At 41.7% G+C, this 72,089-nt stretch overlaps 1 pseudogene; it reads right to left on the bottom strand.

The window, feature by feature from the left end:
• Positions 1 to 7,719: 7,719 nt before the first annotated feature.
• LOC136335580 (PRELI domain containing protein 3B pseudogene) lies at positions 7,720 to 17,818 on the bottom strand (annotated as a pseudogene).
• Between the last annotated feature and the right edge of the window lie 54,271 nt (positions 17,819 to 72,089).

The raw sequence follows: 72,089 nt of genomic DNA on the forward strand, positions 1-72,089 counted from the left end.
GAAAGCAAGATATAAAATGGCAATAGGGAACTCACAAGTATCAATAATTACACTAAATGTAAATGGATTAAACTCACCAATAAAAAGGCACAGAGTAGCAGAATGGATTAAAAAAGAAAATCCAACTGTATACTGCCTACAGGAAACTCATCTAAATAACAAGGATAAAAACAAATTCAAAGTGAAAGGCTGGAAAACAATACTCCAAGCAAATAACATCCAAAAAAAAGCAGGTGTAGCAATACTCATATCGGATAATGCTGACTACAAGACAGGAAAAGTACTCAGAGACAAAAATGGCCATTTCATAATGGCTAAGGGGACACTGAATCAAGAAGACATAACAATTCTTAATATATATGCACCAAACCAAGGAGCACCAAAATATATAAGACAGCTACTTATTGATCTTAAAACAAAAACTAACAAAAATACAATCATACTTGGAGACCTCAATACACCGCTGACGGCTCTAGATCAGTCATCCAAACAGAGAATCAACAAAGATATAGTGGCCTTAAACAAAACACTAGAGCACCTGGATATGATAGACATCTACAGGACATTTCATCCCAAAGTGACTGAGTATACATTTTTCTCCAGTGTACATGGATCATTCTCAAGAATTGACCATATGTTTGGCCACAAAAACAACATCAGCAAATTCAGAAAAATCGAAGTTGTACCAAGCATATTTTCTGATCATAAAGCCTTGAAACTAGAATTCAACTGCAAAAAAGAGGAAAAAAATCCCACAAAAATGTGGAAACTAAACAACATACTTTTAAAAAATGAATGAGTCAAAGAAGAAATAAGTGCAGAGATCAAAAGATATATACAGACTAATGAAAATGACAATACGACATATCAGAATCTATGGGATGCAGCAAAAGCAGTGATAAGAGGAAAGTTCATATCACTTCAGGCCTATATGAACAAACAAGAGAGAGCCCAAGTGAACCACTTAACTTCCCACCTTAAGGAACTAGAAAAAGAAGAACAAAGACAACCCAAAACCAGCCGAAGAAAGGAGATAATAAAAATCAGAGCAGAAATAAATGAATTAGAGAACAGAAAAACTATAGAAAAAATTAATAGAACAAGGAGCTGGTTCTTTGAAAAGATCAACATAATTGACAAACCCTTGGCAAGACTTACCAAGGAAAAAAGAGAAAGAACTCATATAAACAAAATCCAAAATGAAAGAGGAGAAATCACCACGGACACCGTAGATATACCTAGAATTATTGTAGAATACTGTGAAAAACTTTATGCCACTAAATTCAACAACCTAGAAGAAATGGATAAATTCCTAGAAAAATACAACCTTCCTAGACTGAGTCAAGAAGAAGCAGAAAGCCTAAACAGACCTATCAGTAGAGAAGAAATAGAAAAAACCATTAAAAACCTCCCCCAAAATATAGCCGTCGTCCAGGCCCTGACGGCTATACCAGCAACTTTTATCAAACATTCAAAGAAGACTTAGTTCCTATTCTACTCAAAGTCTTCCAAAAAATTGAAGAAGAAGCAATACTTCCAAACACATTTTATGAGGCCAACATAACCCTCATACCAAAACTAGGCAAGGATGACACACACACAAAAAAGAAAACTACAGACCAATATCTCTAATGTATACAGATGCTAAAATACTAAACAAAATACTAGCAAATCGAATACAACAACATATTAAAAAAATAATACATCATGATCAAGTGGGATTCATCCCAGAATCTCAAGGATGGTTCAACATATGTAAAACGGTTAATGTAATACACCATATCAACAAAACAAAGAACAAAAACCACATGATCTTATCAATAGATGCAGAAAAGGCTTTCGATAAAATACAACACAATTTTATGTTTAAGACTCTCAACAAAATGGATATAGAAGGAAAATATCTCAACCTGATAAAGGCCATATATGATAAACCATCAGCTAACATCATATTAAATGGCACTAAACTGAAGGCTTTCCCCCTTAAATCAGGAACAAGACAGGGTTGTCCACTCTCTCCACTCTTATTTAATGTGGTACTAGAGGTTCTCGCCACAGCAATCAGACAAGACAAAGAAATAAAAGGCATCCATATCGGAAAAGAAGAAGTAAAGGTATCACTTTTTGCAGATGATATGATCCTATACATTGAAAACCCCAAAGAATCCACAAAAAGACTACTAGAAACAATAAGCCAATACAGTAAGGTCTCAGGATACAAAATTAACATACAGAAGTCAATAGCCTTTCTATATGCCAACAATGAAACAACTGAGAAGGAACTCAAAAGAATAATCCCCTTCACGATTGCAACAACAACAAAAAATACTTAGGAATAAACATAACAAAGAATGTAAAGGACTTATATAATGAAAACTATAAACCATTGTTAAGGGAAATCGAAAAAGATATAATGAGATGGAAGAATATACCTTGTTCTTGGCTAGGAAGAATAAATATAATCAAGATGGCTATATTACCCAAAGCAATATACAAATTTAATGCAATTCCCATCAAACTTCCAATGACATTTTTTAAAGAAATAGAGCAAAAAATCATCAGATTTATATGGAACTATAAAAAACCCCGAATAGCCAAAGCAATCCTAAAGAAAAAGAATGAAGCTGGGAGCATAACAATACCTGACTTCAAACTCTATTATAGGGCCTCGACAATCAAAACAGCATGGTATTGGCAGAAAAATAGACACTCAGAGCAATGGAACAGAATAGAAAGCCCAGAAATAAAACCATATATATATAGTCAAATAATTTTTGATAAAGGGGCCAACAACACACAATGGAGAAAAGAAAGCCTCTTCAATAAATGGTGCTGGGAAAACTGGAAAGCCACATGCAAAAGAATGAAACTGGACTACAATCTCTCCCCCTGTACAAAAATTAACTCAAAATGGATCAAAGATCTAAACATAAGACCTGAAACAATTAAGTACATAGAAGAAGACATAGGTACTCAACTCATGGACCTGGGCTTTAAAGAGCATTTTATGAATTTGACTCCAATGGCAAGAGAAGTGAAGGCAAAAATTAATGAATGGGACTACATCAGACTAAGAAGTTTTTGCTCAGCAAGAGAAACTGATAACAAAATAAACAGAAAGCCAACTAAATGGGAAATGATATTTTCAAACAACAGCTCAGATAAGGGCCTAATATCCAAAATTTACAAAGAACTCATAAAACTCAACAACAAACAAACAAACAATCCAATAAAAAAATGGGAAGAGGATATGAATAGACACTTCTCCCAGGAAGAAATACAAATGGCCAACAGATATATGAAAAGATGCTCATCTTCTTTAGCTATTAGAGAAATGCAAATCAAAACGGCAATGAGGTACCACCTCACACCTGTTCGATTAGCTGTTATTAGCAAGTCAGGTAATAGCAAATGTTGGAGAGGCTGTGGAGAAAAAGGAACCCTCATACACTTTTGGTGGGAATGTAAAGTAGTACAACCATTATGGAAGAAAGTATGGTGGTTCCTCAAAAAACTGCAAATAGAACTACCTTATGACCCAGCAATCCCTCTACTGGGTATATATCCCCAAAACTCAGAAACATTGATACGTAAAGACACATGCAGCCCCATGTTTATTGCAGCATTGTTCACAGTGGCCAGGACATGGAAACAACCAAAAATCCCATCAATAGATGACTGGATAAAGAAGATGTGGCACATATACACTATGGAATAGTACTTAGCCATAAGAAATGATGACATTGGAACATTTACAGCAAAATGGTGGGATCTTGATAACATGATACGAAGCGAAATAAGTAAATCAGAAAAAAACAGGAACTGTATTATTCCATACGTAGGTGGGACATAATAGTGAAACTAAGAGACATTGATAAGAGGGTGGTGGTTACGGGGGGTAGGGGGGAATGGGAGAGGGATATGGGGTGGGGAGGGGCACAAAGAAAACAAGATAGAAGGTGACAGAGGACAATCTGACTTTGGGTGGTGAGTATGCAACATAATTGAACGACAAGATAACCTGGACTTGTTATCTTTGAATATATGTATCCTGATTTATTGATGTCACCCCATTAAAAAAATAAAATTATAAAAAAAAAAAAAGAAATGGCTGCTAAGCTCTCTTTGTTTTTTAAATTTGAGCCCAGTTACCCACCAGGAGCCCTTCTGAATAGGTATCTTCTTTCACAGAGTTAACAATACACACAAATGATAACATGAACATTCTTTGAGGAGGTAAGGAAGGAAGAGGTCTGGAGTGTGTGGTGAACACAGTACACAGTAAAACTTCAGGTGAGACATGGAACTTGGTCTGGTTGGTAAAGAGCAGGTAGGATTTGGGTCAAAGCAGGGGAAATATGGGGAATACAGAGAGTCACATGAGCCAAGTGAGGAGGTGGACTCTGAGGACTCAGGGTAGATCTATTTGGTTGGAGCAGAGTAAGAAAAATAAAGGGAACTGAAGACTGTAAGGCACATCCTGGAATGCCAGTTGATTATAACTGCTACCTTGGGGCCCAGAGGTCTCCAAGTCCTCACCTGGTCAAATTCTCCCTCCATTGTTCTAAGGAAACCTTGACAGTATCTCCAGAGCTGAACTGATGTGTACAACCTTGGGGTCAACAGATGGTTTGATAATACAACTGGTCTGAATTAGTTAGGGTGAGTGAGCAGGGCCGTGGTAGGAGGAAGACCCTACCTCCTAAGGCCTGGGCTTAGGGAAGAAACCATGTGCAATCATGAATTCTCCAGGAAGGAGCTCTGATCCCAGCCATCAATCCTACAGATGAAGTTGGGACCAAAGAGGAACATGTCTTCCTGGGACATCTCCTGCCACCATTCTCAAATGGGTCTCAATGTCTTTGAATCCAAAGAACTGAGGCAAGTAAATGTAGTAGTTGTCTTTCCTGGATCTCTGGGTGAGTGCTGACTGGGTAAAGTACTCTGTCTTTGTAGTTAAAATTTAAAAAACTCTAGAACTATTCCATAAGGCAATTAGCACTGAGTTCCAATATGTTGAGTCTTGAGACTGAGGATATAAAGATGTTAAGTTCACATGAGAACATATTTTATAACTGATAAAGTCTTTTTTTTTTTTCTTTTACCATCCAATACATGCAGCATGTCAGAAAATACTCTCACCAATACCTCTTACTCTCCAATTTTATAAACTTATGGGAATCATGATAAGACTTTCAGTTTTTTTTCTTTTTGTGTGTGTGTGTGTGTGACAGAGACAGAGAGACAGAGAGAGGGACAGATAGGGACAGACAGACAGGAAGGGAAAGAGATTAGAAGCATCAGTTCTTCATTGGGGCTCCTTAGTCTCCTTAATTGTTCATTGATTGCCTTCTCAAATGTGCTTTGACTCAGGGGCTACAGCAGAGCAAGTGACTCCTTGCTCAAGCCAATGACCTTAGACTCAAAGCAGCGACTTTGGGCTGCAAGCCAGCAACCTTTGGGCTCAAGCCAGCAACCATGGGGTCATGTTTCATCCCACACTCAAGCCAGGAACTCTGTGCTCAAGCTGGTGAGCCCCCGTGCACAAGGCAGATGAGTCCATGCTCAAGCTAGTAACCTCAGAGTTTTGAACCTAGGTCCTCCACAACCCAGTCCAATGCTCTATACACCATGCCACCACCTGGTCAGGCTCAGTTTCTTTATGTAAAGTATAAGGGCTGGCTTAAAATAAGTTTTAAGTCTCTTCCAAAACTCAAATCCTATGATACCAATGGCCCTAATATGCAAAGTAAATTGTATATATCAGAGTCAGGAGACAAATAATAGTAGATAGTCAGAGTTAAAGATAAATCAAGGAAGACTTCTTGGAGGACTAGGCAGAAACTTTTTAATTCAACCTTTGGATATCAATTGAGCATACTAGGCTCAAACTGGCTTTCTGATCTTGTAATAGAACACACTGGTGGGTTATACTAAGTCTTTAATAGAAGAGTCTTGAAGATCACCCTAAATGCTCACAGAATGGGATGAAATGGGATACTGTGTACAAGTAGTGGGATCAGGATGAGTAAATGGCTGAGTGTTAGAAAAGAAGACTGCAAGATGGAGGTGGATAGAAGGGTGCTTTAGTGTTAGTAAGGTTTGAGAGTGATATTAAACTTCTAAAAAACTAGGCCTGACCTGTGGTGGCGCAGTGGATAAAGCGTCGACCTGGAAATGCTGAGGTCGCCGGTTCGAAACGCTGGGCTTGCCTGGTCAAGGCACATATGGGAGTTGATGCTTCCAGCTCCTCCTCCCCCTCTCTCTGTCTCTCTTCTCTCTCTCTCTGTCTCTCCCTCACCTCTCTAAAAAAAAAAACAAACAAAAAACTTCTAAAAAACTAATAACAAGGTTACACATGCAGGCTTAATAGGAGGAAATAAAATTAGATTCAAATTTAAGGATGGATGCTCTAACAATGAAGATGATTAAGAAGTTTGTTTAATCTCTTTATCTGTTCAGAGTAGAAGATTAACTTTCCTGGCTTGTATGTGGTCCCAGTTATAGTCAGACATAATTGTTAAATTAGTGTACTGGCATGAGGGGTATAGTATTGCATGCTGTTGGAAAAAAATTCAAACATGATTTCTGATCTCGAGAAGTTTGTTATTTACAAAGATCATGCTTACACATACAGATGCACACAGACACAGAGAGATCAACACAAACATTGATCTTTGTATTGCAGACAACTACAGTCTGAAATATGCAAATGCAAAAGTGCTTTGTGTGTGCCAGAAGGATTAGGAGTAGGGATTAAATTTTTTTTTTTTTTTGGATTTTTTTTCTGAAGCTGGAAATGGGGAGAGACAGTCAGACAGACTCCCGCATGCGCCCGACCAGGATCCACCCGGCACGCCCACCAGGGGGCGATGCTCTGCCCCTCCGGGGCGTCGCTCTGCCGAGACCAGAGCCACTCTAGCACCTGGGGCAGAGGCCAAGGAGCCATCCCCAGTGCCCGGGCCATCTTTGCTCCAGTGGAGCCTTGGCTGCGGGAGGGGAAGAGAGAGACAGAGAGGAAGGGGGGGGGTGGAGAAGCAAATGGGCGCTTTTCCTATGTGCCCTGGCCAGGAATCGAACCCAGGTCCCCCGCACGCCAGGCCGACGCTCTACCGCTGAGCCAACCGGCCAGGGCCGGGATTAAATTTTTTTAATATAATTTTTTTACAGAGACACAGAGAGAGTCAGAGAGAGGGATAGACAGGGACAGACAGACAGGAACAGAGAGAGATAAGAAGCATCAATCATCAGTTTTTTGTTGTAACGCCTTAGTTGTTTGATTGCTTTCTCATATGTGCCTTGACCGTGGGCCTTCAGCAGACCGAGTAACCTCTTGCTCGAGCCAGTGACCCTGGGTCCAAGCTGGTGAGCTTTGCTCAAACCAGATGAGCCTGCGCTCAAGCTGGCGAACTTGGGGTCTCGAACCTGGGTCCTCTGCATCCCAGTCTGACACTCTATCCACTGTGCCACCGCCTGGTCAGGCTAAAATATCAATATAATTTAAGATTAGGAAAATATAGATCAGGGTGGGTGGGATGTTCAAAACCATTTAACTTGATCTTTTAGTTAATGAAGGACTATTTTTACAACATCTCAAAAGGTCAACTCTCAGCCTCTGAAGGAGCAAAAAGCTTTCAAGTGATGACAATATCACTACATTTCCAGGTAGTCTTATTTTTAGACTGCTTCACTTTTTTTTCAAGTTTTCTTTATGTTGAGTCACAACCTGTACTCTTGCAAGGTCCAGCAGTTTGTCCTAGCTTTGGCCTTTGAAGGAGCACAAAGCTCACTGCCTTTTTTCCGTATGACAGATCTTTGAACACCTATGCAAGCTGTTATGCTTGTTTTCATGTTCTCTTCTTTAATCTAAAAAACATGATTAAAAGCATCTTTTTTCCATGCAAAATGTGTTCAGATGCTTTTTTGCTTCTATTGCTCTTTGGAGTCTATTTTTTTGTCAAAGTGTTAACCCAAGTTTACTGCCATAAACTTGCAAAGTACTCAAAATGCTGTCTGCCCAGTGCAGAGTGTTGGATACACATTTTATTAAATGTAAAGTTTTAGAGTTTTAGAAGGATCACTTGTGAACACCTGGAGATGGCTGGGATGAAAATATGAGTCATTAAGATCCAGTTATATCAACTTTACATAATTTTCTTCTTTTATTGGAATTTGAAATATGAAATGAATTTGATAAATAAGAAAGGAACTGAACATTTTGAGCTATCACTTTCACTTGGGGAATGTGGAATCCAGTAAGCTTGCAGATCCTTCACTATTCAGAGCAGTGTCAATTAGAAGGAGGTTGTGTTGTGCTGTGTGATCCCTTGTGCTGTATGCACTGGGACTCTCCACATGAGGACCTACAAAACACAGCCCTGAGCCCATCTCACCAGCACAAGGCTGCCTTATGGTCAAACCCACTGGATTATGAGGCGTAGGACTAGGGATAATGCATGGGATCTCCCGGGGGCCCAATTTAGGGTCTATGTGAGGAAGTAACTTGCACTTCTGTTGAAAGATGGCTAAGGGATTTTGTGAGGGAGAAAAGTCTTTCCTGGTTTCCAACCAGATGTGGGCATGGAGCAAACCTGAGCGAATGGAAGAGTGGAGAAAATAAAGTTCTATGAAGATTGGGAAAGTATAACCAACACCTGGTACTCAAGTGGCAGGGTTGTGGCCAATGCTTGGTGAGCTGTGCTAAACAGCATTGACCTAGTGAAAGAGTTCATGTGACACTTGGGATGGACACAGATGTCATGGTTCTGGGAGATCAGTCCATTCTCAGCAGAGTCCTGAGGGTTAGGAAGCAAAACATATACCCCAAGGAGGGTGGCTCACGAGAGGTCAGGCAGGTGTCAAGACCTTGGCTGGGCAGGAGAAAGTCGGTGTGATGGAGCAGGAAGAGAAAATAAAACAAACTTGATTCAGAGGCTTTGTAGATATCAGGATGCTTTTCTGACACATCATATTCCAGATAAAAAGCACTGGCTGAGGAAGGAGGGCTACACCTCATCTCACTTACTAAGTAGGACTGCAAGGCTTCTTGCCTTTCTAAGGACACATTACAGAGCTGGTGCAAGTGAGTGCCTGCAGGCCTCAGGGACTTTGTTGAGCACTTCTGTGTGCCAGTCATTGTTCTAGGTACTGAAACCATAATATTGAACAAAAGGACACTGCCCTGCTCTCTGTATGCTCTATTGTTGGTGGGATAGAGGAATAATTAAGCCAGAAACTAAAGTCAAATGTGGTAAATTTTATATAGGAAAGTACAATGCACCACAGGACTACAAAGTAACGGGCTTGTAGCTCAAACAGGAGTTGAAGAATACATTTTAGAGGAAGATTTCTCAACCTCAGCACTATTGACATTTTTGATCAGATAATTTGTGTGTGCGTGGGGCAGGGGACGGGGTGAGGGATGTCCTGTGCATTGTAGGATGTTTAGCAGAACTCTTAGCCTCAATCCACTAGATGCCAGTTATGCCCACCAAAAATGTCTCCTGACATTGCTAAATGCCCTTGAGGGGTAAAGTTGCTCCTAGCTGAGAACCATCATCTTAGAGAATGTGACATCCAAGATGATAATGAATCCAAAGGGAGGGTATAGAGGCTAATGACCAGTTCTCCAGTTTGGTAACATGTGTACCTGAGTAGTGCCCTTCCCTAAGAAAGGACACACAGAAGGAGAAACAGTTTTGTAGGGGGAAAAGGTGAGTTCAGGATTATACCTGCTAAGTTTGCAATAGTGAACGGGATTGTTTTCTTAATTTCTCTTTCAGACAGTTCATTGTTGGTGTATAAAAATGCCTCTGATTTCTGAATATTAATTTTATATTCTGCTGTTTTGCTGAATTCATTTATTAGGTCTTGTAGTCTTTTGACTGAGATTTTAGGGTTTTCTGTGTACAGTATCATATCATCAGAAATAATGATAGTTTTACTTCCTTTTTTTCCAATTTGGATGCCGTTTATTTCTTCTTCTTGTCTGATTGCTGTGCCTAGGACTTTCAGAACTATGTTGAATAAAAATGGTGAGCCTGACCAGGTGTGGCACAGTGGATAGAGCGTCGGACTGGAATGCAGAGGACCCAGGTTCAAGACCCCGAGCTTGCCAGCTTGAGCGCAGGCTCATCTGGCCTGAGCAAAGCTCACCAGCTTGGAGCCAAGGTCGCTGGCTCCAGCAAGGGGTTACTCGGTCTGCTGAAGGCCCACAGTCAAGGCACATATGAGAAAGCAATCAATGAACAACTAAGGTGTCACAACAAAAAACCGATGGTTGATGCTTCTCATCTCTCTCTGTTCCTGTCTGTCTGTCTCTATCTATCCCTCTCTCTGATTCTCTCTCTGTCTCTGTAAAAAAAAAAAAAGAAAGAACAAAGGAGAAATAGTACAACAATTGCCATTTCTTTCTCTTCTACATCCTTTCTCTCTTAAAAAAAAATAGTGAAAGGGGGCACCCCTGTCTTGTTGCTCATCTTAAGGGAATTGCTTTTAATTTTTGCCCATTGATTATAATGTTGGCTATGGGTTTGTCATAGATGACTTTTATCATGTTGAGGTATCTTCCCTTATTCTCACTTTGCTGAGAGTTTTGATCATAAATGGGTGCTGGATTTTATCAAAGGCTTTTTCTGCATCTATTGATATTATTATGTAATTTTTCTCCTTCCTTGCGCTTATATGATGAATCATATTGATTGATTTGCAAATTGTACCAGCCTTGCCTCCCCAGAATAAATCCCACTTGATCATGATGCATGATTTTTTTCATGTATTGCTGGATCCGGTTTGCTAATATTTTGTTGAGAATTTTAACATCTAGGTTCATCAGGGATATTGATCTATAGTTTTCTTTCTTTGTCGTGTCTTTATCTGGTTTTGGAATGAGGATTATGCTTGCCTCATAAAAGGAGTTTATAAGTCTTACCTCCTCTTGAATTTTTTGAAATAGCTTGAGAAGGATAGATGTTAATTCTTCTTTGACTATTTGGTAAAATTCACTTGTGAAGCCATCTGGCCCAGGGCATTTGGTTGTTGGGAGTTTTTTGATAACTGTTTCAATCTCACTTCTTGTAATCGGTCTGTTTAGGTTTTCTGATTATTCCAGTTTGGTTTGAAAGATTATATATTTCAAGGAATTTGTCCATTTCACCTAGGTTGTCTAATTTTTTTGGCATATGGTTTTTTATATTATTTTCTTACAATCCCTTTTATTTCTGCTGTGTTAGTTGTTACTTCTCCACTCTCATTGCTAATTTTATTTACTTAAGTCCTCTCTTTTTTTCTTGGTGAGTCTGGTTAAAGGTTCATCAATCTTGTTTACCTTTTCAAAGAACCAGCTCTTGGTTTCATTGATCTTCTGTATTGTTTTTTTAGCCTCTATGTAATTTATTTCTGCTCTGATCTTTATTATTTCCTTCCTTCTACTTCCTCTGGGCTTTACTTACTATTCTTTTTCTAGGTCTTTTAGATGAAGGTTAAATTGTTTATTTGAGCTTTTTCTAGCTTGTTTTTTTTTTTTTTTTTTTTGTATTTTTCTAAAGCTGGAAACAGGGAGAGACAGACAGACTCCCGCATGCGCCCGACTGGGATCCACCCGGCATGCCCACCAGGGGGCGATGCTCTGCGCATCTGGGGCATCACTCTGCCGCAATCAGAGCCATTCTAGCGCCTAAGGCAGAGGCCACGGAGCCATCCTCAGCGCCCGGGCAAACTTTGCTCCAATGGAGCCTCGGCTGCGGGAGGGGAAAAGAAAGACAGAGAGGAAGGAGAGGGGGAGGGATGGAGAAGCAGATGGGCGCTTCTCCTGTGTGCCCTGGCCGGGAATCGAACCCGGGACTCCTGCACACCAGGCCGACACTCTACCACTGAGCCAACCGGCCAGGGCCTTTTCTAGCTTCTTAAGGTATGCCTGTAATGCTATGAACTTCCCTCTCAGGACTGCTCTTGCTGTGTTCCATAAATTTTGAGTTGTATGTTCATTTTCATTTGTTTCAAGGAATATTTTTATTTCTTTTTTGATCTCATTGTTAACCCATTTGTCAATAACAAGCTATTTAGTTTCCAAGTGTTTGAATATTTTTCAGTTTTTCTACTGTAGTTGATCTCTAGTTTTATGCCATTGTGATCAGAGAAGATGGTTGATATCGTTTCAATCTTCTCAAATTTATTGAGACTTGTTTAATGTCTCAATTAAACAAATTGACCTAGAGAATGTACCATGAGCACTTGAAAAGAATGTACATCCTGCTGCTTTGGAGTGAAAGTTTTGAAGATATCTATTAAATCTAGTTGATCTAGTGTGTCATTTAAGGCTGCTGTTGCTTTGTTAATTTCCTATCTGGCAGATCTATCCATTGATGTTAGTGGGGTACTAAAATCTCCTACTATTATAGTATTGCTGTCCATCTCACCCTTTATGTCCATCATAATCTGCTTTATATATATTTAGGTGCTCCTATATTAGGCACATAAATATTTACAATGGTTATATCCTCCTGTTGGATTGCTCCCCTTACCATTATGTAGTGATCTTCTTTATCCCTTACTATAGTTTTTGTTTTAAAGGCTATTTTGTCAGATATAAGTATTGCTAGCCCTGCTGTTTTCTCATTTCCATTGGCATGAAATAGTTTTTTCCACCTCTTCACTTTCAGTCTGTGTGTATTTTTTGTTCTGAGGCGGGTCTCTTGTAGACAGCATGTGTACGGGTCCTGTTTTCTTATCCATGCAGCTACCCTATGTCTTTTGATTGGATCATTTAATCCATTTACATTTAAGGTTATTATTGATATGTACTTATTTATTGCCATTTATTCTTTAAATCTATAATCCTCTTTTTTTCTACTTCTTTTGCTCTTTTTATAGCCAGCCCCTTAACATTTCCTGCAGTACTGGTTTGGTTTTAATAAATTCCTTGAGTCTTTTTTTTGTCTGGGAAGCTTTTTATTTCTCCTTAAATTTTAAATGATAGCCTTGCTGGAAAAGTAGTCTTGGTTTTAGGTTCTTGTTTTGCATTACTTTGAATATTGCTTGCCAATCCCTTCTGGCCTCAAATGTTTCTGTTGAGAAGTCAGATGTCATCCTTATGAGGGCTCCTCTGTAGGTAATTAAATGTTTTTCTCTTGCATCTTTTGGTATTCTTTCTTTGTCTCTTATTTTTGGCATTTTAATTATAATGTGTCTTGGTATAGGTCTCCTTGTGTTTCTCTTTAATGGAATTCTCTGTGTTTCTGAACTTGTGTGACTGTTTCTTTCATCAGTTTAGGAAAATTTTCAGCTCTGATTTCTTCCAATTTTTTATCCCTTGTTTGTTCTCTTTTCCTTCAGGAACCCCTGTGATGTGGATTTTGTTTCTTTTCATGTTGTCACAGAGGTCTCTTAGTTTCCTCAGTCTTTTTGAGCCTCTTTTTGTTTTGCTGCTCTGCTTCTGTGCTTATATTTATCTTGTCCTCTAAATCACTGATTTGATCCTCCACTTCATCCAACCTGCTGTTGATTCCTTCTGGTGCAGTCATCATTCCTGATATTGTATTTGTCATTTCTGACTGGTTCTTTTTCTATGATTTCAATGTCCTTTTTGATGCTTGCTGTCTCTTTATTTAGGAACTCATTATGACCATCCATTGTTGCTCTAAGTTCCTTGAGCATCTTAAAAATCATTATTTTAAACTCTGTGTCTAGTAATTTAGTTACTTCCATTTCATTTAGTTCTTTTTCTGAGGATTTCTCTTATTGATTCATTTGGGTTGTATTTCTTTGTCTGCCCATTTTGTCTTTGTATTAGGTAGTGCTGTCTGACTTTGAAATTTGTTGTGGTGTCTTTATGAGGAAGATGGACTTGATGGTACTGACCTCCAGGCCACCTGTTTTCTTGCTCTAGGAATGCTTCTTGAGGGTAGTATTTTCCCTCCTATTGTATGTGAGTATTGAATGCAGATAGTTTTTTTATAGGTGCAGTTACCCCTTCAGGTTGGCTGGCTCTAAGGATCAACCTTGATCATTGTCTTAGACACTATGCAGTGTCTGTCCTGTTGAGCCTATTTATTCTCCACAGTGTCTAATGCCTGCTGGACTCCTCCTTTGTGTGGGCTGCTTGTGTAGTTAGCTGAATCTAGGGTTCATGCTCTCAGCTACTCACTTCTTGTTGTGTTGGTTCTAGGTCTTCTTGGGTTGGCATCAGCCATTGTTTGTTACCTGATGTGGGCTACCTTTCTGGAGCTACTGCTCTGTTTTCTATTTGTGTCTGCATTTCCTGTGCCTGGGTAGTGTGGAATGGGCCAACCTGTACATAAGGATCAGGTTCCTCTTGCCTAGAGAGGTCAGCAGCTCTGTATAAGCCCCAAGATCTGTAAGATTTGCCTCCACTTTTCAGCTGCTCTTCATCTTCTTGCAGCTGCCTGGTCTTCCCACAGTCTTCTGTGGATAGACTGTAGTATGCAGAGATGGGTTTAATGGAGGGCACAGTGGGTGCACACCCTTGGCCCCAACTTTTTTTTTTTACAGGGATGGAGAGAGAGTCAGAGAGAGGGATAGATAGAGACAGACAGACAGGAATGGAGAGAGATGAGAAGAATCAATCATCAGTTTTTCATTGTGACACCTTAGTTGTTTATTGATTGCTTTCTCATATGTGCCTTGACCATGGGCCTTCAGCAGACTGAGTAACCCCTTGCTCGCGCCAGAGACCTTGGGTCCAAGCTGGTGAGCTTTTTGCTCAAGGCAGATGAGCCCACGCTCAAGCTGGCGACCTCGGGGTCTTGAACCTGGGTCCTCTGCATCCCAGTCTGATGCTCTATCCACTGTGCCACTGCCTGGTCAGGCTGGGCCCGGACTTCTGAAGGGCTCTGCAAAACCCCCAACTTTACACTTTTTTCTAATGACAAGGGGCCCAAGATTTTCTTCTGTGCCCAGGGCCTCAACTGACCTTAATCTGCCTCTAGTAGTATGAGCTCAGACTGGCTTCATCCAACCAACCCCTCTACAGGTTGCATGCTTGGTGGGTTAAGGAAGCTGAGGTTGAGAATACAACTTTAGTGAGACTCCCTACTTCAGGGTCTCTTGGTCAGGAGTTCAGTATGGGGAAAGTGGCCCCTACTCCAGAGCCTAATCCCTCAGCCACTGCTGGATACTCAAATTGTGAGCAGCAGGTTCAGATTAAGTGGAGCCAACAGTCTCCTCTGTAGAAGTTCTTACAGCTGGTAAAATCTTTATCTCAGGGAGGTAGAGTGAGAGAGTTATCTCCTGGGGCTGACTGTGCCCCCCTAGAAAGTGGCTAAGGCCCTTGACCAGACCCAACAATAGGCTCACAGGGACCCACATTTTAAATGTCCATGTTCCAAGCCTCTCTCCTTTCCCCCTGTGGAATCCAGCCCAGTGGGGCAGGATATCCAGCACCCAGGCTGGCTGACTGTGAAGCTCCACCTTATCCAATGCACATGAGCCACTGTGCAGGTGCTGATCACAGGAAACGGTACTTGCCTCAGTTGGGCCAGGTGTGAGGAGCCCTTTCTCAGGACACACCACTAGCAAAGGTTGTTAGGTCCTGAGCCAATGCTCTCCACAACTGGCCACTGCATGTGCCAGCCCTGGGATTCCCTGGAGGGAACCCGGCACAGGGAGACACTGCCTGTGACTAACCCTCAGCAACCTTCTTAAAGCTACAAGCAATCCAGAGTTTGTGGCTGCCTCTGCTGGTCCCAGGTGCACATGAAAATACCAAGCTTCACGCCTAGGCTGGCTTTTACCCACACTGGGCCTGGGGGAAGGTCCACTTAAAAGGTCAAGGTTCCCTAAGCCCTGCCTCCTACAGCCTATCTGCTGGCTGCTTATTGGGTTTGGCCACTAGAGTCTAGAGCCTGTGGCAATTCAGGGATTAGGAAGGATGTGGGGGTGGCTCCGCCCCTCAGCCCCAGTCAGTCTGTCCAGACTTTTTTCATAGACCTCAGTTGGGTGTGGCTCCAAGAGTCTGGTGGGTGTAGCCTCTGAGACCCAGAGGTGTGGTCTTCTCACAGTGCAGACAGTTTCTACTGAGTCTCCCATAAGGTGGAAGCACCAGTCATAGACTCAAGAGAAAGTGTACAAGGCAGGGTGGGGGGAGCTCCAGCCTCCACATCAGAATACTGAGTCACTGACATGTCCCCCTGCTTTCTGGCTATCTTCTCAGAACAGCCAGATCTCTGTAGGAGAGGGGCAGGTGAGACTCCTGAGGGTGGGGCAGTTGCTTTCCCCCAGGCTGATGCCGCTCAGGGGGGACTGCTCCACGCAAGAAAGATGGCCACTGCAGCATTGGAGAATTACTCAGCATGGAAGTTCTGTTGGCCATCCCCCACAGTGTCTCTCCCTGAGCCTCCAACTTCACACTTGCCTCATGCAACTCTAGTCCTCTCAGTCTTCCTCCACTGGAGCCCCAGGTAAGTGGCTGTGAACAAGATTGTCTGCACTGGCCCTTTAAGATGAAGCCTGCATCTCCAAGAGCTCTGTCTCTTTCTCACAGAGAGAAATCTCAGCTCTTTTCATTGCCAAATGCTGTGTGGGTGCCTCTTCTAGGCTCTGGGGCTCTAGGCTGGGGCACAAGGCCTGAGGTTTAGGTCCCTCCTCTCTCAGTATGACCCTCCCCACAGTGAGAGTCCCTCTGGACCCTCAGCTGCCGCTCGCTCCTGGGAGCAGGGAAGCCCTTTCTGTGTGTCCATCTTTCCTACCAGTCTCGGTGTGGCTTCTTCTGTGATCCTGGGTTATAGACTCTTCTTTGTTTAGTCCAAAATTGGTTTTTCAAGATGATAGTTCTTTTTTTTTTTTTTTTTTACAGGGACAGAGAGATAGATAGATAGGGACAGACAGACAGGAACAGAGAGAGATGAGAAGCATCAATCATCAGTTTTTGGTTGCGACACCTTAGTTGTTCATTGATTGCTTTCTCATATGTGCCTTGACCACGGGCCTTCAGCAGACCGAGTAACCCCTTGCTCAAGCCAGCGACCTTGGGTCTGAGCTGGTGAGCTTTTTGCTCAAGCAAGATGAGCACGTGCTCAAGCTGGCGACCTTGGAGTCTCGAACCTGGGTTCTTCCACATCCCAGTCCAACGCTCTATCCACTGTGCCACTACCTGGTCAGGCCAAGATGATAGTTCTTAAATTAACTTGTAATCCAGTTTGGTCCTGGGAGGTGGCAATTGGAACGTCCACCTACTCATGGCCATCTTGGAATCTCTCTCCATTATATACCAACTTTCATCATCATATCTCTGCAAATGTTGTTACCCCATTGGTGTTCATAAGCTCCCTCTCACCAAATCTGTCAGTTCTCCAGTCTCAGCATTGAATTTATGTGTTACCCATTCCACTGCTGCTCAGCCCTTATTAGCATCTGAAGTTATTGCACTTGCCATCAGTCTTTGTAGGTAACTACAGAGACTGACTCCTTTCACAGTGATTATGGCCTCTTGAGTCAAAACAGTTTTTTCTTGCCCTGAGGGTGTGGTTTGCATATGTCCTTCATCTATTGAAATCATACTTGTAAATGAAATATTAGTAGATTTAAGTTCCATTGTTTTCTCTACAGGATCAACTACAGAATATTCTTGCATATGTTTTGGTTTTTGCTACACTAATAAGAGACTTCACAATGGAAGGCAGTTTACACTCTGTGCTGTGCAATCTCCATGGCTGTACAACTTTGAAGAAGGATCTATATGTCTGTTCAATACATCACCTCCAACCACACTTGGGTTCACAGGATTTGGGTATTTCTGCATTGCAGTCATTGTAACAGTTTCCCATGGCTGGTCAAAGATGTGCTCTGAAGTCCAGATCTTCATGGTGCTGGTAGCCTGCACAGTGTCCTAGAGGCACAAAGAGGCAAAGAAGCCACATAGACCTCCCTTTTACCCTTTATGGTTGTACAGTTGTAATTTTGATGTGGGTGTGGGAGGAGGTGAACACAGTGTTTACCTATACCACCATCTTGACTGGAAGCCATCTACATTAGATTCTTAAAACCCAAGGGGTAAAGTCAGATCCTATGTTGACAAGTGTACAGTACCTTTTGGGAACTAGTTCACACTCCTGGCTTCTCATCACCCATTAACCCTGATTTTTAGTTCACCAATTTCCCTTACTGTGAAATAATAGAAATATCTATATATTGGTTTCTAACCCTGATTCCGGGCACACAGTCTCTAAAACCCTTGTAATTTCCTAAGTGATAAATGCAACTAGAACATCTTTTATTTTTACTTTATTTTATTTTTTTCTTATTCAGTGTGAGGAGGGGGAAGCAGAGACAGACTCCTACATGCACCTGACCAGGATCCACCCAGCAAGCTCACTTGAGGGCATGCTCTGCTCATCTGGGGCGTTGCTCCATTGCTCAGCAACAGAGCACTTAGCACCTGAGGCAGAGGCCATGGAGCCATCCTCAGCACCCAGGGCCAACTCACTCCAATTGATACATGGCTGTAGGAGGGGAAGAGAGAGAAGCAAGAGGGGGAGGGGTGAAGAAGCAGATGGACACCTCTCCTGTGTGCCCTGACTGGGTATCAAACCTGGGACATCCATTCACACACTGGGCTGACATTCTACCACTGAGCCAACTGGTCAAGGCCAACATCTTTTATTTTAATATTTGTTCTAATATCAGGAATCAGGTTCCTGACACCGAGTTCCTAAATCTCTTGAAATTTTCTGGGTGGCAGCAGTGTCTTTTGTTTTAAAAAAGTGAGTCAGAGAGAGGGATAGATAGGGACAGACAGACAGACAGGAATGGAGAGAGATGAGAAGCATCAATCATCAGTTTTTCATTGTGACACCTTAGTTGTTCATTGATTGCTTTCTCATATGTGCCTTTACTGCGGGCCTTCAGCAGACAGAGTAACCCCTTGCTCGAACCAGCAACCTTGGGTCCAAGCTGGTGAGCTTTGCTCAAACCAGTTGAGCCTGTGCTCAAGCTGGCAACCTCGGGGTCTCGAACCTGGGTCCTCTGTATCCCAGTTCGACGTTCTATCCACTGCACCACTGCCTAATCAGGCTAAAAAAGTGACTCTTGCTGGACTGCTGGATGGGGGCAGGTCACTAGAAAGATCAGGCCATGATTAAAAGCTTGGCACTTGCAGCTCCAACCCTCATTAACCAGAGAAGGGCTGGAAATTGAGTCAATGAGCAATCATGCCTTGGTGATGAAACCTCCATAAAAATTGCAAAGGTGGCCCTGGCCGGTTGGCTCAGCGGTAGAGCGTCGGCCTGGTGTGCGGGGGACCCGGGTTCGATTCCCGGCCAGGGCACACAGGAGAAGCGCCCATTTGCTTCTTCACCCCCACCCCCTCCTCCCTTTCTGTCTCTCTCTTCCCCTCCAGCAGCCAAGGCTCCACTGGAGCAAAGATGGCCCGGACGCTGGGGATGGCTCCTTGGCCTCTGCCCCAGGTGCTAGAGTGGCTCTGGTCGCGGCAGAGCGACGCCCGGGATGGGCAGAGCATCGCCCCCTGGTGGGCAGAGCATCGCCCCCTGGTGGGCAGAGCATTATCCCTGGTGGGCGTGCCGGGTGGATCCCGGTCGGGCGCATGCGGGAGTCTGTCTGACTGTCTCTCCCCGTTTCCAGCTTCAGGAAAAAAAAAAATTGCAAAGGTATGAGGTTCGGAGAGCTTCCGAGTTGGTTAATACCTGGAGGTGCTGGGAAAGTGGCAGCTCTGAGGCAGCATGGAAACTCTGCTCTCCTTCCCAAATTCTGTGCCCTCGGTATCAGTTCCATCTTGGTGTCCATCTAAATCCTTTATCATATCCTTTTTTAATAATAAAAAAATAAACTGAAGTAAAAAAATAAACACAAGTAAATGTTTCTTTGAGTTCTGTGAGCAATTCTAGGAAATTATCAAATCTAAGGAGGGGGTAGTGGAAACCCTGATTTATAACCAGTGGGTTAGAAGCACAGGTGACAACCTGGGACTTGTAGTTGGCATCTGAAGTGGCAGGTCTTGTAACCTGTGGGAGCTGACACTGTCTCCAGGTAGACAGTGTCAGAATTGAGTCAATTATAGGACACCCAGCTGGTGTTATATACCTGGTGTGGGGGAAAACCCCACACATTTGTTGTGAGATGTGCTGTGAGTGGGATAATAGTGTAAGGGTAAAGGAGAAACACACAGGAGAAGTGAGTTTTTCTTAACACTTAAATTTTTATTTTATTTTATGCATCACTGAAATCATCTAACTTCTTTGAATGCCACTGAGGATACAAATAAAGAGAACAAATGGATTATTCATCCTCTACCTGAAGGTGGAGCTAGATCCACTAATTCCTTGATTTCCCCGCCCCCCCCCCCCCCAGCTCTTAGGAAAACTACTGATTAATTCCTGCATTTATTATCAGAGGCATTTTTGAACACAAATAATACATTTAAAAAAACCAGTTTCTTTCACGATTCCATGCATCGACTGCCTCCAGCTTGAGTGTTTTAAATTCTGAAGAATTCCTGCCCTGTACTTCTGTTGCTGACATTACTGTGTTCTTCCAGAACCTCACCCACCACCCACCCACACTACTTCCCTTAACACACACTTTTTAGTCTGACATGTTAAAAGGCATGTCCTTGTCCAGTTCTTTATCATCCATTTACAGTTCTAGGGAGAGATCTGAACTCTTGGGGAGAGGAGAAGTGCTTTGCTCCAAACAAAATCACTGCTGCAGCTGCCAAGGTGCGGAGCTATGTTTTCTCTTCACTAAGACCATGAAGCCTCCAGATTGTGTAAATTTATGTGCCACATGGCAGGGTAAGACCAAGGGCACCGATTGGGATTTGGCAAATCTACCAGTGCCTGCCTTTGTTTCTCTTCCTATTACTCTTCTTCCTTTAGCATACCAACCATTTGCTTTGTCTGGCTCTCAGAAGTGCTTAGAGCACCTACACTGTGTCCTTATTGTCTGTTCTCATCCTCCATCATCCCAGAGGTGGGGACAAGACATGACCCCGAGTCTTTAAAAAGAGTCTGTACTGTATCACAGGATAATGTATGTCTAGTACACCCAGGGCTCTATTAGCTAAGTCCGCTGTAAACCTGACACTGTGCCCAAAGGCCTGGAAGACACTCATTTAACCTCGTGACTGTGGGCTCTCTCTGCCTGTCCAAAACACTTAGTTTATGACTGCAGGCAGCTTTTATACTAAGTCCCTAAGGACCTGTGAGAAACGTGTTGAACCCACATGTAAATCCATGAGCAACCTTTACTTGTTTACTCCTCAGAAAGTTCTCTGAAGGAAGCACCCCAAAGTGATCAATTAGTGTAGAAAAATGAGGGGCTCTGGGGGAGAAGAGGAAGGTGCTAATGGAAAAGAAATAACTGAGGCAATAAAGCCTATTTCTTACACTTCCTCTGAAATTTAAAAAATTTTAGGTGAATAAACATTTTATTAAATGCTTAGAAGTATGTAAGTGGTCACCAGCATTTTATTAGTTCAAATATAAGGAAACTAGAAAGCCCGGTGGTCATACGAAATGACCGCTGTTCTAGATATTATAAATTGTAATTAAAATGATTTGTGCAAAGATGTCTGCTAATTCAAACTGAATTACCCAGGGCAGGCGGTGAGGACACCCCTTTGCTTAGCACCCTATGGGGTTTCCCCCTTCTACTTGCTTAATTGCTTAAAGTAGAGTTCAATGAAGGAAACCACTGGCAGTACATTTCTTAAGAGCCACCGCTAGCTCAACAAATAAAGGTGATTTAAATAATAAAATGTTAATTCACATGTCAAAGATCTCTTTGTACACAACATTTCTTGTGTAGATCTTTCCATCTTTTTTTTTTTTTTTTTTTTTTGGTATTTTTCTGAAGCTGGAAACGGGGAGAGACAGTCAGACAGACTCCCGCATGCGCCCGACCGGGATCCACCCGGCACGCCCACCAGGGGGCGATGCTCTGCCCATCAGGGGGCGATGCTCTGCCCCTCCGGGGCCTCACTCTGCCGAGATCAGAGCCACTCTAGCGCCTGGGGCAGAGGCCAAGGAGCCATCCCCAGTGCCCGGGCCATCTTTGCTCCAATGGAGCCTTGGCTGCGGGAGGGTAAGAGAGAGACAGAGAGGAAGGGGGGAGGGTGGAGAAGCAAATGGGTGCTTCTCCTGTGTGCCCTGGCCGGGAATCGAACCCGGGTCCCCCGCATGCCAGGCCGACGCTCTACCGCTGAGCCAACCGGCCAGGGCTTTCCATCATTTTTAAGCTCGCCTTGCAGAGGACCATCAATTATTTTTAATTTTACGTCCGTTCTTTCACGAACTCTTGAACAAGCAACATAAAGTTGACCATGTCCAAATGCAGGCTCAGGTAAAAAAAATGCCAACACGCTGATTAGTCAATAATTTATTCAAGAGTGGTGGATAATTCTCAATTAGTGGAACTACAATGTTTCCGTACTTGCAACATTGAGAAAATCCTTTCTTGCCACGGTCAAATCGATTAGTTTCTAACTTGAAGTTTAAGGACTGACAGTGTTCACATTTAATATTCATGTCACCAGAGGAATGCTCAAAAATTAAAGTTTCTCCATTTGAAACTGTTTTAATCCTTTTTGCGTTTCGGTCAGCATTACTCTGTCATTTTTTTGCATTTCTCTCCTGCCTTTGTTCAAGGGACTCATTTTGTCGAGACAGGCTTTTTTGTCTTGCATCTGAGGCAAGCCTTGTTTCTCTATGCTCATCAGTCTCATTTTGCCGAGAAAGATGCATTTGCTCTGCGACTGAAGCAAGCCTTGTCTTTCTCTGCTCAGTGGTTTCTTTTTGTTGAGAAAGCCGTTTTTGTGCAGCTTTAGCTCCTTTTCTCTCCTCTTCAGTGCTGTATTTTCTAGGAGGCATTCTTAAAAGAAATTACGTTAAGACGTAGTTTTTATGTAAAACAGATGATTGCCAATGCAAACAAATGTTCACCTTCCCCCTGACACGCTCAATTTGCATTCAGCCTTAAATTGTTTCAAAAGCAGATGATTGCCAATGCAAACAAATGTTCACTTTCCCCCTGACCTGCTCAATTTGCGTTCAGCCGTGGCAACTTTACCCCATTGGCTAGTACAGTTACGCAAGCAACCAATAAGCTATCGGCGACAAACAGACACTTAAGCTGCATATAATAAAGATATAATACACTAGAAACTGTTGGGGAACAGTGGTAAAGAATCAACAAAAATCAAGTAAGACAGACTCCCTATTTATAACAGAGTTTTTGTGTTCTTAATAATAATAGTAGTAAGATATGTGGTATTTATTGTAGCAATTTTGGGCTGCATTTACACAAATAAAATAGTTTGAAGGGAAAAAAAACGCTAAAATAAAGTTAGGTTTCAAAACTTTATACAGTTTCTGGTATGTCCTTTAATTTTCCCAATGAAAATTGGTATACTTTTCATTTCCATACAAACATTTCCTTTGCATTAAGACTAGGAAGGCAGGCATTGAAACCGACTCACAAAATTCTGCCTACTTTTTATTAAAATTGTATATACACTTACACTTTAAACTCTACTTGAAATAAGAAAATAACCTCAGAAAGCAAGTTATTCTCAACACTACCATGTTGCTTAACTGGAGGTAAAAGCAGTGCAGATGTCCTCTGACTGCATAAATTTAAGTTTCGGGTTAACTGTTCTACTACCTGGCGAACGTGTCGTTAGACGGCAACTCTTCACTTAAAATTAATAACATGATAAATTCACCTAAAAGAACTCTCTGCATGAGGGTGGGTGTTGGGGGTCATTCCTTTCATTCATTCTCTCTCCGTAGTCAGTGAGCTCCACTGTCCACAAAGCCGGTTCATTTCCACTTTGCCTAAGTAGGCAATCTAGCCCCCGAGCAGGCAAGCCCCAGGGAGCAACCCTTTTGTGCTGCCCTAAAGCTAAAAACAGAGTCTACATTTTAAAGTGGTTCATTAAAAAAAAAAAAAAGTAAAATAATAATAATATTGTGACAGGTGAAAACTATATGAAATTCAAATGTCAGTGTTCATACATTAAATTTTTTTGAAACAGCCACATCCTTTCTGTGATTGATGCATGAATGAGTAGTGGTTGCCATAGAAACCCCATTGTCCACAAAGCCTACATTTTTGCAGTTTGGCTTTTTATAGAAGTTTGCACATATCTGCTCTAAAACCCAGTTGAAAAAGTCCAGCTTTTTATTTTATATTTTTAGAAGAAGTTTAATAAGTTATATTTTTTTCTGTAATATATACATTTCATCCAAATTTCTAAATATTTTGACATAAAGTTATTTTTGTCTTTTTAATGTCAGTATTTGTTTTGATATCCCTTTTTATTCCCATACTGGCTATTTTATCCCCTTCTCTCTTACCTTTCTCAATAAACAATTATTTGTCAATTTTAATAAGCTTTTCAAAGAAAATGGCTTTTTGTCTGTTTATTCTTCCATCTACTCTGTGTTGTATATTTCATTAGGTTATGCTTGTGTGTTTATTATTTTATTCTCAATTTTGGATGCTTTGCTCAAATTTTCCAGCTTCATTTCTATTGAAATGTTCCATTTAAGGCTACAAATTTCTGCCGAAGTACTTTTTAAAGCTCCATGCAATGCCTTCATCATATATTAGTTCCCTTATCTTTTAGTTTAAAATATTTTCTGATGTCCATTATGATTTCTTCTGTCTTCAAGAGGTTATTGGGAGTGTGTTTCATAATGAATTAGTTCATAGAAGGAGACATTAGAGGGAAGATCTGATGAATAAGGGCTTTTGGCAAGGGTAGAGGTCAGGTTGGCACCTGTGACCCCTGCATAGTTCACACAGTGGATAGCCAGCTGGTCAGCTGAGTCCATCCTAAGAACATGAAAACAGGAAAGCACAACATTTGTAATTAGGAAATTAGAACTCAAATGTGAGACAAGGGACTGAGAACCATAAAGTTGTTAATTTTCTGTACTTTTATTTTGTCTATTTTATCTTTTCTTCCATTTCTTTCCCACACACCCACATCTCCACTGAGGTAATGAACACAATTATAAATTCAATAAATATTGCTGATCGCCTATTTATGGGTCAATCACTGAAGAAGACAGACTTATATTGAAGTGAGCATCCAGTGAGATGATTATTATAGAGTTCGAACCAGAGTTCACAGTGATCGTGAAGATAAAGTGTTCAACATTTGAACAAAAACGAGTTGTAACAGTTGAGAAAGGTGTTTTGAAACAGAACTTGCTCAAGCAGAAACAGTGGGAAGGTCTCTTCATGTGAGAGCCTTGGAAGTTGGTAAAAGCATTTCACTTTGTGGAAATGCTAGAGAGCAGGTAGTGTAGTAAGAATTAACAGATAGGTATCCAAAAAGCAATCTGCAGAGACAAATCAGAGAACAACTGTGTGTTACACAATTGGATTTTGTTTCAGATCATGGGGAAAGACTAAATAATTTAAGTAAGATGGTGTTCTGATCAAAGTTATTTTTCAAAATATAATTTTTTTTTGCAGGACCAGGTGGTGACCCAGTGGATAGAGCATTGGCCTGAGATACAGAGGACCCAGGTTCAAAACCTTGATGTCACCAGCTTGAGCACGGGCTCATCTGGCTTGAGTGTGGGTGCCGCAGACCAGTGCAGCTAGTAATTGTCCAGGTCCTGAATGAGAACAGTGCGGAATGAAGAAATAAACTTAGAGAGAAACAGGATTGGATCAGGAGGTCTCTGCACAGCCGATAGATAGCTTGTAAGAGCAAGTCTCGACCCCCAAACCGCTTTATTTATAGAACAGAGTAAAATCTTTAGCAAATCAAAGAGATCTCTGATACAAAGTCACATTTTTAAGGCAGCCCAAGAATTCTCCCCAGTGCAGAAAACCCCACCATACATAACATCTTAACTTCACAAAACAAAGGATAAAAAGAAAACCGCCTCTAGTCTTTCTGAGGGACATGGGGGACAGGATGAGTAAAAAACAATCCAGCATCACAGCTAACATGAAGGTGTAGGGAAAATCTTAGCCCTTAGCAACTTAACCAAGCAAGTGAGGTGGGGGGTTGGACAGACTGTCAGCTTACTGCCAGTCCCCCACGCCTTTGTCCTCCAAAATCTAAACCACAAGGACCCTGTCAGCTTGTAGATTTCAACACACAGGCTCACCAGCTTGAGCAAGGGGTCGCTGGCTTGAGCGTGAGATCATAGACATGACTCTATGGTCACTAGCTTGAGCCCAAAGGTCACTGGCTTAAAGCCCAAGGCCGCTGGCTTGAGCCCAAGTTCTCTGGCTTGAGCAAGGGGTCACTCGTTCTGCTGTAGCCCACAGGTCAAAGCACATATGAGAAAGCGATCAATGAACAACTAAGATGCTGCAACAAAGAATTGATACTTCTCATCTCTTTCCTTTCTTGTCTATCTGTCCCTCTCTCTCACTCTGTTAAAAAAATATATATATATAATTTTTATATTAGAGAGAATATATATTTTATATTATATATATATATATATTTTTTTTTTTTTTGCCCATGCAAAGAGTTCTAAGGAGGAAAAGTTTACATAGAGAAAGAGCTCCAGAAATTTGCACAAGATCATCTTAAGGTAGCAGAAAAGACTGAGCTTCACTCATAATCATGTCAGAGGTTCTCCCTCAGGCCAAATAACAGCCAGCAGAAGGCTGTCAGCCAGACAGCCCCAGAGCTCACACAGGTGAGGAGACATGCCAGACCAGACCACAGAGACAGGAAAGACCTCACACACACACACACACACACAAAACTGTGTACTCACTGAAAATATTAAACATAGAATTACCATACGATCTAGCAATTCCACTCTTGGGTATATGCCCAAAAGAATTGAAAGCAGGAACTCAGAGAGTTGTCTGTATACTTATGTTCACAGTAGCATTATTCTCAATAGCATAAAGATAAAAACAACCCAAATATCCATCAAAAAATGTCATATATATAATGATTTTTTTAAATTAAATTAAATTTTTTTTAGTGAGAGGAGGGGAGGCAGAGGCAGACTCCTGCATGTGCCCCGACCAGGATCCATCTGGCAAGCCTGCTAGGGGCAATGCTCTGCCCATCTGGGGCCCTTGCTCTGTTGCAACCAGAGCCACTTTTTATGCCTGAGGCTAAGGCCATGGAGCCATCCTCAGTGCCTGAGACCAATTCACACCAATTGAGCTATGGCTGCAGGAGGGGAGGGAGAGAAAGAAAAGGAAGGGGAGGGGGGGAGAGAAGCAGATGGGTGCTTCTCCTGGGTGCCCTGACCAGGAATCGAACCTGGGACATTCACACACCAGGCCGACACTCTACCACTGAGCCAACTGACCAGGGCCTACAATGAAATATTAAGTTTAAAGAAAAACAAAATTCTGATACATGCTACAACATAGAATAAACATGAATGCATTATGTTAAGTGAAATAAGGCAGATACAGAAAGATAAATACTGAGGTAACTAGAATAACAAAATTCATTGAGATACAAAGTAGAATAATGGTTACCAGAAACTGGGGATGGGGAATGGGAAGTTAATGTTTAATGGGTGAAGATTTTCAGTTTGGGATCATGAGAAAGCTCTGGAAATAATGGTGGTGGCTGTTACAAAAGTGCATGGATGTACTTAATGCCACTACACTGTGCACTTCAAATGTCAAAAAATGGTAAGTGATGTTATATATATTTTACTGTAATAAAAAAAACTGGGGCATTCAGTACAGAAACCCAAAGTGTCTAGCCTTAATAGCAAGACTAAATTGGGCTTGAAGTAAAAGCTATTCTTAACCTACCCTAATGAAACATAAAAACAAGATTTGAAAAGATAAAGCTAAATGATTGACTTCATGGCCTGTCCAAACTAAATTATCATTCTTTACAAGAAAAGAAAACGAAATTCAGTCACATTAGTTATCAAGCATATCTGCAGAACCAACCCTCAATAAACACTCTGGCCATGAAGGTTCAAGTGGGGCTTCCACAGTTAGCATACTGCTTGCGTGTTGCCACCAATATTGATGAGAGAAACAGCCGTTTCTGCACAAACCCTTTGGGAGAGGACAACTGGAAGCCTTGTGCCTGATGTCTCCGGGGCTCTATCCTGGGTACCTCTTCTCTCTGCTGATTTTAATCTGAATGCTTTCACTGCAATAACTGTAGTCACAAATGTAAGGCTGCACTCTGAGCTATCCTAGTGAATTACTGAACCTGACAGTGGTCTGGGGGATGCTCAAACAATTAAACAATGCCCAGGTGTTGGTCAAATAAGTTTGTAAATATGATATATATGTTTGCTCCCTTATAGTTTGCATTGGGTGTGGAGGACAGGCTGTAAACAGGCAGGATTCTTATAGCCTAAGGCTTAGTTTTAAAACTAAGCTTTTCTTTGTGCTCCTCCCCCTTCCCCTTTCCCTCTCCCTCTCCCCGCTCCCCCCGTAACCACCACACTCTTATCAATGTCTCTTAGTCTCACTTTTATGTCCCACCTACGTATGGAATAATGCACTTCCTGGTTTTTTCTGATTTACTTATTTCACTTCGTATAATGTTATCAAGATCCCACCATTTTACTGTAAATAATCTGATGTCATTATTTCTTATGGCTGAGTAGTATTCCATAGTGTATATGTGCCACATCTTCTTTATCCAGTCATCTATTGAAGGGCTTTTTGGTTGTTTTCATGTCCTAGCCACTGTGAACAATGCTGTAATGAACATGGGTGGGTGATGGGTATACAACATAATTGAACGACAAGATAACCTGGACATGTTATCTTTGAATATATGTATCCTGATTTATTGATGTCGCTCCATTAAAAAAATAAAATTATAAAAAAAATAGAAGTGATACAGCAAAAATAAAGCTTATTCAAAAATAAAAAAAAAACAAAAACAAAAAACTAAGCTTTTCCCCACATCCTTGACTGTTGCATGATAGGGGGTGGTGCACTCTCATGAGGAATCCCATTATGCCTCAGATGAGTGACTTTGTATCAGATACTTTCTTACTTGTATATTGGATTAAAGGTTTTGATTTCTACACTATAAATGGGACAGACCAGGAACTTGCTCTCTCTCGGTTCCTGAGATTAGCATTAGAGGACAGTAGAGAAAGGAGAGCAGAGAAAGGCCATGTGGAGGAGAGGAGAAGCAACCAAGCTGGTGGAGTGCTGAAGGAGAAGCCAGTCTGTGCAGAGAGAAGGAGATGGGGACAGAGGTGAATAAGAAACCTTTGATTCTAGGAAACTCAAATAAATCAGTGGCTTTGGGAGCCCTGAATGGAAAGGGAAGTGTTTTCCTACTGTGTGTAAGAAGCATCAACTGGTAGCTGCATCACTTTAGTTGTTCATTGATTGCTTTTCATATGTGCTTTGGCTGGGAGGCTCCAGCTGAGCCAGTGACTCCTTGCTCAAGCCAGTGACCTTGGGCTCAAGCCAGCAACCATGGGATCATGTCAACAATACCACGCTCAAGCTGGATGAGCCCGTGCTCAAGCCTGTGACCTCAGGGTTTTGAACCTGGGACTGTAGCATCCCAAGTTGATGCTCTAGCCACTGGTCAGGACTGAATTGTATGCTTTTATAATAAATCCTAAATGTAAGTAAATGTTTCCCTAAGTTCTGTGAGGCATTCTAGCAAATTATCAAACCTAAGGAGGAAGCTGATCAGACTTGTAGCCTGTCAGTCAGAACTTCAGGTAGCAACCAAAACTTGCAATTGACATCATTTGGATGAGGACATTCTTGTGAACCTGAGCCCTTAACCTGTGAGAACAGACACTATTTCCTGGAAGATAGAGAACTGAGTTAAATTATATGACACTAAGTCAGTGTCAACTAAGAATTGAAAATTTTCTTGGCGTGGAAAAAGTCCCAGAAGTATTAAGAGGAGAAAAAAAAACAGTTTTCCCTCTAGAATTATAAGCAGTGTTCACACTATCTTTTCTACTTTTCTTTATGTTTGAAAAATTGTCATTATTATTATTATTATTATTTTTTATTTTTCTGAAGCTGGAAACGGGGAGAGACAGTCAGACAGACTCCCGCATGCGCCAGACCAGGATCCACCGGGCACGCCCACCAGGGGCGACGCTCTGCCCCTCTGGGGCGTCGCTCTGTTGCGACCAGAGCCATTCTAGTGCCTGGGGCAGAGGCCAAGGAGCCATCCCCAACGCCCGGGCCATCTTTGCTCCAATGTAGTCTTGGCTGCGGGAGGGGAAGAGAGAGACAGAGAGGAAGGAGAGGGGGAGGGGTGGAGAAGCAGATGGGCACTTCTCCTGTGTGCCCTGGCCAGGAATCGAACCCGGGACTTCTGCGCACCAGGCCGACACTCTACCACTGAGCCAACCAGCCAGGGCCGAAAAATCGTCATTATTAAAGGTTAAAAAAAGTCATTATTAAAGGTTTAAAAAAGTACACTTTTTTTAGAGTTTCAAGCTAAATTATTTATTTATTTATTTTTATTGATTTTTTTTAGAGAGAGGGGAGAGAGAGAGAGAAGGGGGAGGAGCAGGAAGCATCAACTCCCATATGTGCCTTGACCAGGCAAGCCCAGGGTTTCGAACCGGCAACCTCAGTGTTCCAGGTCGACGCTTTATCCCACTGCGCCACCACAGGTCAGGCTTATTTATTTATTTTTAAATTTAAGTATAATTGGCATACAATCTTACATTGATGATACTAGTTTCAGGTGTGCAATACGGTGACTTAACATTTCCATACCCTACAACTTTATCACTCCACCAACTCCATAAAAAGTTACACCTTTTAACCCTCATACACTGTTGGTGGGAATGTAAAGTAGTACAACCATTATGGAAGAAAGTATGGTGGTTCCTCAAAAAACTGAAAATAGAACTACCTTATGACCCAGCAATCCCTCTACTGGGTATATATCCCAAAAACTCAGAAACATTGATACGTAAAGACACATGCAGCCCCATGTTTATTGCAGCATTGTTCAGTGGCCAGGACATGGAAACAACCAAAAATCCCATCAATAGATGACTGGATAAAGAAGATGTGACACATATACACTATGAAATACTACTCAGCCATAAGAAATGATGACATCGGAACATTTACAGCAAAATGGTGGGATCTTGATAACATGATACGAAGCGAAATAAGTAAATCAGAAAAAACCAGGAACTGCATTATTCCATATGTAGGTGGGACATAAAAGTGAAACTAAGAGACACTGATAAGAGTGTGGTGGTTACGGGGGGGGGGGGAGGGGGGAATGGGAGAGGGAAAGGGGGTGGGGAGGGGCACAAAGAAAACAAGATAGAAGGTGACAGAGGACAATCTGACTTTGGGTGGTGGGTATGCAACATAATTGAACGACAAGATAACCTGGACTTGTTATCTTTGAATATATGTATCCTGATTTACTGATGTCACCCCATTAAAAAAATAAAATTATTAAAAAAAAAAAGTTACACCTTTTTAATGGGTTAATCAAGACAGGGAAAACATTAAAGCATTAACAAGAACCAGTGAAAACAGAAATAATAAATTTGAAAGTTATCACATGCTTGTGATCATTAAAGACAAATCTTGCCATTAATTTGGCAATATTGAGGTTATATTATTTAAGGTAAAACTCATGAATATTGCACAAAAGGGTCAGAGAAAGAAATAAAATTGTAAATCTTCCATTAAAATGTGGAATCCGTGATCCTCCATTGAGCTCAGGCTCCCTGCTTCACTGGGGCTCTCAGGACGCAGCATACAGAGTACTCGCAGGTGTGCTTTATCACAGCGGAAGGATGCAGAGCAAAATCGGCAAAGGGAAAAGGATCATGGGAAGAGGTCTGGGAAAAGCAGGCACAAGCTTCCAGGAGTCCTTTCCCTTTGGACTCACACAGGACATGCTTAATCTCCCTAGCAGTGAGTTGCAATGACACATGTAATATGTCACCAGGTAGGGAAGCTCATTGTAATCTCAGTGCCCAGAGTTTTGATTGAGGCTGGCCAGAAGCACACTTTGGCATGTAACAATTTCAGACTCCTAGAAAGAAAAGTGTTCAGTACCATCTTATTTTTACAAACAGCTATGACATAGTGAGCCACCCTTATCTGGAAATGATGAGAACCCTCCCAAAATCCAAATTCCTAGACCTAGCCAAAGGCCATATGTATAAGCAGGCCTTTCAAAAGATAGCAGTGAGGCTTGCCATGTTAACTGTTTTCTGTACCAAAGTCTAAAGACATTTTTTATATAAATTTTTATTAATTTTAATGGGGTAACATCAATAAATCAGGGTACATATGTTCAAAGAAAACATGTTCAGGTTATCTTGTCATTCAATTACGTTGCATACTCATCACCCAAAGTCAGATTGTCCTCCATCACCTTCTACCTAGTTTTCTTTGTGCCCCTCCCCCTCCCCTCCCCCTCTCCCTCCCTCTCCTCCCCACCTCCCCCTTGTAACCACCACACCCTTGTCCATGTAAAGACATTTTTAAAGAAATTTATTTATTAAATTTTCTTCTTTGAATTACACAAATAACATCTTAGTGTCAGAAAGAATCCTGAAAATACAGGAGTAGACCAAGCTAAAAGTTGAGTTCTCCTTTGGAACTCTCTTTTATTGCTCTTCCATTCCCTTGAATATCCGTTTGTACTTTTCAGCAAAACTAAGATCTTTATGCATTTTTATCTATATATTTGCATTCCCATACATACAAATAATGTCCATTCTTATAATATGCACTGCTGTGTAATTTGTTGTATTCATTTAACTCATATTACTGCTGTCCTGACAAGAGAGCTTTGAAGAATAAGAACACTGCAATAATTGCAATAATCCAAAGAGGAGATGATGGTGGTTTGAACCAAGATAGGAACAGTGGAGGTGCAAAAGGTGTCTGGATTCTGTATTTCCTTTTGGATGTGGGATGTGAGAGCAAGAAAGGATTCAAAGCTGAAGAAAAGCTTGGCCCTGAGCAACTGGAAGGATGGAGTTGCCAATTCCTGGGAAGGGGGTGCTGGGTATGGAGCAAATTCAGGATAGAATAAGAAGGTTGGTTCTGGGCATGCAGGTTTGGTTACCTATTCAACATCCAAGGCAACTGTGGAGTAGGCCACTGGGTATTATGTGTCTGGAGTTTAAGAACATAGTCTAACCTGACTTCACAGATGCCCTGTAAAACCCCGAGAGTAGACAGGATCACTATAGGAGCAAGCAGAAAGAGAAGAGGAGAGCTGATGCCTTTAGTGTTCCCCTGTTCTAGGAAAGAGGGAAGCCAAGAAGGAGAAAAGAAGCCTGTAAGTTAGGAGGAACATGAGGAGAGTATGATGTCCTGGAAACCAAGTGGAAAAGTGCTTTAGGGAGGATGGCGGGATCATTGCATCAGGTACTGCTGAGAGAAGAGGTCAGGCAAAAACTAAGGTGTGAGGACCTCATGATGAAATCCAGGGTGTGAGTGCTGGGTCTCATGAGAAACTGAAAGTAGCACCAGCTCTCCTGTCCTAGCAGCCTGGGTACCAGCTCGCCTTCATATTTGGGCTAGTTTAGCCTTGGTTTCCAGGCACATCTAGGTCAGGTGCCCAGAAGATTGCCTTTTAGGGCATGAGCTAACACAGCAAGTTAACATCACCACACCACCTAGCCATTGTTGTCTGCAAGCCCCATATATACCTGAGCCTGCACTGGTAGCCTAGGAGCAGCAGAATGAAGCAAGAATAAAGACTCAAAGCATGTATCACTTGCCCACAGCTTCTCGGGCTTTTTTCACCTTGGGGATCTCACCGCCGAAATTATCCCTCACAGAGCAGGTGTGCTCCAACATAGGAACACTAGAAGTAGCAACATGGCAAGCCCTGTTGACTTGAACAAGAACAGTCCCTGGAGCAAGGCAGAAAGGCTGCAAAAGCTTGACTGTCATGGGGTTCAAAGGAAATGAGAGGGTGGGAACTGGAGACAGCAAATACAGACAACTCTTTCATGGAGTTTTGCTCTAAAAGGGAACAGGGGAATGAAACATTAGCTAAAGGGGGAAATCTCATCACCTCTCTGCTCAAAAACTTTTAATGGTGACCCACAGCCCCCACAACAGCCTATACTTAGAGCCCTTCTGACAGTGACCCAAGCCCCCTTTCCAATTCAAGCTTCTATTGAAACCAGAAAAATATCTCTGTTTGTGCTGCCTGTCACCACTCAGCCAAATAAGTAGAGACAAGGATTGAATCTTTTTCTTTTTAAGCAAGAGAGATAGACAGAGACAGACAGGAAGGGAGAGAGATGAGAAGCATCAACTCGTGGGTATGGCACTTCTAGTTGTTCACTGATTTCTTCTCATATGTGCCTTGACCAGAGGGTTCCAGCCGAGCCGGTGACGCCTTGGTTAAACCAGTGACCTTGGGCTCAAGCCAGCAACCTTGGGCTTCAAGCCAATGACCTTTGGGCTTCAAACTAGCATCCTTTGGGCTCAAGCTAATGACCATGGGTCATGTCAATGACCCCATGCTCAAGCCAACAACCTTTGAATGCTTGGAGACTCTATCCACTGCGCCACCACTGGTCACGCAAGGATTGAATCTTTATGGGTGCTTTATTCAGATGGCCGGCAACCTGAGAAGATGGGGTGCCATAACTATTGTTAATACTTTGTCTCAGCCAACCTTTTTTATAAGGAGAAGAAAGGGATAAGTAAGGGTTTTGGAATTTAGGGAAAAGTTAATTAGATAAAAGTTGTACTCCAGGGATTCTTCTAGTGTTTCTTCATCTGCTGACCAGTACTTCTTTATCTGCATCCTTGTCAGCAGCGTTCTGTCCTTAGAGCACCAGGGCTCAGATAGCATTTTATTTATGGATCTCCTGGGCCTGGGGCACAAAGGTGGGTTTTTTGCAGCCTCATGAAGTCACATATACCTGTTCACGTATCCAGTTCCTGGAACAAGGCTTTTTATTTGCATTAATCATTAATCCTATTAATTATAACTAAAATCTACTATTAATAAAGTTAAATTTCCAACTCTTAAGTTTCCCCGATCATTCCCCACTATAAATTTTATCTACTCATATCTATGAAATTAATTTCATATGAAGATGGTCAGTTTTCTTGCAGATGTCCTCTACCATTGAAGGGTTTAAATTTCCTCCTAAGAAAACTAGTAATTAAGGCATGGCATAGCAATAAGCATTGACTATAACAGCAAGTAAACACACCTATTATAAAAAGAAGGAAAATTAAAACAGCCTCCTTTGACCCAGCAAGACTGGGCAACCAGGAGGTGAATGCAGAAAAGTTGAGTCAAAACAACCATTCTCTTTGGGTGATTTTAGACACTTCTTGCTGAATCTAGTGAACCTTTTGTTCTATTAGTTGGGCATTGTCAGACAAATTGAAACAACATATACCTTTATATTCTTCACAACCATGATTGTGTCTAAGTAGTAAATAGTCAATAGCTGCTCTATTTTCTAGTCCAGTTTCTCTAATCTGCCTTATTTCTTGACCAATGGTCGAAATGGTCTGCGAAGTAGCATTTAAAGCTTTAAACAAAGCACAGGCTAATCTACTGATTTCTACATTCAGGACAGTAACCATGGCTAGCATGACAAATATAGTCAGGGAGATGTATTCTGCCTGAGAAAACAGATGTAGATCATCTCAGCAATCAGGTGCAAGTGGAAGTTCCTGGCGGGCCCTGGTTGGATGTGCTTTCTGTGGCACAAAAGCAATTAGTCTGCCTAATGAACAGGGACCACTGGAGCTGTTAGCTGGGATGTATCAGTAAGCAGTCTGTCAACAAATTAGAAACCAGTCAGCAGGTAACTTAACACATGAATTGCTATATGATATTGAAGTGGCCATATTACAAGTCATGCAGTGCTGCAGATTGACACATTTCTTGATGCAGTCTATAAAAATAACAGTCATTAGCCAGAGCTATGTTGGCTACCTTGAGAGAGACCATTCTTTTGTCTTTCTTGGAGTAACAAGCCCCCAATCATACATCTCACTGTAAGTAATAGGTTTATCAACCTATTGAAACAGTGTAATTCCATAGACTTTCTAGAGGAGTACAGACACCTACAAGGCATGACATAAATGTTTATTCTATATAAGTTCCTCCTGCAAGACAGAAATATTAAGTCAGAAATATTAAGAACATTCTTTGTGAGATAGATCCAGATGCTTTCATCTCACTGAAAAGGAATAAGATCACTACAATATGGATAGTAAGGTAAACTGACAAAAAATATTGCAGTCTATAGAGGGTCAATTTTAGCTTCCCCTGAGGTCTGGCAGCCCACATCTCTTTGGGTGGTATCTTGATCCCAGTGTGATGAATCCATGGTTTCATGCCTACAATCTTGACTGTAGTTGGAGTAGTCAGCAAGATGTCTCAGGGTCCATTCCACTTCTCTTCTAGCTGGTCCTCAGGAGAGTTGGTTTTCCATGTTTTTAATTGGACTTTATCACTGGTTTCAAAGATGTGCCAGGGTGCTGCAGGAGAAAATTTCTCCTTTCTAGCAAAATTGTGAATAGCAGTTAACATTTGACCTAGGTACTATACCTACCTTCTAACTTTTATTTTCTGGTCTAAAAAGGCATCCCTTGTGCCTATGATAGCCTGAAAAGGTTGCCCACGTTTTATAGGGGCTCAAATGAATTCCACTTTGAGGGGCTATTTGTATTCTGAACAGGGCAATGGACAAGACCTGATCCCAATGAAGATGAGTTTTTTGACATAGTTTGGCTACACTTTTCTTTAGAGTGTGGTTCATTTTCTCTACCTTTCCAATGATTGTGGTCTCCATGCAGCATGCAATTTCCAATTAATTCCTAATGTTGGCCCTGGCCAATTGGCTCAGTGGTAGAATGTCAGCCTGGCATGTGGATGTCTTGGGTTCAATTCCTGGTCAGGGCACACAGGAGAAGAAACCAATTGCTTCTTTACCCCTCCCCCTCCTCTTCTTGCTCTCTTTCTCTTCTCCTCTCGAAGCCATGACTCAACTGGTTTGAGTGAGTTGGCCTTGGGTGCTCAGAATGGCTCTGTGGGCTTCACCTCAGGTGCTAAAAAGTGGTTCAGTTGCTGAGCAACTGAGCGATGGCCCCAGATGGGCAGAGCATTGTCTGCTGGGCTTTCTGGGTGGGTATACGGTCAGGGTACATATGGGAGTCTGTCTGTCTGCTTCCCCTCCTCTCACTAAAATAAAAAAAAATTCTAATGTTGAGTTTAACTTCTGTATAACCTCAGAAACAAAAGCCAGACCATTGTCGCTCTGAATACTTTTAGATAGTACAAATTATGGAACAATTTCTTTTAATGACACTTTAACTACTTCAGAGGCCTTTTCTGTTCTGGTAAGGAAAGCTTCTACCCATCCAGAAAAAGTATCCACAAAAACTAATTAGCATTTCCATCACTATACTCTAGGCATCTGTGTAAAGTCTATTTTGCCAATCCTCAAATGGATGTTGCCCCTGATATTGTTGTCTCCTGGCTTTCTGATGTGGGTTTGTCTTTGGGTTGTTTTTTCTGGCAGAGTGTACAAGCAGCTGGTACCCGATGTAAGGCTCTAGAGATACCCAGTCCTGTCAGCCAAGATTTTATATAATCTGCCAGGGTGTCCCTCCCATAATAAATAGATTCATGTAGGTATTTCATGACTGGCTCTACAGGGTGTTCAGGGAGTAAAATGACTCCTTTCTTGTTCCCATTCCCCAGCTCTTTCTAAGTCTGCCTTTAACATTCTGGGGAGAACTAGAATGAGTCTATTGCAGGCATTAAAGGCATTACATAGGGCCTTTGAGCTGTCTCCTTAATGGCCTTATCTGCTATGGCATATCTGCTAGCAACATCAGAGGTGCTTTTCTGATGGCCCAGGCAATGCATGATGGCAACTTGGTGTGGTCCTTGAACAGCCTCTAAATTGTAGGATCTCAGCAGTGTGTCTGATCTCCTTTTTATTAGTGGTCACCAGTCCCCTTTCTTTCCAAATGGAGCCATGTTCACATAATATTAAAAATTCATACCTGGAATCTATGTACACATTCATCATCTTCTTCCCTCAAGACAGTTTCAGTGCCTTGTGGGTGCAGTTAGCTCTGCTCTCTGCGCTGAAGTTCCTCAGTGAAGTGCATGAGCTTTCAATGGTTTCATCAAGGGTGAAACCACAGCATATCCAATTTTATGATGTCCTTTTTCTCTCTGCTCCCATCTATATACAGAGACAAGTTTGTATCTTCTGGAGGTTGATCTACAAGTCAGTCCTGCTGGAATAAACCTCATCAGTGATCTCAGCACAGTTATGTGGAGATAGACTCAAATGGAGAGGGACTCACTTCCGGCAGCAAAGAGGCAGGATTCAAAACAGTACTGACTTTCAAGATGATGTTGGGGTTGTCTAACAGTATTGCCTGATATTCACTCATTCAGCCAGCAGTCAGCCAAAGGCTACCCTTTTGTTCTAATAAACTAAGCACTATGAGGCACTAATATAGTGATCAGTTGCTCTAAGGTGAATTTCTCAGTTTCTTCCAGTAAGCTACAGGTGACGGCTACTGCTTGTAGGAATGCCGGCCATCCAAGAGCAGTATGGTCTACCAGGAGTCCCCAAACTTTTTACACAGGGGGCCAATTCACTGTCCCTCAGACTGTTGTAGGGCCGCCACATACAGTGCTCCTCTCACTGACCACCAATGAAAGAGGTGCCCCTTCTGGAAGTGCAGTGGTGGCCGGATAAATGGCCTCAGGGGGCCGCATGCGGCCTGCGGGCCATAGTTTGGGGACGCCTGGAGTCCCTTAAATAGGTAGACTACTGACTGGCTCAGGTCTCCTATCTGCTGGGTGAGCACTCCTAAGGCACATATAACTGGAAAGGTTTTAACAAGTTAGGCAATCCAAGAGCAGGTGCTGAAACTAGAAGAGACTTAAGTTTTACAAAAGCTTGACTGCATTCCTTTGACCACTCAAGGGGACTACATTCTATTCCTTTAAGGGCCTCATACAGAGGCTCCAGCAATACTCAGCCATCCCTAAGAATCCCCATAGTCACTTGTGAGTCTGGGGAACTCTCAGTTGGCTAATGAACGCCTTTCTGTTTCCTAGAAGACTTTTCTTCCCTGGTTCTATTAAGAATCCAAGAAATCACTTGACCTGTGGTGGCATAGTGGATAAAATGTCAACCTGGAATTCTGGTTTGAAAACCTGTACTTGCCAGACCAGGCGGTGGTGCAGTGAATAGAGCATCAGACTGGGACGCGGTGGACCCAGGTTTGAAACCCCGAGGTCGCCAGCTTGAGCACCGGCTCATCCGGCTTGAGCGCAGGCTCACCAGCCTGACTACGGGGTCGCTGGCTTGAGCATGGGATCATAGACATGACCCCATGGTTTCTAGCTTGAGCCCAAAGGTCGCTGGCTTGAAGCCCAAGGTTTCTGGCTTGAGCACAAGGTCTCTGGCTTGAGCAAGGTTTCACTCGTTCTGCTACAGCTCCCGGGTCAAGGAACATACGAGAAAGCAATCAGTGAACAACTAAGGAGCCGCAATGAAGAATTGATGTTTCTCATCTCTCTCCCTTCCTATCTGTCTGTCCCTCTCTCTGTCTCTGTCTCTGTCTCTCTCTCTCTCTCTCTCTCTCTCTCTCTCTGACTCCTGTCACAAAAGAAAGAAGAAACTGCGAGTCTTATGAGAAGCAACTGCAAGTTAATGCTTCCTTCTCCTCCCCACCCCCACTCTCCTCTCTCTAAAATCAATAAATAGAATCATAAAGAAAGGAATCCAAAAAATCTTACAGCCTGTTGACTAAGTTAGACTTTCTTTTTTTTTTTTTTTTTAATAAATTTTTATTAATGGTAATGGGATGACATTAATAAATCAGGGTACATATATTCAAAGAAAACATGTCTAGGTTATTTTGTCATCAAATTATGTTGCAAACCCCTCGCCCAAAGTCAGATTGTCCTCCGTCACCCTCTATCTAGTTCTCTGTGCCCCTCCCCCTCCCCCTAACTCTCTCCCTCCCTCCCTCGCATGTCCTCCCTCCCCCCCCACCCTTGGTAACCACCACACTCTTGTCCATGTCTCTTATAGACTTTCTAAGCTGACACTTTATAGCTACAATCTGCTAGATGATTTATTTATTTTTGTTTGTTTTTTGTTCTTATATTCATTTTAGAGAAGAGAGAGAGAGAGAGAAAGAAAGAGACAAAGAAAGAGACAGAGAGAGAGAAGGAGGAAGGAGCAGGAAGCATCAACTCCCATATGTGCCTTGACCAGGCAAGCCCAGGGTTTCAAACTGGCAACCTCAGAGTTTCAGGTTGATGCTTTATCCACTGCGCCATCACAAGTCAGGCTGCTAGATGATTTAAAGTGACAACAATATTAGCTAAGAATTGTTCAAAGGTAGGTCCTGTGATTAAGAGGTCATCAAAATTTGTAGTAAAAGTCCATCTTTAAATTTCAATTTTACTAAACCTTGACTGAGAACTTCCCCAGAAATAGTGGGGAATTCTTAAATCCTTGAGGCTAGACCAGGGGTCCCCAAACTTTTTACACAGGGGGCCAGTTCACTGTCCCTCAGACCGTTGGAAGGCCGGACTATAAAAAAAAACAAACTATGAACAAATCCCTATGCACACTGCACATATCTTATTTTAAAGTAAAAAAACAAAACGGGAACAAATACAATATTTAAAATAAAGAACAAGTAATTTTAAATCAACAAACTGACCAGTATTTCAATGGGAACTATGCTCCTCTCACTGACCACCAATGAAAGAGGTGCCCCTTCTGGAAGTGTGGCGGGGGTCGAATAAATGGCCTCAGGGGGCCGCATGCGGCCCACGGGCCGTAGTTTGGGGACCCCTGGGCTAGACAGTCCAACAAAATTGAGTTTTTACTTGGGAGACGTGGTCTTGCCATTCAAATGCCAAAAAAGGTTGAGACTGAAGATCTCTGGATGCAAAAGTATGTGTTTTTAAGATCTAACATGGGAAACGATTTGCTGTCTCTGGGAATGTTATTAATTAATGTATACAGGTTGGGAGGCATTGGGTTTTTGTCTTGGATAATTTTATTAATAGCCCACAGGTCTTGCACAAATAGATATTCATCAGAGTGGGGCTTAATAACCAGCAGGATAAGGGTATTGTAAGGTATTGGCAAAACTTATTGCATCCACAGTCACAAAACCTCTGAATGACTGGGTTTATGCCCTCTAAGGTGTCTTTCTTCAGGGAGTATAGTTTCTTATTGGGGGGTCTTAGCTCACAGCCTCAACTGAATATGAATGGGCTCCACTCCTTTTGCCTGTCCTGAGGACCCAGGGATTTCCCTGTTCTTGTATTTCCTGTGGCCAGAAATCATTCCCGGTGCCAGTCTCTCCCCAGAGCTTGACAAGCAGTTGCCAGGAGAGCTCTGAGGGAAGCTGAAGATGAAGCTGCTGTTCCTCCAGAACAAAGGTTATTTGTGCTCTTAATTTAGCAAGTAAATCCCTCCCTAATAAAGGAATTGGGCATTCTGGAATGTACAAAAACTTGTGTTAATATTGTCTCTCCAATTGGGTATTCTAGCAGTTCAAGGAAAGATTGTTTTTCTGGTCTATCAGAAACTTTAGTTACAGTCACTGCCTGTTTAGAGGCTCCAGTTAAAGTTGTTTTGACTACAGAATGTGTAGCCCCTGTATGAGGAAATTTATAGAAGTATCCCCCACTGTTTGTTGTATCCGAGTTTCTTGGGGGTGAAATTAATTGGTCATAGCAAAAGGACCACTGGCATTTGAACTGTTGATTGCATTGTGTGCTCATCATCCAAAGTCAAATCATTTTCCATTACTGTATATATGTCCCTCTTTACTCCCCTTCCCTCTAAATGTTCACTCTAAAACCTATGTACTCTTTTTTTTTTTTTTTTTTTTTTACAAGGACAGAGAGTCAGAGAGAGGGATAGATAGGGACAGACAGACAGGAATGGAGAGAGATGAGAAGCATCAATCATCAGTTTTTCGTTGTGACACCTTAGTTGTTCATTGATTGCTTTCTCATTTGTGCCTTGACCGTGGGTCTCAAACCTGGGTCTTCCACATCCCAGTCCGACGCTCTATCCACTGCACCACTGCCTGGTCAGGCTAAAACCTACGTACTCTTATTGATTAATGTCACCCTATTAAATTTAATTTCTAAATTAAAAAAAGTGTCTTTAATCAAATTACCAGTAACCTGAGAAGGCAGGAGGCCTCACCACATCCAAAGTCTGTCTTAACAATCTTGGCTGACTGGTCTGTAGATATATTTTGGGGAGGTTAGTGACTTATTAAAGAGCATACAGTTAGTCATGTAGCAGTATGCAGGATGTGGGAGACAGATCCACAGGAGTGCCTTCCTGGAACATTCTCCTGACACTAGCTCAGGTCTATCTAGCATACTTGTTATCTCTAGAACAACTGGGTTGTAATGCCTTTGGGAACTATCTGCAAGAGAACTCCCTATAGGCAACAAAGTAAAGATTAAGGTCTGTGAACTAAGCTTCTAGCCATCTACAGTGACTTAATCCCTTACAAGAATTACTGTGACTTAACCCCTATACATATTCCTCATTGTTAGTTTTAACCATCTTATATCTATAAGATTAGTTTTATATGGAAATAATTGTTTTATTCTCTCTCACACTAAAAAAAAGAGAATTATGATGAATGATTTAATGCAGGAAAACTAGAGAAGTTCACAATCTAGTCTAGTTTCTGATATTCATAACTGTGTTAATGGATTCTACTGAAATATACAGCAGTCTGTATTGCGGGCTTAGGTTCCAGAACTACCCCCTACCCCCATGCGATAGGCAAAAATCCGCAAAGTAGTGACCTTATATTTACTTTATTATCTATATATACAGATCTCAGCGCTCCAGTTGGTCGCCTCCATCCATCAGCCAAAGTGTGTGCTGTGTACGATTTCACGTGGGCAAACTAGCTCAAGCAGAAGCTGCTGTAGCTGCGTTTTCCATATGTGCAAGTCTTTTTCTACTGATCTGCTGTACGCTACATATTTTATTTCGATTAATATTCTTCTAATATGTTTTAATATTTTAAAATATTTTTCATATTGTTATAAATTTCTTAGACTACAAATGTTTATTTTAACCCAAAAATAATTAAAATAATAAATATATTAAAATACCCATATACCACAAAATCCCACAATATAGCAAAAAATCCGCAATACAAAATTAGATATATACAATTTAAAAATTCATGATACAGTGAGACCGCGAAAAGTGAACCGCATTATGGTGAAGAATCACTAATTTTTCTCCTTAAAATTACCCTCATTTTTATTGAAGAGCCAAATTAAGACCAACACATTAACTGTATCGAGTTTCAATTTGACCTGGTAATTTGCATAAGTCCAAGAATAGTAATTGATTATATAAACTTTCTTAAATCTGCTCTGCTGGAATTCCATAAAGAATTTTCAGTTTGAGTTTTTCTGTTTGTTTGTTTGTTTGTTTTGACAGAGACAGAGAGGGTCAGAGAGAGGGGCAGATAGGGACAGACAGGAAGGGAGAGAGATGAGAAGCATCAACTCTTCCTTGCAGCCCCTTAGTTATTCATTGATTGCTTTCTCATATGTGACTGGACTGAAGGAACTACAGCAGAACGAGTGACTCCTTGCTCAATCAGGTTGAGTTTTAATTAGCCCTTTGGAGCACAATAAAAAGTCAAACCACACACTTGCTTTCAGGCTTTGCCTGCAACACCTGTAAGTTTAGGTGAATTCCTCAAGTTTTTGGGTTACCAAAATGTCTTGAGGTTCTTTCCTTGCTATATCTCAGGAAAACGACCTTTGTCCCTTACAAAAAGAAAAAAAAAGGAAAAGGAAAAGAAGAGAAAAGAAAAGAGAAAGAACCTCTGGGACTTGTCATCATCCTAGTCTTCTCAGCTCTCACCCAGGAATGCATTAGCATTTTCAGTCAAAGTCCTGCTCCCCTCTTTTCCCAATATCCTTTTCTTTTACAGTATGAGCATTGATTCTTGCTAACATTCCAGGATAAGAACTTCACCCTCTCCCCTTGGGTTGAGCTACTGTAACCAGATTGAGGAAAACAATGACTGCCTGTGCTCTCTTGTGCTCTTGGCTGATAAACACCTTGAAAGTTATGTTTACTAATTGAGGGAGGAATTCATTCCTAGTCCCCCTTCCAACTTCTACAGTTTTTTCCTGATGTCTGGGGCACTCTGAGAAATAAATGTCACATTGGCCATACGGACACTCTCAGGAGCTTGCGGGTCTATGTTCTTATATTTTCAGTAAGCCTGATAGACACACTCTAAAAATTCAGAAGGATCTTCAGTCGGCTTCTGCTGGACAGCCTGGACTATGTTGAGACTTTTTTGTTTGGATACCCCCTTTGTCAGTCCTTCTAAAATACAACTCTTATAATGTTCTAGCCTGGGCAAATCTCTGTCATTTGAGTCCCAATTAGGCTCAGCAAGGAGAATGGCCATTTCTGGTGAAAGAACGTTATTGGGGTTTTCCTGATGATGCTTTCCCGCTTCTTTTCTAGCCTTGTCTGTTACTAGCCTGCATGCACCTCCAGTCAGCAAAATATTGAGTAAGGCTTGTATATCTGCCCAGTTAGGAGAGTGGGTAGCAAAAAATAGAAGTAATTAAATCAGCTTGTTGGCAAAAAAAAAAAAAAGAAGTAATTGAATCAGTTCATTCTTCCTGGAACATCCCGATGTGAGGGGCTTGAGGTTTTCCAATTAAGTAAGTCAGATGTTACTACTGGGTGTGTTCCCAGTAGTAACCTGCCGGCTGCCCATACTATCCGACTCCGACAGGCAAGTGCCTCAGTAGATACTGTCCTGCCACAGGAAAATCTACCCCCATTCCAAATCAGGTAACCTATTTGGTATGCGATGGTGATGCTGTTTCAGGCTCCCTATTATCTTTCCCTGTATATGGGGTGGGGAGCCAGTTCTTCAGCTGAGTGCCAAGGCCACCATAGGAACTTGGCCCTGACTGGTGGCTAATATTCAATCTTGATCTTCCATTTCTTTTCTTCCTGGCTCTTACTATCAGGTAATGGGGCTTTAATTTCTCTTTAAACCATTAGTTGATTACCCTTTCTCCCTGAATCCTGGTTATGAAGTGCCATAAAAGCCTGTACATATGGAATCTCAATCCTGATCTTTGACAAAACAACTCAAGCTGATAAATAGTGTAATAATTAAGAGAACCATTGAGCAGCCAGCATGCTTCAGAATCTAAAGCATACATAGGGCAGGCAGACTTACAATAGAAAACCTTTTCTTGTTCTTTTCCATTGGATCATAAGCATAAGTAGACCAATCATCCAGAATTCATCCTAATGAACTGTCACTGAGAGTGAAGGCAGTGCCACCCAGACAGAGCTCTATAAAACCAAAAATGAGAAACCATAAGAAACCTTAACCTAATGACCAATCTAAGCCATAACCCAGATTCTAAACCTAAAAGTGAAGTGATTCAATCAAAGGTGAAGGTGACATAGGGTCCTGGGAGCTGGAGGAGATGTCCTGAGTGAATTCACTTGGCAGCGGCTAAGGAGTCTCCAAATCCACACCCCAAAGCTCCCAGTCCCAGAAGCCAGTGGTACTCCCCGCCAAATACCCAGTCTTATTGGAGAGTCCTGAAGCTGTCTTGGCATGGAGTCACCAAAAGAATAAATAAATAAAATCAGAAAAATATTCGTGTTTGTGCTACCTGTCACCACTCAGCCAAATAAATAGAGACAAGGATTGAATCTTTATGGGCACTTGAGTCAGATGGCCAGCAGTCTGAGAAGATAGGGGTGATGTAACAAAAAACCACCTTAACACTTTGTCTCAGCCAAACTTTTTTTTTTTTGCATTTTCTTTTGCATTTTTCTGAAGCTGGAAACAGGGAGAGACAATCAGACAGACTCCCGCATGCGCCCGACCTGGATCCACCTGGCACGCCCACCATGGGGCGACGCTCTGCCCACCAGGGGGCGATGCTCTGCCCATCCTGGGCATCGCCATGTTGCAACCAGAGCCACTCTAGCGCCTGAGGCAGAGGCCACAGAGCCATCCCCAGCGCCCGGGCCATTTTTACTCCAATGAAGCCTTGGCTGCTGGAGGGGAAGAGAGAGACAGAGAGGAAAGCGTGGCGGAGGGGTGGAGAAGCAAATGGGAGCTTCTCCTGTGTGCCCTGGCCAGGAATCGAGCCCGGGTCCTCTGCACGCTAGGCCGACGCTCTACCGCTGAGCCAACCGGCCAGGGCTCAGCCAAACTTTTTTATAAGGGGAAGAAATGGATAGGTAAGGGGTTTGGAATTTAGGGAAAAGTTAATTAGATAAAAGTTGTACTCCAGAGATTCTTCTGGTGTTTCTTCATCTGCCGACCAGTACTTCTTTATCTGCATCCTTGTCAGCAGCATTCTATCTTTGGAGCACCAGGGCTCAGATAGCATCTTGTTTGTGGATCTCCTGGGCCTGGGGCACAAAAGTGGATATTTTGCAGTCTCATGAAGTCACGTACACCTGTTCATGTATCCAGTTCCTGGAACGAGGCTTTTTATTTGCATTAATCATTAATCTTATTGATTATAACTAAAAACTACAATTACTAAAGCTAAATTTCTAATTCTTGAGTTCCCCCTATTACTATTACTCCCCACATAAACTTCCTGTTTCAGCCAGGACAGTTCCTTGAGAACTCACAGCCTCACCCACTCAGTCCACCCAGGCACTGTGTCATGCACCTGGGGGAGCCAGACAAGGTCTCCAACCCTAAGGGGCAGCCTCCCAACCCAGAGTTTTCATCAGTAAAGTGTTTTTGACATCAAAGGAAAGGAAATGATTCTGCATAGAAGAGGCCTGCTGTAGGCTGGGTAAGCCGGGGTACTGAATCCTTCCTTGCGTGCCTGCTACCACTGTTCCTCAAGCAGCCAGAGGTCAACGCTGTTACAATTCTGAAAAGACAGGAAAAGGGAACACCGACTACGGATTAGACAATGTTAAGAAATTATTTGCTAATTATGTTGGATGCAATTATGGCATTTTAGTTACATTATTTAAAAAGAACTTGTCTATTGGAGATGCATACTAAGTACAAATGAAATGATGATCCTGGAGAGTTGCTTCAAGAACTTTCTCCGGAGAACGGAGAAAAAAAACGCTGGGGAGCTGCATGCAACCGGAGCAGCGTGGCTATGACACAGAAGCTGGCAGAGGTTCACACGGCTCATATGCTATTCCCGTCATGTTCATGGGTATTTTAACATTTTTCCAGAATAAATTATTTTGAAATAATTGAATAACTCTGCTCCTCCCCTAAAAGCAGGAGGAGAGTAAAATGAGAAAAATACTTTATTTCTAAGTTTTAAGGGGAGAAAATTAAAAACAGTAGTAGCATGTTGAGGTGAATTGGAGTCAATATCACAAAGAGGTTGAGACCAAGGAACAGAAAAAGTGTTTTATTTTCACCAGCATTAAGTGCATAAGGTAATTTGAAAAATATAGCTCCTTTTTAAAAATTATATTAACACTTTGGAAAAAAAAGCAGTTAGCACCAAATCCTGCTTTCACCTTATCTTTTTAAATATATATATATATATATATATATTTAAAAAGATATATATAAATCTTTATAAAGATTTAATTTTCTAATATATATATATTAGAAAATTAAATTCAACAGGGTGACATTGATCAACAAGTGTACATAGATTTTAGGTAAACATCACTATACCATTTGAATAGTCAATTATGTTGTATATCCATTACCCAAAGTCAAATAATTTTCTATCACCTTATATTTATCCCTCTGCACACCATTCCCCCAATCCTCTCCCTTCCTTCCTCCCCTAGTAACCACTGCACTCTTATTTATGTTCCTGAGTCTCACTTTTGTTTCCTATCTATATGTGAAATCCTACAATTTTTAGCAAAAGGGAAAGGACTCATATAACAAAATTCAAAATGAAAGAAGAGAAATTACCACAGTTATCATAGGTATACAAAGGATCATACCAGAATACTGTGAAAACTTATATGCCACAAATTCAACAATCTAGAAGAAATGGATAAATTCCTAGAACTATACAATCTTCCTAGACTGAATCATGAAGAAGTAGAAAGCCTAAATAGACCCATAAGCAGGGAGGAAATAGAAACAACTGTCAAAAACCTCCCCCAAAATAAAAGTCCAGGGCCAGACGACAATACTAATGAAATCTACAAACATTCATAGAAGAGTTGGTTCCTATCCTTCTCAAAATCTTCCAAAAAAAATAGAAGAAGAAATACTTCCTAACACATTTTATGAGGCCAACATAACCCTCATACCAAAACCTGGCAAGGACATCACCTGATCTTAATCATGTTGTTATATAGGGAAAATATCTTTACCTTGCTAATAAACCACTTTCTCGTCTGCAAAATAGGTTTTTGATTCATAATGGGAACTCACGAGAGGGCAGTGAGTGCAAGCCCATGCCTGGCTTGGGCTCTGCTGTGTTTTCACAGTGCTGGTGGCCCAGGAGTGCAGCACCCCAGAAAGAATGTGACAACAACTGGGCGCTACTTCTTGTGAAAGCCCTTGCCTTTGGGACTGTTTTGTTTCCTGAGGATCACGTAGGGTACCAAGCTCTGAATGAGGCACTGTAGGCACAAGAAGGAAAGGACTATCAAAGGCAATCCACCTGCTATTTGGACACTACAGACCACAAAAGGTAAGTGGTTCACGCTTGAGAATGGGCTGTTGGGATCCTCCTTCCCAACAAGCCATTCTATCCAGGAAGGCAGGAGCCTGAGAAGGCTGACCTAGGGAAGATAAAGGAATGTGAGCTTCAGAACTGTATCTGGGTTTCCAGATTCCACGTTGGAAATCTCCAAGTCTCAATTGGGGGTGGAACTGGGGGTGGGGAGGTAAAAAGTAAAGGTGTCAGAAGACCTAAGACAGAAAAAAAGAGCTCTTTATAGCTTCTAGGAGAGAGCTGGGACTGGGCACTGGTACACAGACTTCCTTGATATGCTACAGAGAGTAGAAGTATTCTCTTTGCAGCTTCAGTGCCTCAAGGTTTATTATGAATAATGAGTTAATACTCACTGAGTATTTAGACTGCTCAGTAATTGTGCAAGTTTGACCTCATTCAGGCCTCACAACAGCTCCATTTATCATCCTCTTTTTACAGATGAAAAAAATCAAGGCATTGTAAGATTAAGTATCTTGCTCAAGTTAGCTCAGCAAGAAAGTGGTTTAGCCTAGGCTTCGAACTCTGGCTATAGAAGGTCAGGCACTTACCCAGTCAGCTCGGCTGTAAGGGTATAATCATTCCTAAAGGGTGTTCTCAAATGAAGTTGGGGGTTTGGATGCAACAAGATTGGCCATAAGTTGGTAAGTGTACCTTGAATTACTTTCTCTACTTTAGGGAGTACTTGATTTTTTTTTTCATACTATCAAGTTAAAAATAAAAGCCCCAATGCCTGGGCATCACCAGAGATACCTGAATTAGTGAATCGGATGTCAGCTCACAGTTACCAGGGGCTTTAACAGAGGCCTGGACTCAGCAGCCCGCATCTAACCTCCTCCAGGCAACTGCCCCAGACCCCACAGTTCTAAGCCTGAGAGCCAATTTTGACCCATTACCCAAAGAAAAACCAGGCAAACTGAACTGGCCACACAGGCATCCAACTGTGGACCCTAACAAATAAGATACCAAGAAGGACTCCTGATGGCTAACTAAACTTAAATTTTTTTTTTCATTTTTCCGAAGCTGGAAACAGGGAGGCAGTCAGACAGACTCACGCATGCGCCCGACCGGGATCCACCCGGCATGCCCACCAGGGGGCGATGCTCTGCCCCTCTGGGGCTTCGCTCTGTTGCGTCCAGAGCCATTCTAGCGCCTGAGGCAGAGGCCACAGAGCCATCCCCAGCGCCCTGGGCCATCTTTGCTCCAATGGAGCCTTGGCTGCGGGAGGGGAAGAGAGAGACAGAGAGGAAGGAGAGGGGGAGGGGTGGAGAAGCAAATGGGCGCCTCTCCTGTGTGCCCTGGCCGGGAATCGAACCCAGGACTCCTGCACGCCAGGTTGATGCTGTACCACTGAGCCAACCGGTCAGGGCCTTAAACTTAAATTTAAAAACAGAGCCTAGAAGCCATTTCTTTTTTTTTTTTTTTTTTTTTTTTTTTTCATTTTTCTGAAGCTGGAAACAGGGAGAGACAGTCAGACAGACTCCCGCATGCGCCCGACGGGGATCCACCCGGCACGCCCACCAGGGGCGGTGCTCTGCCCCCCAGGGGGCGGTGCTCTGCCCATCCTGGGCGTCGCCATATTGCGACCAGAGCCACTCTAGCGCCTGAGGCAGAGGCCACAGAGCCATGCCCAGCGCCCGGGCCATCCTTGCTCCAATGGAGCCTTGGCTGCGGGAGGGGAAGAGAGAGACAGAGAGGAAAGCGCGGCGGAGGGGTGGAGAAGCAAATGGGCGCTTCTCCTATGTGCCCTGGCCGGGAATCGAACCCGGGTCCTCCGCACGCTAGGCCGACGCTCTACCGCTGAGCCAACCAGCCAGGGCTAGAAGCCATTTCTATACAGGGGCCTCTCACACAGGCTGTGCTTCAGGGAGAAGCCTACACTGAACTGTCCACTTCTTAACGTTGAACTGCCTGCCTGCACTGTGTTCTTGCTGGTTGAGCCAGCCTCTATAAAGAAGTTCCTGGAATTGCATTTCAATCAGTAGGACTGAAGTTTTCCCCATCTACTTGGTGCTTATTAACATCTTCACCTACAATCAGAGTGTCTCCATTTTGACCAATCAGGACAGTGCTTTTTGGATCAAACTGAAAATTAGTAGTCCTCATTTATTTTAAGATAAACCAATCAGGGACCAGAGGCAGAGACTTCTCTCTATATAGAGTCAGCTCCCCTCTGGCACTTTTCTTTTCCTTAAAGATGTTTAGCTAAAGCATAGCTGACTGGAGCAGAACTGACTAGCGCAGAGCTGTCTAGCCAGATAGGGGTCTTGCTTAAAGTCTGCCACAGCCATCCTTGTTCGTAGTTGATCTATAGTACTATTAAGCTGCTTCCTAGCCATTCTGTTCCACAGCTAGTGCTGTATCACAATTAAGCTGTTTGCACTAAATAAAGTTTCTTTCTCCACCACACCCCAAATTGGGGATTCCTGTTGATGTTGATCAGACCTCTTCCCACTATAGCATTACTTGACATTGAATGTGCCAAATAGAAAACAACACTCGTAAAAAAAACCCTCTATAATAAATTATGAATTATCATAATTTTTCTCTCCCCTCTTCCTAAAATGAATAAACAAATTCTTTTTTTTTAGATTTTCTTTATTCATTTTTAGAAATAGAGGAGAGAGAGAAGATGAGAAAGAGAGAGGAGAGAGAGAAAGGGAGGAGGAGCAGGAAGCATCAACTTCCATATGTGCTTGACCAGGCAAGCCAGGGGTTTCGAACAGCTGACCTTAGCGTTCCAGGTCGACACTTTATTAACTGCACCACCAAAGGTCAGGCAACAAATAAAATCTTAAAAAAAAATGCCATATTGACATTTTATTTAACTAGATGTTTCTGAGTATGTGCTCCTTACTAGTAACAACTCTATGTTAAGAGCCTCTACTTTGTATTATATATATTTTTAGCAAAATGAGAAGAGTGGCCAGAAATAAAGGCCAAAGAAGGTCTTACAGAATCATGAGGAAAATGGAGACAGGTCATATCTTAGAATATTCAAAAACATAGTGGTACTTTCTGGTTTGACACTTTAAGATAATAAAAAAAAACATGGAAATAGTTTAACCATGTCTGTATCTATGAGCACAAGGCTGTGAAAAAGTTTAACATTGTCATCACACATATCAATAGTACATTCCTTTTTATTGCTAAATAGTATTCCATAGTATAAATCAGGGGTCGGGAACCTTTTTGGCTGAAAGAGCCATGAACGCCACATATCTTAAAATGTAATTCCGTGAGAGCCATACAATATGTTTAACACTAAATACAAGTAAATGTGTGCATTTTATGTAAGATCAACACTTTTAAAGTACAATAAGTCTCTGAATTCTTTTTAATAGCATTGTTATGCTGTTGCTAACCAATGATGAATAAAATACTTCTTACCATTAATGCGACTTCTGGTGCTACATGGTTTTGCTGATGGCTTTGTAGTCTAGTTGATACGTGGTGAGGTTAAGCTTCATGCAGGCGTTGAGACTTTCATCCATTAAACGTGATCGTAGGTTGGTCTTAACGTTCTTTAGATGTGAGAAAGACTGCTCACATGCATACATAGAGCCAAACATTGTCAGTACAGCAATACTCACACGCTGCAGTGTGTGGTATGTGACGGGAAGCATGTTTCAAGTTTTGACAATCAGCTGGTCCGCGGGTTGAAGTTTTTTCATTTCTCCCCACTTGTGTTTGCTCACCAACTCTGCTTGCTGTCATGCAAGTCTTTCCAAATCTTCATTCAGTGACTTGAACTTATTCACCCACATGTCTGAGGCCTTCAGGTCATCAGCTTACAGCTCAAAATCTCTGACGGAGACACCGGGGATGTAACTCAGGTCCGCACTGTCCACTGCACACTCGTGTGAATGGGTGATGAACTTAAAAAGATGAGTGCGCTCACGAAATTCTCCAAAGTGCGCTTTGAATGACTGCAGGAGATTAGATGTAAAGCCTACTAGCTGCTGGAGATCAAGATGTTGAGCAGGGTCACTTGTTGTGCATGCATCTTTAAACTCTCCCAGTTTTTCAAAGTATAGTAAACGACCTGTTTCAATGTCAGCGATGAAGAGTTCCAGCTTGTTTTCAAATGCAAACACTGCTTGTTGAAGGGATAAGACTGTATTTTCAATGCCTTGCATTTTCACATTGAGCTGGTTCAGATGTTCAGTCATGTCCGCGAGATATCAGAACTTCAGGACCACTCAGTGTTAGCTAACTCAGGATGCTCGATGGTTTTCATTTCAAGAAAAGTCTGGATTTCGTTCAGACAAGCCACGGAACGGCTGAGCACCTTCCCTCTTGACAACCAACGCACATTGCTGTACAGAAGCAGAACAGGATAATTATTCCCAACTTCATCTAGCAGAGTTTTAAACTGGCGATCATTTAAAGCTTGGGCAACAATAAAGTTGATCACCCGAATGACCAGCGACATCACCTCACCAAGTGCTCGCCACACATCTGAGCACAAAGCGCCTCTTGATGTAAGATGCAGTGAAAACTTAGGATGGGTCTCTTTTCATGTTCATGAAGAAGTGCTACGAATCCTGTTTTTTCCCACCATGCACAGAGCACCATCAGTACACACCAAAATAAGTTTATCCATCGGTAGATTTTTTTCTTTAGTGAACTCAGTGAAAGACTTGAATAAATCCTTCCCTCTTGTCTCTTTCATTTTTCCTCATGTAGTGTGTCACCAACAGTATACCTTGCAATCACGCTGAACTGGGATAAATGGCTTACGTCTGTTGACTCATCCAAAGTGAGAGAAAAGAATGGTGCTGCATTTATGTCCTTTACTTGTGTTGCCTCAATTTGATTTGGATCGTGAGCAGTTCTTGCCAACAGAGGCATGTCTTTTATTTGTTTGATTATCTTGTCTTTATCCGAAAAGTCGTCAAAAAGTTCATTGGCAACATCAAGCATGAATGTTTTGGGATACTCCCTATCTGTGAATGGCTTTCCGTTTCTCACAATTGCTAAAGCACCAGTAAAGCTAGCCGAATTTCAGTCACCTTCTTGGGTCCAAACACGGAGTTGCTGCTGCCTAGCTTGCACTCTGCACAGTAGCTCTTGACATGCTTTCTTCCTGCTGTCCCCTGCTGGATATTTTGATGCAAAATGTAGTGTGGCGTGTGTCAACGTGCCGCTTTATATTTGACTGTTTCATTGATGCAATTTTATCATTGCATATTAGACACATTGCAGAACCTGCTCTCTCCACAAAGGTGAATTCCTCTGTCCATTCCTGCTGAAATGTACGATACTCCTCATCTTTTTTTCTTTTAGCCATCTTCTTCATCAAAAGGGTTTCTGCAATTAGCTAGCTGACTACTTGATTAAAAGGAGGGAAGTTTACTTCCTGACCTCACAACAACCAGTCTACTTTACGTATTATCCAATAAAAATTTGGTGTTGTCCGGAGGACAGCTGTGATTGGCTCTAGCCACCTGCAACCATGAACATGAGTGGTAGGAAATGAATGAATTGTAATACATGAGAATGTTTTATATTTTTAATGTTATTTTTTTATTAAATATTTGTCTGCGAGCCAGATGCAGCCATCAAAAGAACCACATCTGGGGCCCTGGCCGATTGGCTCAGTGGTAGAGCGTTGGCCTGGTGTGCAGGGGTCCTGGGTTTGATTCCCAGCCAGGGCACACAGGAGAAGCGCCCATCTGCTTCTCCACCCCTCCCCCTCTCCTTCCTATCTCTCTCTTCCCCTCCCGCAGCGAGGCTCCATTGGAGCAAAGATGGCCTGAGCGCTGGGGTTGGCTCCTTGGCCTCTGCCCCAGGCACTAGAGTGGCTCTGGTCGCGACAGAGCGACACCCTGGAGGGGCAGAGCATCGCCCCCTGGTGGGCAGAGTGTCGCCCCCTGGTGGGCGTGCTGGGTGGATCCCGGTCGGGCACATGCGGGAGTCTGTCTGTCTCTCCCCGTTTCCAGCTTCGGAAAAATACAAAAAAAAAGAAAAGAACCACATCTGGTTCACAAGCCATAGGTTCCTGATCCCTGTTATAAATATACCAGATTTTATTCAAACATTTACCCATTGAAAAATATTTGTGTTGTTTCTAGGATTTGACTAATAATAAATTTGCTATAAACACTCTTGTATAGATAGATATTTAGGTGAACATAAATCTTCCATGACTATGGAATAAATGTCCAAGAGTGTGAGGGCTGGATCATATGGTAAGCATGTGTTTCATTTTGTAAAAAATTGTTATGACAGAAAATAGAAATTAAAAGTAATGGCATTAATTCTCCCTAAAAATTTTCTTCTGGTTACAAGTTATAGAAGAAAATTCACATGATTTTATCAATAGATGCACAAAATACTTGAAAAAAGCCCAACACCCATTCATGATTAAAAACTTTAATTGAATTAAGAGTAAAGGGAAACTTTCTTGACACGATTTTGAAAAATCTTCAAAAACCTTACAGCTACCATCATATTTAATGCTGAAAAACTCAAAGCTTTCTCATTAAGCTCAGGAACAATGCAAGAATGTATCTTCTCACCGTGGCTTTCAGCATCATATTGAAAGTTCTAGCCAATGCAAGACAAGAAAAAGAAATAAAAATATACAGATTTTAAGGGAAAAAATAAAACTTTTTGTTTGAAGATAATGTTATTATCTATTTAGAAAATCTCAGTAACTGATTTTAAAAAAACTTCCAGGACCTAATAAGCAATTATATCAAGGTTATATTATACTAGGTTAATATTTAAAAGTCAATTACTATACTATATGTCAATGATGAAAAGTAGAACTTATAATCAAAACACATTACAATAATAGATACATGTCATTATACATTTGTCCAAACCAGTAGGATATACAAGACCAAAAGTGAACTATAATGTTGTAAGGTATTTCCCGCCGAGGAAGAAAGAAGGACGTAGCCACCAAGTGGGGACAAGCAAAAGCTTTATTTGGAGCGCATCCCGGGTGACTTTCACTGGTCTGCAAGACAGGGGCCAGGGAAGTCATGCTGATTCCCTCACCCAGGGGGTAATTTATAGTGTCAGTAGGGTGGTGGCAGGTTGATATGTCTTGGTGAAATTTCATTGACTGACAGATTTTTCAAAATGTTCCTGAGCCGTTTCTCTTGGTGGTCATGGGTGTGGGTGGTTTCGGCCAAAGTCCCCGGACCTGGTTCCTCATGTGACCTTCCCCCATTGCCAACCGACCTCACAAATGTAAATTGTGAACTTTGGGTGATTATGTGTCAATATAGGTGCATCAATTGTAACAAATATACTACTATGATGAAAAATGTTGATAATAGGGGAGACTATTCATGTTTGGGGACAGAGAGTATATGGAAAATATCTGTACCTACCCTCAATTTTGCTGTGAACTTAAAGCTGTTCTTAAAAAATAAAATCAACCTGACCTGTGGTGATGGAGTGGATAAAGTGTCAACTTGGAACACTGAGGTTGCCTGTTCGAAACCCCAGGCTTGCCTGATCAAGGCACATGTGGGAGTTGATGCTTCCTGTTCTTCCCCATCCATCTCTCTCTCTTTCTCTCTCTCTCTCTTTCTTTCCCCTCCTTAAAATGAATAAATAAAAAATATAGAGAAAAATAAATAAATAAAATCACATTATCATTTACATTGACACCCCCAAAATAAGATACTTAAGTATAAATCTAACAAAATATGTAAAATACTGTATCTATATAGGTACAACTATAAAACTTAGATGAACTATATAAAAAAGAGACTTAAGAAATGGAGAGATGTTCCATAGATAGCTATATTAATTTCAAATGAAGCCGAATTCAGAGCAAGGAAAATGATCAGGAATATGATGATAAAGGGGCCAATTTTCTTACCTTTTTTTTTTAATGTTATTAATGAAAGTTCAGGCTTCAGTGTTTTTTTGAGAGAGAGACAGAGAGACCAAGAGAGACATTGATTGCTTCTCATACATGCATTGACTGGGAGGGCTCAAGCCGAGCCAGTGACCCCTTGCTCAAGCTTAGCGACCTTTAGGTTCAAGCCAGTGATCTCACGCTCAAACTGGTGAGACTGCACTCAAGCCTTTAACTTGGGGTTTCAAACTGGGACCTCAGCGTCTCAGTTGACATTCTATCCACTGTGCCAACACCAGTCAGACAGGGTCAATTTCTAAGAAAAGATAACAATCTTTACTCTAACAAGACAGTCTCAAAGTACATGAGGCACAAACTGATAAAACTACAAGGAGAAAGAAATGAATACACTATTACAGTTGGAAACTTCAATACTCTCCTATCAGAATCCAGCAGGTAGAAATCAGGGAAGATAGAGTTCAACTGAACAGCACAGTCAATCAACTGAATCTACTTGGCATTTTTGGAATTCTTCATCAAAAAACAGTAGAATACACATTCTTCTCAAGCTCACATAGCTCATTCACCAAGACAGACCACATTCTGGGCCATAAAACATGTGTCAACACACAGAGTATGCTCTCAGACAATGGAATTAAACTAGAAATAAGCAACAAAGAAAGAGTGGGAAAATCCCAAAATACCTGGAGATTAAACAACACACATCCAAATAACACATGGATCAAAGAAGTCTCAAGAGAAAGTCACAAGTAGTTTGAACTAAATGAAAATGAAAACACCTTTGTCAAATTTGTGGATGCAGCAAAAACAGTGCTTGGAGGGAAATTTATAGTATTGAATGCATACATTAGGAAAAAAGAAAAGGAAGATCTAAAATCTATAAGCCTGCACCTTAGGAAGCTAGGGGGAAAAAACAAATAAAAGCTAACTTAAGCAGAAGCAAAATAAACAGTGAAAACTAGAGCAGAAATCAATAAAATTGAAAACAGAAAATATATATAGAGAAATCAACAAAACCAAACTGATTTATTGAAAAGATCAATAAACTTAATAAAACTCTAACCAGGGTAACTATGACAAAAGCTCTAGGGACAGAGAAGACATCAATTACTAATAACAGAAATGAAATAGAGGTCATCACTGTTGATCCCATAGACATTAAATGGATAATAACGGAATATGATTAAAACTCTATTGTTCACAAATATGATAACCTAGATGAAGTGGCCCAGTTTCTTGAAAGACACAATCTACCTAAATTCATATAGGAAGGAATAGACAATCTGAATAGGCTTATATCATTAAAGAAATTGAATCAATAACTAATAACTTCCCTAACAGAAACCACCAGGCCAAAGGGGTTTGTAGGTGAATTCTACCAAATATGATACTTAAGGGGAAAAAATTTCTCTACATTTTCTTCAAGAAAATAGAAACAAAAGGAATACTTCCAAACTCAGTCTATACCAGGGGTAGTAAACCTTTTTATACCTACCGCTCACTTTTGTATCTCTGTTAGTAAAATTTTCTAACCACCCACTGGTTCCACAGTAATGGTGATTTATAAAGTAGGGAAGTAACTTTACTTTATAAAATTTATAAAGCAGAGTTACAGCAAGTTAAAGCATATAATAATAATTATGTACCAAATACTTTATGTCGGATTTTTGTTAAGTTTGGCAGAATAAATCTTTATAAAACAACTTACTATAGTTAAATCTATCTTTTTATTTTTACTTTGGTTGCTCTGCTACCACCCACCATGAAAGCTGGAACGCCCACTAGTGGATGGTAGGGACCAGGTTGACTAACACTGGTCTATACTAACATCATTATTCTAATACCAATACCAGACAAAGACATTATGAGAAAGGAAAACCATAGACCAATACCTTTCATAAATACAGATACAAAAATTTTTAGAAAAATATTAGCAAATCAAATCTAACGTGCTAGAGAACACCTTGGGTTGCAGTCAGGCACATCTAGAGAGGGGACAGCACCCCTGTGGAAGCCAGTCCTTGGAAGAGTGAGGGGCTAGTGCTGTGATCAGCCTCCCAGAGGCCTGGACCCTGCACAAGATCTTCCTGACATGGGTGGCCCAGGGGACTCTGGACCCCAGCTTTTGGTCTTCCCTGCCCAGAGGTATGTGAGATGGCCACCAGCGGAGCCAGGATGGGAAGGTGGAGGCGGGTGGGAGGGCTGCCTGGAGCAGTGGTGCTATAGCCCCGTGTGTCATTTCCAGGTGAGGAGGAGCAGGGGATAGCAGAAGCCTGGGCATTTCTCTTGGCTGTGAGTGGCTCCCCTCCTCTTGGCAATGCAGGATTCATCAGTTGGGCAGGAATCCATGGAGCAAAAATTAATGCCCATCCTTTAGCAAGACCCCTATAAAGTACCTGCTAAATGCAGTGTTTTGCTCCCACAAGGTTAAATCCAGTGAGAAGGCCAAAGAGGGAGTAATCCTGGAGAGAGTGGGTCCTCACATATGCCTTGCTTCGGGAGCCAGGACAGGTTTGAATCCCAGCCAGAGTTCTGAAACCGGGCCTCCTGTTCCAGGTGGTCTGTCCCACTGAATAGAGCTCCAGCAGGACTTAAGAGGGCAGCCCTTATCTCCCAGACAACTCCTAGCCCCCATAGCTTTGAGTGCCAGCCCACTTGGCCAGCCTGGGAATCTCCACTCCATGGAGACTGCTTGCCCCCAGATGGTTCTGTCTCTGAGCAAGGCCTTCATTCTCATCCTCCCCCCACTTTCGCCTGGCCCCAAGCAGAAGGCCTCTTGAATGCCCCGAATAAGGCAATCCACAGACTTCCCTGGAAAGACTGTCCACACAGTCCTGCATTCATGCCCATTGAAAGGCCAGGAGCCGCCATCATGGTCATTCACATGCAGGTCCGCATTGGATTTGGGCAGATAGTAAAGAAATGGCAGAGTCAGAGAATGGTAGGCCATTCTGTTTATTGGTGTCTCACCAAGACAGGCAAGGCACAAGAGAAGACAAGGGAAAAGCAGAAAACCTGTTTTTTCCATGAAGGACAAGAATCAGGGAGGCCCCTGCAATGGTGATAGCAGGAACCAAGAGGGCAAGCTCTCGGTCTGCCCCACTTTATATTTATATTTATAGTATAGAAATCAAAACCTTTTAATCCAATATACAAACAAGGAAGTCTCTAATACAAAGTCATTTATCTGAGGCATAATGGGATTCCTCATAAGAGTGCACCACCCACATCATGCAACAGTCAAAGGTGTGGGGGAAAGCTTAGTTTTAAAACTAAGCCTCAGGCTATAATGACCCAGCCTGCTTACAGCCGGTCCCTCACATCCAATGCAAACTATAAGCGAACAAACATATATATCATATTTACAAATTTATCTGACCAACACCTATGCAGCCTGGCTCCAGACCCCATGGCTCCACGGCCAACAACTCAGGGATCTCTGCTTCCTGTCTCAGTTTCCCCATGCATATAATAGGGTTCTCAGAGCACTGTGAGTACAAAGATGAATGAGATGAAGCCCATGCGTTAGTGTGGTGGCATGCAGGAAAAGAGATTAGGGATTCAGATACAAGAGGGGATGTGCCCTTTCCAGCTGGGAGGTCATGGAGTGGGAGGAACGAAGTGCACATCCTGGCTGCAGGAGATCTGAGGTTGGGATTTGGGGATCCCCAAGGCCTGGATGCCACTATACAGGGAGAGGCACCATGGTGGTGGGGGAGGGGTAGAGGTTGGCTCTGTCCAGTGTTCTGGAGACCTTGAGCCCCAGTGCCACCAGGCTGCTCCCTAGGACTCACTTTACCTGGGCGCTGCTTCTGATGGAAGCACTACTGATAAGGGGAACACAAGCATCTAAATTTTAGCTTGAGTAATGGTGGCTTTGGTTATGGTCAGTGGTTATAATGGTTAATGCAAGGAAAAGCTTCGTTCCAGAAACTGGGATACCAGATTAAGCCTACAGGACTTAATGAGATTTGTGAGATCTGTGAGCAGCAGGAGACTGCAAGCAAAACCTTTGTAATCCAAGGACAGAATACCTGTTTACTATATAATCCAATTAACTTTGACTATGATATGATTAACTCTCCCTTGAAATCCCAAAACCCATACTTAACCTTTTCTTCTCCTATAAAAAGGTTAGCTGGGGAAAAGAAGTTGAGTTGATTTGAGAATGTAACCCGTCTCCCCGGATTGCCAGCCATCTGAATAAAGTACCCCAAAAGATTTCATCTGTCTCTGAATTGGTGACAGGCAGCAGGAACTCTGATATCTTTTCCGATTTATAGGGTGACCAATCATCCTCCTTTAGGGAGGACAGTCCTTCTTTTGTAAGGTCCATCCTCCCTTGAAAAGTGCCTTCCTACATGTCCTCCTTTTTGATATTGGAAGACTAATCTGTAAATGTCCGTATTCGATTGATGCAGTCGATCTATTGCGTGTGATGTGACGGATTTGTATTTGACATGATGATTCGTCAAGGATCAGTACAGAGCAGTGAGACGCAATTATGAGACGCATGCGCTCCTCACGGGAGATCTTGAGAGAGCATGCACTATATACCAAGCGCACAAATGGCTTTGTGTACTTCTTACTGAAACACGACATGGCACATACAACATTGTAGACTCACGATTATTTCTTTCTCAGTGAGTATTCAATCATAGACAGGTCAGCACAATTTACATTTTATTAATTCACTACCTAATAATTTCCAAATATGTATAATTTTATTTACAAGTATTTTCCTAAAATTCAAGTTTTAAAGTGGAAATCTAACCTCAAACGATATCTATTAATAACACATTTTGATTAAATAGTTGCATAAAACAGACTTTTTTAAATTAGAAAATGATAAATATACCTAAAGATCACTTCAAATTTAGTGGTTTTGTTTGATATTTAGTTTTGTTAATTTAGCTTCTGGAAAATTCGCCTACCATGATATAACGTTTTCAGTTCCTAATGTGCTTGCATCATTTGTGTAGTTCTATATTTTATTTTTAATTTCAAATTTCATTTAAGGGATGGAAAAATCAAAAAAGAGAAAATGCCATTTCAATGATAAATTGAAAAAGGAATTTCCATTCCTCATATCAAAGAAAGATACCATTGTTTTCTGCAATATTTGCAGTGGAGAATTTTGTATTGCAGTTGGGGACAGAGCAGCAATAATGAAACACTTGACCAACAAACATAAGCAATCATTGGATGCATCAGCTTCCATTTGTAAAGTAACAGGTTTTTTAAAAACCTCAAATTATTCTGAAGATGAAAAACAGTTGGCTGCAATGGAGAGAACATTTGCATTTCATACCATAATTCACAAAGTTTCATAGTATGGATTGTACAACTAAATTATTAAAAAAGTTTCACAATGTAAAATTTTCATGTGCCAGGACAAAATGCGAGGCTATTTTGAAATCGGTATTTAAAAATTACTATGACAAATTACAGAGGACTTGGAAACTGCAGCATTTGTAATGATTTTATCTGATACATCAAATCATAATGAAATTAAATTGTATCCAATAATAGTAAGATATTTTAATGTTACCAAGGGCATTCAAGTAAAAATTTTAAATTTAGAATCCATTGAGAGTGAAACTTCTGAAATATTGTCAAACCATCTATACAGAGTAATAAGTAAAAACAATTTGAAACCCAAAGTTGTTGCACTAACGGCTGATAATACAAATACAAATTTTGGTGAGTAAAGACACAAAGGGATGAATAATGTGTATATAAAATTACAAGAGTTACTTCAAAAGAAAATACTAGGAATAGGTTGTAATGCACATATTTTGTCAAATGCAGTTAACACAGTGTCATGTGCCATGCCAATTGATGTAGAAGTAACAATAACTACAATTTATTTGCATTTTAGTCGTTTTACAGTTTGTGTTATACTTTAAAACAATTTTGTGATGAAGCAAATGTTGAATACAAAAACTTTTAGGATATTCAAAAGTTAGATGGCGTGCTCTAACACCTGCTATAGAGCGGGTTCTACAATTATTTGAGCCTCTCCGTTCATATTTTTTAAGTTTAGACAAATGTCCTAAAATCCTGGAATCATTTTTCAATAATAAAATATCTGAGATATTAATGTATTTTGTACATAATTAAGCATCTATTTTTCACAAAACAATTCAAAAGATTGAAAGTAAACACATTTCAGCTACGGAAGTTAGTCTTATTTTGAATGACTTTATCCTTCAATATAAATCTCGTTTTGAAGAAAAATTTCTTCTTTTAATTATAAAAAGAAAATTGTCAGACTTAGAGGAATCAAATCCAGGCATAACAGAAAAGTTTATCAAAGAAGTGCAGAATGTTTACCAGACATGTTTTTAATATATTGAAGAATGATCTGAAACAAACATCATGGGAAATAAGTTTTCAATGGTGTTTTTTTTACTTCATCGCAAGTATATTGGACAGATACTGAATCTTGTCTTGAGTTTTTATCTAAAGAAATGCCAGACATCAAAATAGACAATTGTCTCTTTGAAGAAATTAGAAGACTGAATGTATATTTAAATTCTGAAAAATTAATACAATGGGAAAATGAGCACATCAAAATTGATAAAAGATGGGTGGAAATATTCAGCCATTTTAAAAATGAACATATTTCATGTGAAAATTTATTTATTCTTTTTCAATTTACCTTGTGCTGCCCTGGAACTAATGCAGCAGTTGAAAGTGTTTTTTTAATTGCTAATGATTTTTGGACAAGTGAGAAATCAAGATTGAATGTTTGATACTCTAGCTGCAGCACTTGCAGTAAAATTCAATATGAAGGATATTCCTTGTTCAGATATTTCCAATATATTGTTACAAGATGATATACATTGACAAAAAATATTCGTTCAATGGAGATATTTTTCTTACAATTATTACTAAAAATTAATAGGTATGTAAGCATAATTACAATATAGACTATTACAAATGTTTTTATTATGCATTTATCATATTATAGTGTATTATTGTTGCAATGAATAAAATGTTTCTTTTATTTACGATATTTTCTTCAATTTATTTTTGTCTTCCTTTTCATTGTAAAAAGTTGGGTCACCTTTGGTTTCACTATGTGAGGGCCTTAGAGAGACAGACATGGGAGGGGGAACAGGAGCAGGACCTTGGGAGAGGTAAGGGACAGGATGGTCCAGGTGGGAACATCTAGGAAGGTAGCAGAGGAGGAAGAGGAGAATAAGTAGAGGAGGAGGAAGTAGGAAAAGAGAGGAGTGCAGGAGCTAGGTTCTTGCCCTCTCCCTGGCCGGGGGAGGAAAATGCCTCCAGTGGGCAGGGTTGGACACCAGGCACCTCAGCTAACTCTACTCCTCCCAGGAAGAAGAGTCCAGAAGACCCACGTTGGCCCCAGAGGTCTGTAAACAGCAATTTTGATACCTGTGCCCCTGTGAGGCATCTTTGTTGAGTGCCCAGTTACAAATGCTGCCTCCCACAGGCTTCTGGTTAGAGAGGAGCCCCAGCCAGCTGTTCAGGGTCTCCAGTGTCCTGGAGTGGGATGATAATAGAAAGGGCTGTGGTCCCAGCAGGTCCTTTTTCCTCCTGCAGTCCTTCTACAAAAGCACCTCTGGCAGGGAATTTGGCTTTTTCCCAGCCACGGTCCTCTGACTGGAAATCCAGGCTGTCCATCGAGGCTCTCCTTAATGGGTCTTCAGTGTCCTCATGTGAGCCAGCAAGCCTCCTCGGTAGGCTGAATGATGGGCTGGCAAATATGTCCTCCTCCTAAACCCCAAGACCTGGAAATGTGTTACCTTGGGCAGCACAAGGACTTTGTAGATGTTATCAGTTAAGGATTCTGAGATGCGCAGATCCCCATGGATAATCTGGGTAGGCTGCAGGTCTTAGTAAACGGGAAGCAGGAGGAATCCGTCAGATCTAACCGGATGTAATAAGGAAGCAGAGACCGGAGTAGCGTGATCTGAAGATGGAGGAAGAGCTCACAAGCTCAGGAGCACAGGTGACACTAAAAGCCTGGAGAGGGTAAGGAAATAGATTCTCCTTTAGAGTCTCTGGAAAGCACCAGCATGGCCAATACATTGACTTCAGCTCAGTAAAACTCATTCTGGACTTCTGACCACCACGGTTGAAAGAATAAATGCATGTTTTTTAAGCCAGACATTTGTTTCAGCAGCAATAGGAAATTTACACATGCCTCCGGAGCCAGAGGCAGGCTGCTCTGCCCTGGGTGACACCAGGAGACCCCGCTCTCTCTCTCCAGTGATGACCCTGTCCTGGTCTGATGTTCTCCTTCCGGGGAGAGGGGGGCGGTCTACAGGGACCCGCTGAGAACGTTAACATGGGGAGTTGGAGACACCGCTTCTCCGATCTCTTTTCTCTTTGCGGATTAGCATCTCGGGAGGGGTTCCTGCGTCTCCTGAGCCCTTTTAGGTTTCCGAACGAGTGGTGGCTACCTGTGCCCCCACTGCCTTCCCTGGTTGGTGATTAACTTCCAGTGTACAGAAGTTGGAAGTGATAAATCCTATTTCTGGTGGTGACACAGCAAACAGGTGTTCTCACACGTCGCAGAAAGGAAACAATTCTTTTTTTGGAAAACAGTTTGGCTACTGCCAGTAGCATTAGGCTGTATCTGCCCCTATACCCAATTATCTCACTCGTGGAGCCCCTCCCGGACAACGTCAGGAAGATCACATACAAGGGTGTTAGTGCCAAAACTTTCTTGGTGCTCCCTGATCGTGAGTGCACAGCACACTGCAGTTAATCTCCGCTGTGGACGAGGGCCTCAGCGTCAGTGTTAAGGTTGTTGGGATTCAGGCATAAAGATTAGGGTTCTGGTGAGGGCCTTACTGTTAGGGCTGGAGTTAGGGTTGGGCTAAGGCCTCACAGTTAAGGCCTGAGTATTAGGATTTGGCTTGTTGCCTTAGGGTTAAGGTGACTGTCAGGATTGGAATTAATAAAGGGAATGTGTGATTCATACAGATCTCTCAGACGTGTTGAAAAAAAGAAAAGATGCAGAGAAATGCATATATTATAATTCCATTTTTGTAAAAGAAACAGTGACCAAATTTTCTTAGGTATCATAGTAAGGGCTGAGCAAAAGTAGATTGACAGTTGTGAGTAAATGAAACACCATTTATTCTTGTGTTATTATTTATTATATTATTTTCCATAAGTACAACTGTAAACCTACTTTTGCCTACCCTGTATATGTATATATATACATTCATGTCAGAATGTCATTAACATTGGATAAAAGGCAGGAAGAGAAAAAAAAAAGATTTTTCTTGAAGATGTATTTTTTTAAAAAAGACACCCACCTTTTTTGACCTCCCAGAGAAACAACCACTGGCCCCCAGCCTTCCCTCATCTACCTGACTCTGCCTGCTTTTCCGTATCCAGTCACCTGTCTATGGACATCTTGATTTACAAGGTTAGAAATACAAATGATATACACATTCTGCCTCTTATGGCCACGACAGTCAGAACAGAATACAATACAAAATACAACATCTCAGATCATAAAACTAAGTCCCTAAAAGAGAGTTTCACCTTTAAAAGCCACTGTCTTACTTCTGTAGAAAACCATTCAGAGGGGGTAGCTATGGCAGACACTAGCCCAGGTCAGCACTTGCCTCACCCAGGACGCTGCTGCTCCAGGAGCCCAGGGTCTCTTAAGATGACCCGCATACCCCTTTGCAACTAAGCCTTACAGGATTTGGTATGTGTCCCCTGAATCACCTATCACATGTGAGTGCCCTGGAGCTGCCACCCTCTGTTGCTCAGCTTTGGCTGTAGGAAACAAATGCCAGGCTCTAACCCTAAGCAACAAGGGTCATATTTTGCCTGTCTGGTGTCTATCATTCCACAGTGAGTGACTAGCCCAAGACAGTCTACTGCGGGTCCTTCTTTAGACCTATGAAAGGGTGTCTGTGGGATGAATCAAGCTGCAGTCATTTTTCTCTCTAACGCCAGATTATCCCCTCACCAAACCTGTTCCTCCCTTAATCTAGAACAGTCTAACCTCTTCTGACACTGGCCTCACAGAACCTTCTGTGGATGGCACATCTGGCCTCAGCCTTCTCCTCCTCTTTCAAGATTCATCTCTGATTCAGGTCTTGGCCCCTTGTTTTCTTTCTTTTTTTTTCCTTGAACTACTGAAGCTCTGCTCTCACTATCCTAGAGCAGCAAATTAAATAGGACTCAACAAAACTGAGAATGGAGATGAGTGGCTAGGAGTTGAGCAGTGTGATGGGAAGACATGTGAAATGTGGAGGAACAGAGGCAGGAGAGAAGGAGGAGAGTGTGTGCAGGACAATGGACTGGCACCTGTCCTCCACCTGGTCGTACATGTCTGACTCAAGTGCCTACATAGAAAGAGGGATCAGAGGCTGAAGCTGATGGTGCCGTGGATGCAAGTACAGATAGATGCTTCAGTGGCACAAGGCAGTGAGTGGTTCTGGGAGGAGAAGGGGCATTTCGCCCAGGCTCTGCCTTGGTACTAGCAGCACTGTGGCACACTGAGGAAGAAAGGGTTGAGAAACACCCTGAGCCAGGGCCTCAGCTGACACTTGAGCATTCTCTTGATGGCCAAGGGAAGTGGAGGATTCTTTAAGGGGCTGTTTGGACCACTGATGTGGCCGGCAGAAAGAGAAGGAAGTTGTAATAAGAGATAACATGCACAAACACTTAAGTATAAGGCAGACACTACAGTTAGCATTTTAGGTGATTATATTTTTTAAGTATCAAAATGACCCTACATGGAATGTGATATTATATTACAAGAATAAAGTACAGTTTCAGGTTATGGGTTGGCTTATATGTCGATGAGTCAAAATGTTGCCATCCTCACGTTATTTAATTGCTCTGGGTCTTAGCTCCATCACCTGTAAAAAACAAAAATAGTGATTATACTAGTGAGAAATAAAAGGAGTAATACACGCAAAGCACTGGCACCGTGGAGGGCTTATAAAAGTACTATGTAACTCTCACTTATTATGATCATCCCAATTTTATTTATAATTAAACAGAAGATCAGTAACTTACCCAAAACATATACTGGGATGTACAGCATCCACATTTGAATGACTGATCCTGGCACCAGAGCACAAAATCTTATCCACAAGAGTGTACTTAAGTGTACATGTCCAATAGAGTCAAAACTTATACTGTCTTCCGATGACCACACATTACTATCAAGGTAGTAAAGACATTTGTGTATTAATCCAAAAACTTTATACCTATCTATAATATTTTTCAAAACTGAGGGCTAAAAAGAGTCACTGAGGATACAGAATGATTGAGAGCTCACTTCCATACAACCTTACTAAGAGAACTGTTGAGAAACAATTACAGCAAGAACAAAGGTAAATCTAAAGAATATATTAGGAATGCATGAAAAATGATCCTAGAAATGCACAATTAGATAAGTAATTCCTTTACTTATTTTAAAAACACAAATGTCTGAATAACAATTATAAGTTTATGGGAATAAATGGGTATTTGAACTGTGCTAGAATCTTGGAGGAGGCTGCATAGAGAATAAATGTAAATTTTGTTAGAAAATGTTTATTTAAACTGATTTTAGGATGGGACTTCCAATGGCAGTATGAGAAGCTCAACAAATCCTCTCCTCTAAAGCAATGTTAGAGACACCAGTTCCATACAAGATGCTGTAGACGGACTTTTCTCTGCTTCCTGACTCTAATGCCTTGGGAATAATTACACAGACCCATAAAGGACTCTGAGGCTGGGGAAAAGAAAGAGACTAAGGACCTTAAAACTTGAGGTGTGGCAAACCACACAATGGGAGAACATATTCGACAATACGCCTGATAAGGGGTTAATAACCAAAATTTATAAAGCACTTAAAAAACTCAACACCAGGAAGATAAACAATCCAATCAGAAAATGGGCAAAAGAAAGGAATAGACACTTCTCCAAAGAGGCCATACAGATGGCCAACAGACAGATGAAAAAATGTTCAACATCACTAATCATTAGAGAAATGCAAATTAAAACCACAATGAGATGCCATCTCACACCAGTCAGAACGGCGCTCATTAACAAAACAACACACGATAGGTGCTGGCGAGGATGTGGAGAAAGGGAAACCCTCCTGCACTGCTGGTGGGAATGCAGACTGGTGCAGCCACTGTGGGAAACAGCATGGAGATTCCTCAAAAAATTAAAAATGGAACTGCCTTTTGACTCAGCCATCCCACTTTTAGGAATATATCCCAAGAACACCATATAACTGATTCAAAAAAAGAAATACAACCCCATGTTTATGGCAGCATTGTTCACAATAGTGAAGATTTGGAAACAGCCCAAGTTGTCTGTCAGTGGACTACTGGATTAAAAAGCATATACACAAGGAAGACAAGATGGTGCTGGAGTAGGCGGACGTACCAACATCTACCTCCCAGAACCAAAGTGGAATACAAACTAATTTTTAGAACTATCATCTGGAAAAACCAACTTTGGACTAAACTAAGAGGACTCTTCAACCAAGGAACACTGAAGAAGCCACACCGAGACTGGTAGGAAAAGTGGAAATGCGGAGAGGGCTGCCCAGCTCCCCGGAGCGAACGGCAGCAGGGAGAGACTCGCATGGCGGGAAGTGAGTTTAGCAGAGGGGGAAGGGTCCTGAGCCCCAGGAACAAAGCCCCAGCCTGCAGCCCCAGAGCCCAGAAGAGGTGTAAGGACAGTATTTAGCTGGAAATAAGTCAGGATACTGTTTGTGAGAAAGGGTCTGATTTCTCAGACCCAGGATCCTTCTTAAAGGGACAGCGCAGAACATTTCTCTCACAAATCCATACCCAGGGTTCCTGGGGATGGAGGGAGAGAGGAGAGGACCAGAGTAACAGGAAGAGAGTGTAATCTAGGAGGCACAGGGAGAAACATTTTGGGAGATAGCCACCCTAACCCCTGGGACGAGTCACTCCCCAAAGCTGAAGTGAATATTTCCCCCAGAAACAGCAATACCAGCAAAGGGAAGCAGGAGAGCAGCCAAACAAGCTCCCCTGCAGCACTCAGAGCAGAGTTGCATAGAAGGAAGGAGCTTTTGGGTCTACAGCAGTGAGTCTTAGGGTCCGAGCTGCAACGCCCCCACCCACGCAGCTGAGGGCTCGCTGGAGGGCCGGTGGCAGCGGGAGACAAAAGCGTGGTTCTACTGGCAGGGGCAGAAGCCAGCTGGCCACCACTGGGCTCAGGTGTGAGCTCAATCTTTCCTGGCTGGGGGAAGGGGGGCATGCAAAAGCGGTCAAACTCAGCTGCCGGCAGCCTGTAATCCAGCCTGCGGGAGAAGGGCGGGAACCCCAGAAAGGGTGGGAGACAAGCCCCGGGGCAAGGGCAGAGGAGCACAGCCTTGACCCGCCCATGCAACCCAGGCTTGTGGTCTGACTTGGTAGCCGGCTCCTCCCGCGGGGGTGGAGCCAAAAGCCCAGAAGAGGCAGAGTTCTGCTACTGAGCTGAGCTTGGGCACGCATTCCTGTCCGGTGGTAGAGCCAAGGCTAGCAGCCATTCTTCGAGCAGGCTCCTCCTGCAAGGGCAGAGTGAAGCCTGGAAACAGGCGGAGACCCGCAGCTGAGCAAAGGTGCTCGCCAGTGCCCTCAGGACCAAGCATAATGTCACACATGGGGGCAGGGCAAAGGCCAAGGCCACCAACACTTGTACACCCGAACGCGTGATCACAGCCACTCCCGTGAAGAGAAAATGCGGAGGCAGAGAAATACAACACAATTAAACCAAGAGAAATCCCCAGAAAAGGACCTAAGTGAATCAGATATAACCAAATTACCAGATGCAGAGTTTAAAATAATGATTGTTAGGATGCTCAAAGATATTAGAACAACCATAGATGGCCATTATGAAAACCTAAATAAAGAGATAACAAATATAAAAAAGGACATTGAAATAATAAAAAAGAATCAGTCAGAAATGACAAATACAATATCTGAAATAAAGAATACAATGGAAGGAATTAAAAGCAGGACGGATGAAGCTGAGAATTAAATCAGCGAGTTAGAGGACACGATAAATAAAGGCATGGAAGCAGAGCAGAAAAAATAAAAGAGACTCAAAAAGTCTGAGGAAACTCTAAGAGAGCTCTGTAACAACATGAAGAGAAACAACATCCGCATCATAGGGGTTCCTGAAGAAGAAGAGAAAGAACAAGGGATAGAGACTTTGTTCAAACAAATCATAGCAGAAAACTTCCCCCAATTAAGGCAGAAAAACATTTCACATGTTCAGGAAGCACAGAGAACTCCATTAAGGAGAAACCCAAAGAAACCAACACCAAGACACATCATAATTAAAATACCAAAGCTAAGTGATAAAAAGAAAATATTAAAAGATGCTAGAGAAAAAAAAGACTATCACCTCCAAAGGAGCCCCCATAAGGATGACTTCTGACTTCTCAACAGAAACACTTGAGGCCAGAAGGGAATGGCAAGAAATATTCAAAGTAATGCAGAACAAGAACCTACAACCAAGACTACTTTATCCAGCAAGGCTATCATTTAAAATTGAAGGAGAAATAAAAAGCTTTACAGACAAAAAAAAAAAAAAAACACTTAAGGAATTCACTGCAACCAAACCAAGGCTGCAAGAAATGCTAAGGGACCTGTTGTAAACAGATCAAAGGAAAAAAGGAATACAACAAAAGAGGAATACAGTTTTAAAGAAAAAAAATGGCAATAAACAATTACATATCAGTAATAACCTTAAATGTTAATGGATTGAATGATATGATCAAGAGACATAGGGTAGCTGCATGGATAAGAAAACAGGACCCATATATATGCTGTCTACAAGAGACACACCTTAAATCAAAAGATGCACACAGACGGAAGATAAAAGGATGGAAAAAAATATTTCATGCAAATGGAAATGAAAAAAAAGCCGGGTAGCAATACTTATATCAGACAAAATGAACTTTAAAACAAAGACCATAGTTAGAGATAAAGAAGGTCACTACATAATGATAAAGGGAGCAATCCAAAAGGAAGATATAACCATTATAAATACCTACGTACCTAATATAGGAGCACCTAAATATATAAAGCAGACTTTGATGGACTTAAAGGGCAAGATCAACAGCAATACTATAATAGTAGGGGATTTCAATACCCCATTAACATCATTAAATAGATCCTCAAGAAAGAAAATTAACAAAAAAACAGCAGACTTAAAGGACATATTAGATCAACTCTATTTAATAGATATCTTCAGAACCTTTCACCCTAAAACAGCAGCATATACATTCTTTTCAAGCACTCATGGTACATTCTCTAGAATAGACCACATGTTAGGGCACAAAAGTGGTCTCAACAAATTTAAGAAGATTGAAATCATATCGAGCACTTTCTCTGATCACAATGGCATTAAACTAGACATCAACCACAATAGAAAAATTGAAAAACATTTAAACACTTGGAAACTAAATAGCATGTTATTAAATAACGAATGGGTTAACATTGAGACCAAAGAAGAAATAAAAAAATTCCTAGAAACAAATGATAATGAGCATACATCAACTCAAAATTTATGGGACACAGCTAAAGCAGTCCTGAGAGGGAAGTTTATAGCATTACAGGCATA

This window comes from Saccopteryx bilineata, chromosome 4, assembly GCF_036850765.1.
Source record: "Saccopteryx bilineata isolate mSacBil1 chromosome 4, mSacBil1_pri_phased_curated, whole genome shotgun sequence".
Taxonomy (NCBI): Eukaryota; Metazoa; Chordata; class Mammalia; order Chiroptera; family Emballonuridae; genus Saccopteryx; species Saccopteryx bilineata.